This window comes from Jaculus jaculus, chromosome 5 (genome assembly GCF_020740685.1).
Source record: "Jaculus jaculus isolate mJacJac1 chromosome 5, mJacJac1.mat.Y.cur, whole genome shotgun sequence".
NCBI classification, from domain to species: Eukaryota; Metazoa; Chordata; class Mammalia; order Rodentia; family Dipodidae; genus Jaculus; species Jaculus jaculus.
The window spans coordinates 151,288,884-151,360,972 of NC_059106.1; the positions used below are offsets into that span (position 1 = coordinate 151,288,884).

The following is a 72,089-nucleotide window of genomic DNA, read 5'->3' on the forward strand; positions in this document are numbered from 1 at the left end:
ATGGGTACTGGGGAAATGAACCCTGGCTAACTTAGGCTCTGTAGGAAAGCATCTTCAGCACTGGGGAGCTGAGCCATCTCTGTAACCCATATTGTTAAAAAGCTGTTAATGAGTGCTTATTACCTATAATGCAAGTTCCTGGGAGATGGTGAAACAGGAGTAAAATATGAAGACCATATAGTCACATATATCCAAAGTGTGCATCTTTGTAGATCTGTGTATGTGTTAGGAATAATAAATATATGAATGAGTATAGAATTATGTTTCAAGTGGATATGTAGTAAAATGATTGGCAAATGTACTTATTGGACTTAAGATGGTAAGGGTCATCCTATCTGAGATATAACATGTAAGCAGAAATGTGATGAAAGGGAATGAGAACGGTATATCTTTGATGAAGAGTGTTCTGGGACAAAAGGTTCTAGACACAGTTCATACTTGATGCAGAAAGAGCAAGGAGGCAACGTTGGTGCAAATCGAAAAGGAAGTCAGGAAGGAATGTGGAGCCTGCCCTTGTGGGCCTTGAAGGCCATCAGAAGACATTGTTTTTTACTTTAGTACAACAGAGAGATGTTGGACAATTTTTAACAGATAAGTGAAATGATGTGACTTTTGGTTTTCCGTGAGAAGTCTTGCTGATCATAGAAACAGGAGGGTCCATGAGAAGGTACTTGCAGTTGTTCTGGGTGGAGCAGTGTGGTGGTTAGACTATGGTTACAGCATTTTATGAGCTAAGACTGGGTCTGACATGAACTTGAATTGAGGGATATCTCTCTGGAATAGTCACGGCTGCTCATCCTTATAGAGACTTCCTCAGTGTTCTCTTTGTAAAAGCTCTTACGCATTTTGTGTCTTCTCTTGTATCCTTTTCTATGTAAACTTTGAGCTCCCAGGTCAAAAGTGCCTAAACACCAGACAACACAAACACAAGGAACACAAGAGATCACCTTTGAATAGGCAGAGTATCATAAAAGCACAGGAAAGTGAAGAAACAATCTAGGAAAACTGCTTACATGCAAAAGAAATGACTGAATTGGTGTCAACAACTTATAAATGAAACACTTTTTTTGTTTTTTTATTTTTATTTATTTTTACTTTTGAAACATATTTTTTTGAACTTGAAACCAGTTCAGTCATTAATTTTTAGTGAGTGTACTTATGGGCAATTATTGAGAAAATTTTTTTTGGGGAAGTGCTGGAAAGATTGCTAATTTGTTAAGGCATTTATCTGCAAAGTCAAAAGACCCAGGTTTGATTACCCAGGACCCATGTAAGCCAGATGCACAAGGTAGCACATGCATCTGGAGTTCATTTGCAGTGGCTGGAGGCCCTGGCACACTCATTCTCTATCTACCTGCCTCTCTCTTTCAAATAAATAAATAAAATAAAATATAAAAGAAATATGCTTTTACTTCTAAAGAATATTTTTAATAGGCTTTTTTAAAATTTCTTTTAAAGCAACCACAAGATTGATTGCATTTGAATTCAAGGAAAATTTTGAGGAAGAATAAACTAGGGAGTAAATGAGTTGTTGGTATGTAGAAGGTGGAGATATCTATATGACAGCTAGTATATGCATGCATACTACAATGATATCTTTAGTCTGTTTTCTAGGAAACTTTCTATTTCTAGGAAATTTCTAGGAACTGCCCCAGATAGTTAATTATTCTGGGATAGGACTATATCTGTGTGATAGATATGCAAAGCAACAACAACATGAAAGCAAGTGTTTTCTGCTGCCCTCCCTCATCTGTCTACACAGAAAACATGTAGAACCATATTGATTTCACAACTACTCACAGATACAAAACCCATGTATGCAGAATCTGTGATGGACTGCGATCACTTGCACATGTGGAGAACATTCACTTAACATTAATATAACATAATTTTGGCATTAAATATTATTAGAATGTCACTGAACTTTATAGTTCCAGTTCTAACCATTGTCTTTGTCCTAATTTAAAAGGCAACCTTTAGACTATTTTTATATCCTTGGCCTTACTTGACCCGGTTCATGGTGAGACTCCTAAGAGTGTGTAAGGTTCAATACTGAAGCACATTGACATGGGTACTAGCTCTTTATTAGTTTTATATTTTAAATTTATGTCCCGTTTTCTTGGACATCACCCCTTTGTGCTACTCACAGCTTATGAGTCCATCTTTTTTGCTTACTGGATTCTGCAGTTTCCTTCCTTGTTCATTGGAATTTTAGGACTGTTCCTACTTTTGTCAGGCTTCTCACACATCAGGCTCTCTACATGCTTCTCCAGACTCAATGAGTCCACCATTCATGCAACAATCCTGTCCTGAACTCACACTTCCTAAAGATTCAGGACATGCAGTGTTTAAAGGTATCACCAAGTAATAATAACTCCCTGAAGTATGCTAAACTGCATTGGTGCTTAGTTTATAATTATATTTTGACTACCACCCTTAATACTAGAATTTTAATAGCATTTTCAGGTTAAGGAGTAAAACAAAACATAATAGAAAGTGTACAAAGTGTTTTCAATAGGCCAGATCCAAGAAGATGCTCTACAAATCTCTGTTATGTTAATGATGGTTAAGTCTGTGCTATGGTTTAACAATTATGGAAGTTTTGTGCTTTGTTTTTAAAAGTAAAAACATTTTTAGTTTCTTTTAAAGATATATAGTCTCAAAAAACAAATATAAAATGTCACATTTTAATATATTGTTTGATATTAGAGAGAAATTCAGTATTTCCAATGTATAACCACAGTAAAGATTTCACATTAAAAGTATATTTCCCTTGTGACACAGTGTTATAAAGTTATTGTCAAGTATGAAGACTTGCTAGTGAATTGAAGTTTTTAAAGTCTGTCTGCATTGTCATCTTAACTCATGTTATATATGGAACATATTCCATATAAAAACACAAATGAAGCAAATGTTTCTTATTTTACCTTAATGCCCAAAGTTCAATACTAGGCAGACCTGAGGGAAATATGAAAGATATATATTCTCTTGTAAATAAGAGAAAATACTGTCTATGCAAAGTATATGGTAGAGATAGAGAGTATAGACAGCCTAGAGTTTCTTTTGAGACCTGGCTTTCTGCTACAAGTGATTTGAGAATTTTAAAGGACAATAGTTTCCAATTGTAAAGTATACTATATTCATGCAGTACATACTTTAACCTAGTTTACAATGTATATTTATTATATCCCCTGACTCCACAAAACCAATATTTAACTTTACAGCTTAAAGTCACACATAGGGAAATGCTTTACAAAATGGGATATTATTTCTCAATGAAAAATATTACAGTATAAGTATCAAACGGTTCAGTTCAGTGGTTTCTGAGTAATAACAGACCTGCTGTGGGATGCAGGCTTTGAGATACAGCAATGCTTTAAGTAGTTGATTCAGATTTCAAGGTAACCAAAGCTTAAGAGACATTTTAATGTAAACTCATCTTGGTTTCACAATATATTTTTCCCCCTTTTCAACTGTACTTCATGCCATCATTTCTGGAAAGTTGAGGAAAATAAGCCACTTACATTTGTATTTTATATACTATATAAATCTCTGTTGTTTTTCTTTATCAGGTAAACATGTTGCAAAGCCTAACTATACTGAGGTCTATCATTTTGTCTTTACTCACAGGCTAATGTAGCTCAGCATTTGCTCCATTGCTTACATCAGATGACATATGTTTCTGTTATTGATACAGATATCTGTAATGTCTACTAAACATGTGCATGATTTCTACAGACCAATATGTCATTACAAAATGTACACAGTGCTTGTCATCTCTTAAGTACAGGAAGATGAACCAGTGATGCCCATGTCATGCATGAATATATACGATGCAGTACCGTTCTCTGAGTCCAGGTAGTCCTATCCCAATTCTAACCTTCCAAAGTTCTGCACTATGTTGCCTATTCTAAATATTGTGCCAGTATTTGATAGCAATGCTTATAACATGGAGATTAGAAAGAAGGGCTGGACATAGTGTCAGTGAAATTTTAATAAGGCATAAAAGATTTTAAAGTTAAAAATTCAGCAAAACGGGCTGGAGAGATGGCTTAGCGGTTAAGCGCTTGCCTGTGAACCCTAAGGACCCCGGTTCGAGGCTCAGTTCCCCAGGTCCCACATTAGCCAGATGCACAAGGGGGCGCATGCGTCTGGAGTTTGTTTGCAGAGGCTGGAAGCCCTGGCGCGCCCATTCTCTCTCTCTCCCTCTATCTGTCTTTCTCTCTGTGTCTGTTGCTCTCAAATAAATAAATAAAAATTAAAAAAAAAAGTTCAGCAAAACCACACAAAAGTTTGAATGGAGTACTAACAGCCAAGAGAGTCTTAAACATAGTTGTATTTAAACAATACTCTGGCTTGATTCTCTTCAAGTTGTGATGACACTTTATGACCCTGACCACTATTACTCAGGATGACCATTTGATGTGCTTATTCCTGAATACTGAGCATTAAATTGTGCAGAGGAGACTTGACAAAAATAAGAGGTCTTTCTAGCAAATTGTGAAATAATGGTGAAAGTAAAGGCTAATTTAGAAATATCTCATGGGAGCTAACCACTAGAAATATTAACACCTGAATAGCAATTACAATTCTTCATTGAGAGTGGCAAAGAAGAAAGGGGATAAAAGAGACTGCTCAAGGTTAGAGCTTGTGTCATGGGTGGCAGCATCCTTAGAGACAGAGCAGTATTACCTTTTACCTTGACCTATGCAGACTATATGGTCTGTTTATATGGCCACAAAGTAAGGATAAGAGGCAGCAAAATTGTTGGTAAAGTGGTAGTGTATTGATATGTCACAACTAACTGTTATGCATGTGCTAAAAGTCATGTTCTTGAAAACTCACAGCTTCTAAGAACAAATGCCATTATGTTTTGCTTGAAATCTATACTAGAATTACTTTCTATCACATGTTAGATCTAATTTTGCTGACCTGAATATTTGTATTCCTTGTTTTTGGCTGACTAATGAATGATTCCATATTGAAGTTTTGTTGAACACAGTTATGTATTACAGGCTGATGTGTTTCTAGGAGCTACCATTCAGCAAGTCATTTCTGTAGTTTATGTTAATGAGGTGGGGTTACTAGCAAGATATTTTTGTGGGCTCTTCAGTTAAGCTTATATACATGTTTTATTGACCATCTAAACTAAAGGTTGTTGGCCAACTGGAAATGTAATATGGAAACACAATTTTCATTCTCTGTGTCTAAGTGATAAAATACCTTGAATATGGTTCTAATACCAGCCTTGCATGATCTTTTCTGAACTTGTACTTATTTCTTTTATTTTGTAGTTCTGAAACACTGAAAAATTGCCTTGAGAAATTAGTGATATCCATTAATCATGTCAATAAGTTTCCACTATTCAACTATTAACAAAATTCTTATTCTCATGGTTTTAACAAAAAGTGAGCTGTATGTAATAGTGCAAGTATGAGACTTCTCAATGTGCCTGATGTCATTACTTATACAGCTGATGTGACCTTGTTGCTTGCTGATGAGGACATTGTCAATGATAGAACATTATAACCAGAGACTGACCCAGTGAGTTGTATGGTAAGTTCAAGAGTGTTTGGTCTTATTGCTAAAAACCAGACCACACCTTGTAATCATAGGTGACCTGGTGTTACCAGTTATCAGTCCACACATTTTAATAGTGGTAGTAAAAGTCATGTTTGTTCAATGCATATCCCACATTTTAAAGAATAGTTATGACTATCAGCATTGAAATCAATTGGTTTGAGACCATCCACAGTACCTGACACTTGAGATCAATGATGGCCCTAGAAACAATTATTGTGCAATCTATCTATGTCAATCAAAAGTTGTATGCAGACACTTTTCATATGATGTGTTAACAGCTCCTTGTATATGTTTATCTTTGAATGTGAATGACCTCAGGTTCCCAAATGTTGAGGTTACCTGTTTGTACAACCATTATTGTTTTGAACCTGATTCTTGATTTGTATCTTAGCTTCTATGGGATGCTTCTAAGATGTACATGCATTCAAGTTTAAAACTTAATAACTTACTTGAATGAATTTTCTTATGTGTGACTTGAAAAAAAAATTACGTATTAAAGGGTTGAAAAATATCAATTGACAGAGGTATAAGTAATGAACACTACTAGTCATGAAAGATTAAACTTAAAATTTTCCTTACAAAGTGAGAGTGTCAAAATAAAAATCCATGCAGAGCATATACACATACACCTGTTTTACACAGAAAGCTTTCTATAAAAAAAAAATCACAAGAGCAACCAGTGCTATACATTATGTAAACTCACAAAGTGCATTTTATACACAAACATAAAGCATAAATTAAAAAAGGACAATAGCAAAACAATTTAAATATAGAAGAATTTGCACATAATTTTGTTAAATAAGAATAAATAATTTCATCACACAAATTCACATAGCTATTGCAAGAACAATAAATTAATTACTTTTCAGTGTTGTAACTTTTGTTGTTTGTGATTCATCCCTCACTTAGTTTAATGGGATAAAACTGTTTCCACAGGAAGGCAATGGAAGTTGATTTTGCTACATAAGTCATAACAATGCTGTTATATTTCTACATAACCTTTTCTGGCCTATAAGAAATAAGTGCTATTTTTTCTGGAGTCTTTTTGTATGCAATGAAATTTATTTATGCAAATGAGATTATATTATTGTAAATTTGAGCATTATCCTTTTTAAAAATATTTTTCCCATCTTCCTCCTTTATCCTTCATTCTAAATCCTAGACTTTAAAAAACTTCAGGTTACAACTCTGGAAAAGTAGATGTCAAAGCAGAAAATTAAATTGGCCTGGATTGGAGATTCTAAGAGTTTCTTGTTGGTATTGTTATTTTATTTTATTTTATTTTTTGCATATCCCTAATACACTGCTCTTAATTTCAGTCTGTCATTTTCCCCAGTCAACCTAGTAACACTCAGAAGGAAAAAAACAAACAGAGAAAACACCTTAGTACCTGGAATAGTGGTTGATTTGTTCTATGTCTTTTAGAATTATTTTAATGAGATATAAAACTTTGTTATTTGGGTGAAAAGAGAGTCACTGCTAGATGACTATTAAAAAAAAATCTATGAGCACAGAATGGTGAAGCACAGTAGGAGACAAACATGTTTGCTCTTCATTTATTTTGCAACATAACCACAAAAGACAGAAAAAAAAAAGAATGTTGTCATATTTGAGTTACTTGGTTAATATTTTTTTTTTAATTGAAAAATAAGTAACATTGAACTCTCTATAAATCGTTTTTCAAAGTCAGATGATTTTTGATCTTTTTCTAGACCAATCTGACTGGATTTAGTCCCTATTCTTGGTAGTCAATGGTCTCCAGCACAGATTACCTGTTTTGTACAGGCTGTTTTTCTTGATAATTTGTTAAGGTAACATTACTATGCCCATAGCAAAACCAGTCTGTGAAAACCCAAAGAAGGCTATTGGTTTAGAAAAGCAATTGAATGTTTCACACAATCATTTCTCAAGAAAATATGGAAGACAGTAAGATATTCATTGAAATGAATGTGATACCAAGAGATCAATTCCATAAGCCTTTTATATTATATATATTATATGATAAAAATAAACTCCTATATGTTTAATGGAACTTAAAAATGATTCCCAAAAATCTCTGTATGTAAATCTTTAAGATAGGCACATTTGGTATGATCATTATCACATTTATATAAAACAATTGGCTTTGCAGTATTTCACAGAGAAATCCCAATGGAATATAATGCCTTATGTTTTCTGAGTTACAGAATGGAGTTGTGCTGTTTACAATCTAAAGGATATTATGTGTATCATGATGAAATATTTTTAACTATGCAACTATTCAAGCATCACCTACCTGTACCGGAAAAACCTTCCTGAAAATCCTTACATTTTGTCACTCGAACACTTACTGATACAACCAAACACTTACCAATTGGAAAAACAAATCTTTAATATATTAGTAGGTATATACTTATATTTAAGCTCTGTGAAATTATTGCCTATGCTGTGGAAACAGTCTTATTAATAATGCTAATCATGTTTGCTTCTTGCATTAACCACATTAATAACAATTGTTCCTTCTAACTGTGGCAAAATAGCAAATAATCTTTAATATTCCTATTAAACCAGGCCAATATGTAGTATACAACATCAGTTGTTTGGAACCCTTTAAACAAAACAGACAAGCAAATACATAACATTTTAGAGGCTTGCTGGTAAGAGGTATACCAGTATTGAAAGTATTGGGTGTGACTGAAATTGATGCTGTGTGTTCTATGTGCACATTACACATTATTACATATCAGACTGGAGCCATAGAAAGTCAGCAGCTGTGAAAATATAATTGGGAAACAGTAACAACTTTTTGTTCTTAAGTTAAGTTCCAACACAATGATACCAAGTTTTATACTCTTGGATACTGATGACATATGCATAGGCAAATACTACTACATCCTAATTATGCCTTAATTTGTCTGGCTGCCTGAAAAAACATAGAGGCAGTCAAATATGGAATAGATAGACCTGCATAAGTATTTGAATTACCAGACACACTAGGATTCTTTTTCTTTCCAGAATTACTCAGAAGATACTTTCTTTCAAAATGGGTTTTTGACAAGAATGTTATTTCCTGCAGTCAGAAAATATACTAAGTCTTATTACACAGCAGCAAGTTCTTAATTTCCAGTATATCATCCACAGCTCTTTCTGGCAACTTGGGGTGGAAGTAGCTGCAGACCTACTTTGGTCAAACACATTTTTATAGAAATATATATTAATAGAACCAAGAGATATAAAGTGACATAGCAAGCGGGCATGTATTTACAAACAGTAAAAATAAGCTACTGTGCATTGTGGGTGAAAGTGATTACGATGCCTTTGTAGACATTGTATAAGAGGTAGGTGACAAAGGGGGAAGATTGCTTTGCCAACTTCATATGTTCTCTGATTCTACATTCGTCCATGTTTGTCTCATTCTTGTAGGTCCAGGGGATCCTTGTAACTCCCAGACTTTTCTATGTTCCAAAGTCACCATTATGACACAAAGCAGTGTTCATTTTCTTTTGGTCACAGAGAGCAGATTCTGCTCATAATTTGACTCCTGGTGAGAATAACATTGAAGCATGGCTATCTGTGCATTGGGTAGACTTCACTTCACCACAACTATGTCTGTGATGGGTCCTCCAAGTGTCTTTGTGCATAGAAAGCAAAACCACAGGCTAGCATTTCTTCAGCAAACATTGCTTAAATGCAGAAGGTCTCTGAGAGAGAAGGCATCCCTTGGCTAACTTCCGGTTTCCATCCTGGCACTGCACCGTCCTGGTGTGCCAGCCTGTGTCACAGGTCCTAGAACATGCCAGCCATGGGCCTGTCACCCACTGAAGCAGAGGAGTAGGCGATCCCACTTTATTGCCGCCATGGCTCATAACAGAGTTTATTTTTGCAGTCGATTTCTTGGGAACAAAAAAGCTGTAACGGACATCTAATGCTTTGCTTGGGTCTGTTGCAAGAATCTGCACGATTAGAATTTCTTTTGTGGCTGAGTAGCCCATACCATGCAAAAAGTCGTCCCTGTGGCTCCACCCGCTGTAGTTCATGACAGTCCCATTGATATCGATGATGGTCTCAGAGGTGGAGATCATGTACTTGCCATTGATGAGGTACTCACCATTCTTCTTCTTTAGGGCCAAGTAGGCAGTGAATCGCGTCTGATCTTTGGCTTTGAACTGCCGGACTTTTATGTGGGTTGCTCCTTCAGGAATCCTCACAACATCGGTATAACCCTTACTGCAGGCAGGCACATTCACAAGGGAAATGAGGGAAGTGAGGGTAAGAAGAGAAAATTAGCTCACAATTAACTGCTGGATAAATAAATAGAAATTCTCTAAAAGTATTCCCTCATTTTATCAAAATTTTAGTGCATTTAGGAGTTTATTTTAACTTAACTTTCAAAATTAATTTTCTTATGACAAAATAAAACTGTGGTTAGAATATCTACACTCACACATTTTCATTCAGATGTTCAAACTTTTTTTTCTAAAATTTTATACTAACTTCATGTAAAGATTGAGACAACCATTAGCATCTTTATCAAAGTGTAACATGTTTACAAAGCTACATCCTGGAACAGACACACACACACATATATATGTATGTATGTATGTGTGTGTGTGTATATATATATATATATATATATATATACACACACATATGTATATATATACATATATATACATATGTGCACATATATATATATATATATATATATATATACACACACACACATATGTATACACAATACATACTTCTGACCAAAAAATATGCTGTCAGCTAATCATATAGAAATGTTTAATGTTTATCAAACTTGTTTGCATATTGGAATTACCACTGTCTCTTTCAGTAATCCACAAACTTATTATAAGGTCCATTGAGTCTCAATCTTTCAACATGGAGTACAGGAAACATACTCAAAACTACTCACACTGCTCCAATGTGCAAACTAGCTTAAGAGAACACATGTAGTTATATGTGCTTTTGTGCTTTTGAAGACAGGAAATGGAGGCTCTGCCTCTGGCTTTACTGAAACTTGATTTCATGGAGCAGGAAGATAAGTGAATGGTAAATTTTGTCACTAGGTAAAGATGACTTGTAAAAATTTAATTCTAATGCCTTACAGAATTTTTATGAATGTTCAGTATCCATGTGCCACTGTGACACACTGAAAGAAGAATTACTATGGGTGATAAATGTGATCAGTATCTAGAAATCCCCAGTCTGCTCAGAGAAGCAAAGGCCCCACTTATGGTGAATACTAAGGCAGATGTTAATTGAGCCCTTGGGGACTCTACTGGTGTGAGATGAAGTCATCTTTTGCCAAAACCTTTGCCTTTCTAAGTGATTTCATAATGTGGCTTAAAAAGCATATTATCACTTTAGTTTCTTAATTATTTAGATAGTGCACTTTGACTGATAGATGTGAAATAGGATTGTGTGATTTCTAATTCTTACTCAAAGTTCAAGGTTATACATTTCCCTTGCTCCAGTATTTTCTCTGAATAGGAGAAGAAGTTGGACTACTTGGAAATCACTGGTTTGCTGGGCACCTGATCTACGGTGACTGCCGCATAAATGTCAGAGCCTCCAACAGCGTTGAAGAGAACTGTGGCAGTGCTCATGGTGCTTATTCTGTTTAGCTTGATCCATCGTTTTTTACTTTTTGTAACCCACTATGTCACAATGTATGAAATCTTTATCCCTGTTGCCTGTATCCCACAGTAGTTATGTGAATACAAGCTCTGAGTATGTTCATAGCATAAATAACACCAATCATTATGTGTAAAACAACAAAGAAATAATTGGCAAAGGATAAGGGCAAGAAAGCCCTTTGTATTCTGTTCTTTAAAACACATGATTTGAAATGTGTATATATTTGGTGGCAATACAAAAGACATGTTGTATTTAGCATTTAGAGGAATATTTGATAACCTCATGTAAAATAATATATATAGAATATAGTATGCAAGATATTACTTTAAAAATAACTTGTTTTCTCATATAGTTCCTAAATTCATCTGTCCCTCTTGTTTTTTTCTAATTTTACCCCATTCTTCAGCTATTTGTCTTTCTTGTTCTCTCCACTTCTCTCATTCCCTCTCTTTCCCTCTGTTGTTTATTTTGTCCCCCATGCTGCTTTGTTCCTCTTTCCTTCCTTCCCTCATATATGTGTCCATAGCCTCTGCCTTCCTCTGGCATTTACGTCTTGTTGAATCAAATGTCTTAAAGTTTCAAATCCAGGTTTTCTTGTATCCAGCAAAACAAAGGTTTGAACTGATCATAAGTAAACATGCAGGGGCTTTTGACACAGATGGTCCAACATAGTCAAAGGCATTCAAAGGACCCTTGTTAGCAAATACAATGAGTAACCCACATTATTTAGAATGCTTTCTTCACCTGTGTATTTTATTCACATGAAACATACTCTCCAATTTTTCACATTAACACGATGCTTAATATGTTTAATAAGCCCTTTGTTGTATTTGGTTGTCAGGTCCCTTTCAAGATAAAGCTTGCCCCAGTACCAGCATTGTGAAGGCAGGTACATGTAAAGAAAATCACTCAGCATATAAAAGGTTTGCATAAATGAAAAATAATCCTGTCCTCCTTCAGACTTCTTAATCAAATGAGCCATCCTTCTGCTGAGAGCATAAGATTTAAAGGCCAAAGCTGGCAATATATCCATTTGCCATGTTTCAAGCAAAAGTGTGGAAGCAAGAGAGATTCCTTTTACTATCTTTATGTCCTTATGGAGTAGACATAAGCCAGAATAGGTAACTATACAATAAGATTTTTATCCATACCTCTTCTTACACTTTACAAGGAGAAAAGTCTTCTTAAGAACAACAAAGTCTAATGAGAATGTGCTAGAAAACAGTTAAGGTGGAAAACAGCCATCCTGTCATAAATTGATTATAATTGATAATAATTGATTTATCACTATGGTGGAAAGCTTTCTACCTTTTCTTTCAGTTTTCTGACTTATAAGATCTTGATTTATAAGAACTTGACTCTATGGCTGTCATAATTAATCAGTTTCCAGAGTTAAGATGATTTTTCACCCGTCTTCCAGAGCTCTACTCATCTCCTCTCCCTCCTTTCTCATCTACAGAGTTCTTCAGTAGAGCCAAGTAGACCTCCTCCTACAAAGAGCTGGTGAGGTAATGTGAGTGCCCAATATCCATAGTACAGGAGTCCAATACTTTGTTCAATCCACATAAGGGTGATGGTGCTGTCATATTACCTTTTCTTATTGAAGGTTCCAATGACCTTTGTACAACTGGAATTGTCTCCTCCACAGACTCCACATTTGTCATACTGTAGCTTGGATCCAATGATACCATCACAGCCAGTTCTCACACACCTTCCTCGGACACAGACTGAATTGCTGTATGGTCGACATTCCGTCCCATCGGTTACCTGCAAAGACATCAGCAGCTGTGGCTGTTACTTGGTTTTTAGTAAAATAAAGGAGCAAGTTTAAATTTAAAAAAGTATATTGATTAGAATAAATTATAATTAGGTAAGCAAAACACAACAAACCACCTAGGGTAGAGGAGTTTCTGAATGAAAAAGAAAAAATCCGTGCTGTTTCTTGGTGAACCTGGTACCGGCACAAGGGTGAAGGAGATAGACACAGAGAACACTCAACTCCTACCAAATCCGATATTCTGAAATACAGAAACTTCCAATACCTCTCCACTGAAGCAGACCTAAAATGAAGCCAACCTGGTTCAGTGAAATTTGCAGAAGAGAGCTCGAAAGAATGTTAGAGTCACATGTTGGTCATGATACACAGAGACATTGCCTCTTACCCATAACTGATGGCTAACCTACAATGTATGACCCATATTCCCTAATGAGGAGGGTCCCTGCAGAGAGGGGAGGACAGGGAAGAGGCTAACAATGGCAACAAATTGACTGTATACACTGAGTACAAAACTAATTTTAAAAAATGGAGAAACCTTGAGCTTCATTTCTGGTGAGTTAGGTGAGCAAAGATACTAATCTCCACTTTACTATACATAATACATTCCAACAGCACAATCTTGGCGTTTTACATTGATCAAAAGTCTTTTCCCTTCATGGGGAAGACTACCACTCCTGTAGAAATCTGAGTATAAGCAGGCACAACACAAATATTCTTCATTGCATGATGCTACTATAGAAATAAGTTCGAAACCCAGATGTGTTCAAAATCTTGTCATGGTTGGAAAGCAGTCTTTATTCTATATTGACCTGGCAGACATCAAAACAGTGACAAACACAGTCCCCAGACAATTAGAGTGTCTAGTGCCAGAAGGTGCTACATGGGCGACTGGGGAAAAATGACCAATATCTGTCCAAGCAACTCATGGTCTAACCTACTTAGCAACAAATAACCTGTTGTGATGCTCACACAAGTGCAACAGTGGTTCACAGCCATGGTATGAAACAAACTGCTCTTGATTTGGCTAACTGACCTGCTCAGTGGAACAGAACCCATAGCTGGAGCTGGGAAACAAGTCAGAACCAGATCCAAAAATGAGCCTGCTCTCCATTATCAAGCTACCACCAATCATGGGCTACAAGAGGGCCTACACCTATTAACTTTTCTCTAAAAGAATAATGGCTATCCCATTTATCTGGCGCTAACTTTACTCTCCATCAGAGAATCTGATTTTCTTTTTCAGATGCAGATCCTAAGGAGAGAACCACCCCATCATATCTCAAAAAAGGCCCCAGCTGAAACTAAGAATAATTGGTGAAACAAGCAAGTGTTCTGTTTTATTAGTGAACCTGTTACATGCACAAGGGTGAAGGAGATTGACACAGAGAACAATCAACTCTTACCAAATCAGATAGCCAAAGACACAGAAGCTCCCAAGACCTTATCACTGAAGCAGGCCTAAAATGAGCCCAATATGTCTCAGGGAAGTTTGTGGATGTGGGGGTGGAAGGAATGTCAGAGCCACACGTTGGGTCATGATATACAGAGACATTTCCTCCTACCCATAACTGATGGCTAACCCCACAATGCATGACCCATATATCCCAACAAGGAGCGGCCAGGTGGAAAGGGGCGGACAGGGAGGAGGCTAACAATGGTACCAACTTGACTGTATTCACTAAGTACAAAACTAACAAAAATAATAAATAAATAAATAAATAGTGACAAACAGATTAGTATAGAAAGTAGAATCTGGGGAATTCAGAAAAGAAAGTACTGAAAGAAAGAGAGTAGGTTTTTAATAAAAGAAGTGGTATACATTGGCATTACAAAGCTAGTTAAAATAGAGAATATACATAAACTGTAGCTTATACATGTGTGTATATACAGTGATATATACGCTCACATATATAAACCTGTACATGAATTTATGTATGTAAAAACATTCTTTTGATATATGTGATTATGTGAATTTTTATGTATTTTTACACTGAAGTGGAATATACTTTAAGAAGCCTGTACTACTTATATAGCTATGTTTCCAGGTTTTTTGCTTTTATTTTTCTGTAGTATTTTGAAAGAAAATGCACTGATTCATAATTGAAAAGCTATGATATATTGCCATTTTTATAGGTGGAGATTGATTTATTTTTCAATAATATGTTATATATAAAGATAGACATACAGATCTACCCAAGGGCCAGTTTCAGAGGCCTTTTAGGTACAGCATATGTTTGAAAATTACATAAAAACTAATTGAAAATTGATGAATAATACTGAAATGAAGGGGAAATCTTCTCAGTATATTTTAAAAATTCACATTAATGAACAAATAGGAATAGCAGCACTAATTTTAATGTATGTAAGTAAGTGGAATTTGATTCATGTTAAGTAAGGGTATATTACTCAAAAGAGACAAAGATCTTAGAGCCCATCTTCATGACTCACCAAAGGAATTCTTAAATATATGATGGAAAAATTTAGTTTATTTGCTTTAAAGTCACCTCAGTAAATGTGCCTGGAAATACTAGCTCTTTTCATGGCTATTCTTAAACAAGAGTCGTATTTCATATTTGACGATGAGTTACACTTTTCAAAAATAGCTTCTAAGACATTTTTACTTGTTCTGTTTAAAAATAATTCTTATCGACTGTATAAAGTTTGAAAATATAGGAATTTTAAAGGTGAAAATAATATAATACCTAACTGCCCTGAAATTAATGACTGTTAACATTTGGTATCTGTAGGCTTCATGCTACCAAATTATTTCAATCATGGATGCCTACTGTTCTGGACAGTCAGTGTGTAGTTACCTTTGGAGAAAAGACCACATAGTAGCCAGTGCCCTTGGCTCTGCAGGTCAGTTTGCACACATCTCCCGGCAGGACACCTGCATATTTGGGGACCCATTCTACAAATGTTTTGACTCCTTTTGCATCAGATTGATAGCCATTTTTGGCCTCACATTGCTCATGACGGAAGGATTTACCTGGGAAACAAGACACATGACATTAATGCTTTTGTCTGTTTTGAATGAGTTTATATATATATATATATATATATTAACTCATTTTAAGGGCAGGTGCTGTTTTTGTATTGCAGAGCTTTGTATGAACCTGTGTTAGTGAAAATGTGCAATATAAGCTTAATGCTATTTCTCCGGCCTCCCCTTTTAAATCTAGAATACAAACTACACATGACTCATCATAGTTACTAATGCCTTGAAACATACCACTAGGTGGGCAGGGCATCACATTGCAGGAACGGTAAATGGCTCTCTTCCCAGTGCAGTAGCGGCCACTGTTTCGTGGTGCAGGGTTATTACAGTGGCGATAGGCAAACTGCACTCCTCCCCCACATGAGCGAGAACACTGGCCCCAGGGGCCCCAGGAACCCCAGTTTCCATGGCTTGAAGTCTGAAATAGAACACAGAAGGTATTAAAATCAGATGGCAGAAAGCATTTGATACATATTTGTAAATTTGTATATAAAGACACAGTGGAAACTTCAAGACAAGTAGATGTGCTTCAGTGAACTAAACTGTCTCATACTCCAATATTGCAACCCATTTCCAGTTCTAAGCAATAAATTTCCACTCCCAGCAGCAGAGAATGTAAAGTATTACCCTAAGCAATGGGCACGTGGCAAAGATTACATCCTGTTTACTCTGGACTATCTTAAATTCTGCCTTCAAATATTGTATAACTGAGCTGTGTTCATAAGCATTGAAACACTGCTATCATTCTGTGCTCTTTAACCTTGGATCATTAATGCAATGTATCATGTTGGTTGTGCTTGTACCTCTTTCCACCTCTTTAGCTCTAAACTTCGATTATCTTGTTGTCAATACCACATAGCCTATCTGTGACAGATTGCTTCTCTGCCTACAGCTAGACTTGGTTAAATTTCTAATTGTGACAGGAAATGAGGAGTACCTACATTCTATCTTCCAAACAGCCTACAGGGAAAGAAGAGCCTGGTTACAGAAGCCCGAGTCTCTTCCTGGAAACATTGCAATAGGAAGCTGAGGGATTTCAAAAGGAATATAGTACAAGGTATTTAGACCAGAGAATGTGTATAGAACTTCTCCTGGCAGTCTTTGTTGGAATATCTGATAGGACTCAGACAATGAGAACATGGAAATTGTCTTCTGGAGATTTCTCAAACCTTGCAAGTGAACACATATTATGATCTTGTCTTGAGGATTAAGGGGTATACTGTGCTGACCTGCAGCTGTACTGTGTGGTGGACAAGCATCCTGCCCCACAAGAGTGAGGTATGTGTTCCCAGGAGCAATCCTAGCTAACATTGCTCCTAACTACATGAATTTGCTGGTGGAGAAAAAGCAATCTCATCAAACATGTATAAGGCCATCAGTGTCCTCTCCATTACTATTTTCTTCATGAGTTTCAATACATGTTATTTTGGCTCATGCATTTAAACATCTTGTCCTCACTCCACTGTTTGGGAAGGTTGGAGAACCACGAAAAAGTGGAGACTGGCTGGAGGAAGTGGCCATTGGATGTGGGCATTGAGGATGTATAGCCTGGACCCACTTCCAATTCACTCTCTGCTTCCTGACTATGGATGCAGTGTGAGCTGTCAGCCTCCTGCCATCTTGCCTTCCTCACCATGGCAGACTGCCCTCCCTGGACCTGTAAGATGAACTAAACCCATTCTTAAGCTGCTTGTCAGGTATTGGGTCACAGCAATGAGGAAAATAACTAACAAAAATGTCTTCTGATAATTTTAGCAAGCTTCCACAAAGCCATTGCTGAGGCTTGCTTTGATTCTCTGACTGACGGAGTTGTATACTTATTTGTGAAATGCTGTAAGAAGAAATCCCTGTTATCTGCATGTTCTTCAGTTTTTGGTGACTGAGAGGGGAAACTGTGAACAAAAAATGAAGTTTAAATAGGTTGCTAAAGGAAAAAATCTTTTCATTAGAAAATAAAGTCTTTGATGACAATGCATATATATGTCCCAGAAATGCACTGCCCACTTTGATTTCTAGGCTTTAGGTGACCAGAAAACAACTTACTGAATAATATTTTTTCTTGGTTTTGTCCACACACTTGCCCTGAAGGCAGATTCTGCCCTTCCCACAGGGTGTCCCTTCCACAGCAGGCAGCTTCTTGGTCAGACACACCATCTGACCCTGGCGCACCACGGCACACCATAGGCGGGCGCAGACATCCATGCCCGGACACACAGAGTACTCAGGCCCAAATGTCAGGTTGCACTGCTGGGTGGCATCATAGATCTGTCCTGGGAGTTCTTCAGGACCCAGAATCTGCTTTCGTGGTAGGTCTAGCAAACAGTTACCTAAGAATAAAATCAATCAATCAATCAATCAAATAATAACTAAGATTAATTCCACTTGGGGTTCAGGTTTCAGATCACTTGGATCATGGATCTAAAAGTGAAAGGTACCAGGGTTGTTGAAGTATGATGATCCAGAGGGTCTTTAGTGTGATCCCCTAGAAAAGGGGCTTTAGGGAACAAGGCTGGTCTCCTTGGACTCCAGTTTTTTAGAACCTAGGTGTTCAGCAAACACTTGTTCAGTGAGTGCCAAAAGGAATGGGGCATCACTTCAGACATGGAATGAATGGAGACAGGCAACAGGCACATAGGGAAGAGGTGACTTGGAAATGGAGAATGAGAGGTAATCACATTACAGATAAGCTATTTCTCAAAGTTGCAACCAAGTATTATTATTCTGAAGTTCGTCATCAGATCCCCTCTAGATATATCTTAATTTCTTTGGCACTATGCCATAATGACCATTTTCATAACTTATAGAAAGTTGCCATATGGAAGCATAGCATCACCAGCCTGTCCTCCTCATGACATACCATGATATGTGAGACATGGGTGGCTGTTTTATTTTCTTGCTGACATGAGTAAGGATCCTTTAGATGGTGGATATTATGTCTAATGACAGAAACATCTGGTCTAAAGTCGAATCCTGCTGAAATACTTTATGCCTGCATGCTCTTGGCCAAAGGTAGGTAACCTCTTCCTAATTTATTTTCAGGATTTGTGTGGTATTTTTTTCTTCTATATGATACTGTAAAAGTAGAAATAACTAAACAGTTATAATGCAAGACTAGAACCACATGAAACAATGACAGTTGGTTCTATGTCCAACATTACTGAACATCATCATTTTAAATATATCAGATTTGTTCTGTATACAAAACAACCCTAAATTCACAGTAAGAAGTAGACTATTCAGTGCTTTTTTGAGTGTGCTGCAAATGTTTTTACAACTACAGCAAAGTTTCTTCAAAGGAAATACTTTATACCTATTTGTCCATGTGTGATACAGGCATTATATGAAAATGAATAAACAGAAAAGTTCCTATTTCCCTGAGCCAAAGTGTTTGAAGAGGTAGATCTTCTTATGGCCAGCCAGGAAAAGCATTAAAAAATAAGCGTGCGGCCAAAGAGAATTCAGGGAGAAAAACATCAAGTTAAAGGAAAACATTAAGATCATGTCAATAGGAAAGAATGATAGTAAAACCTTACTAAGCTTTCCTTAAAGAACAGAGGACAATCATGCCCCCCCCCCCACAGAACTCATGAATAAACTGTTATCTCCATTGCTATGTAAGAGGAATGCTGTGTAAATCTGGGAAGGCTTAGCAGATTGCTGATGTTTGAAGACTGTCAACAAACCTCTGAATCAGCAAGGAGGTGTTTCAGTTCTCCAAAAGTGCTGTTCTAAGAATTTTACTAAAAGCATTTTACTCAAAAGCCTAGACTATAGGACTTGGAAGTCTTTGCTGCATGTGAATAAACAATGCAGGGGTCTACCTTATTTACTGTGAATCAAAAATAAATAAATAAATAAATAAAATGGATTCATTGATACCTGTCACAAGATATTGAGTAAAATGAAATGTGGAATGCAAGCAATCTGAAATTAGCCTACTATGAGGAGAGGTAGCAATTAATCTACTATAATTTTTAAAAATGAGGAGGGTATGGTGGCACATGCATTTAATCCCAGCATTTGATAAGCAGAGGTAGGAGGATCATCATAAGTATGAGTCAGCATGGGCCACAGAGTGAGCTCCAGGTCAGCTTTGGCTAGAGTGAGACCCTGCTTCAAAAAGTAATGCTTATATTTTTCTTTATTATTAAGAAGTAGGGGCTGGAGAGATGGGTCAATGGCTAAAGGTACAGCTTTACAAAGCCTGCTGACTCACTTCTTAATAATAATAAAAGTATTATCCATTGGAATAAGATTAAATATTGATCCATATATTCAGACCCTAAGAAAAATTAATTATGTCACGAATGAATCTTCCAAATAGGCCCAATGGATATACAACTGTTTAACACTGTGATATGATATCATCTACAGATGTGTTGCACTGTACTCCTTACTATCCTCAGCTGTATGTGGCCCACAGGTCACAGGTTGGACACATCTGCATGCTGCCTTTTTCCTCTAGCTTCATCCTCCTGGCTTTATACTTCTTCTATGTGGCATTTGCATGAATGTCTAGCACTTAAAGAGAAGCCCATTAAGTTCTGCTGCTCTTTGATGAGTCACTGTGAACCTAGTGATAAAGGACCAGGAACACAGACAGGGCAGCAAAGGGTATTAACCAAAACTAATTCTAGGGGTCTGTTTCTGAAGCTGGTGGAAGCACTGAAAAGCACCATTACAATAAATAAATAAATAAATAAATAAATAAATAAATAAATAAATAAATAAGACTAGGCATTCAGCACAACGCAGGGTGAAACAAAGCTTTAAAAAAGACACATTAGTGTGGTCTTAAAGTGTGTCTTGTTTGCACACACTTTCAAAGGATATACTTACTGGGACCAATCAAGATACTATGGCAATAGGCTTTGAGTTTTATTAAAATCTCTCTAAAAATTTGACATTAAATCTCAACAGCTAGCTGTCCAGTTTGCAATTAACAAGGGATTCAGAGACAGAGCTTTTCATTTCCATTTTCTGTCCAAAGCTTTGTGTCCGTAGATCTTCAAAGAAGCATTATGCTAATTTTCCTAAGCTGTCTAGATCTCCCTTAACAGCCTGGGTTTCATTCCTGAGCTGGACACATACATGCGATGGATAGACCCATCCTCTGACAGTGGGGACTTAGGGATGTTACAGGCACAGCTATCTTCTTTGGCCTCAAGGTTAGGAAGCACTTGAGGAAGGAAATTCAATAACCTGCTCTCCTTGCACAATTTTTCTGCAGTGCTTACTTTTATTTTATGGGCGTGTACTCCCAGCCATCTTGCCTATAGTGAACTTGTGTAAACACTGCACAATTTCTGTAAGGATCTTGTCCAGGGATGGGGGAATTTCAGGAGATACACTGCTACTCCTTTGTATCACAAACCTCCAGCTCTAGTTACTTTCTGAGTGTGCTTTTTGGCTTCTCAACCATAACCTAATCGCTGTATATTTCTTGTTGGACTAAGATCAGGAAACACTCAGTATTAATGAATTTAAATTTGGCATTGGGAGAAGCTTACAAATGTTCAGATACTTGTGCCTAATAATTAAAAAAAATAAATCTACTGCTTTGAGTTTAATTTGGCTGTCACATCTCCTGTCTGCAGCATTTCTGGCAGTGGGAGGGATAAGATATCACCTGTAAATAGATTTTGCAGAACATGATGCTTTTAGGTGTCACTGAAACATTGGACACATTTTGTGAAAATGCATCATTAAACATAGAAATTTCTTTGTTGCCTTTGCCTACATGTCCCCACTTCAATTTCCTAAGTTTCTGAAAATCACCATTGGTGTGTAGATCACTTTATCAGGATAACAACTACAGGCATCTTTAGAGGTGACTCCAGTGCAATCGATTTTGATGTTTTGACTTTGAAAAGAAATGGTACCAGATCACTTTTTTTTTCCCTCTCAGGACTGTGCTTGTTCTCCCATACGTTCAAGTTCTGTCGTTTCACTTTATTCCCTCAGTATACCTAGCTGAAGTCATTTACCTCTCTCCTATTTTATTGCTATTTAGTGGCCTAGAATTTTAGACCAGAAATGGAGCCATATTTTAAAATATGAATTTGTCAGCCCTAAGTGGTGGCTCAAGGAGCTCACTGTGAGAAATGTAAAAAAGGGTTAGGACATGGTGTCATGAAATCTCTTAGTTTTTGAATGAAGATTTTCTTGTTAGCTTTTCTATTATCCTGGGCTTTGGCTTTCTCCTTGGTCCTTTCCTAAACTAGCAGTTTAAGTGGTGAAGCTTCAATCATCAAATTGGGCTTGCCAGTTCTTATGCCCAAACTCTCTCTTAAACTGACTTGTTAGGTTTTTTTCTCTGGCAGAATTACAAAGCTATTAGTTGAATTTTCATTTAAATAATCACATTACAGAAAGCACGTGTTTACATTCTCTATGCATGTTCCTTTGAAAAAAAGTGAGAAATGCTTGGGCTTTGATCTGTTCCATAGGATGTTCCACCATTTTCCTTATTTCAAAATTAATTCAATCATTGTAAGTGACTAAAAAAACACACTATTTCTTTTTGGTTAAATCAAAAGGATTCATATAAATATCAACATATTTAAAGGGGGGAATCTAAATTTGATTGAATTAAAAAAGTAAGCATTTTCTACCCAAAGGATTCTGGTAATTGAATTGACTTAACATGCATTTTGGAAATTTTGATAATTTTATCAGTGTAAATGAATAAGGCTTTTTTTTTTTTTTTTTTTTACTGAGGCCATGTTGGTAGCTGATCTCTTTCAAATATCCCATTGTCTCATGTAATTATATGTAAGTTTGTTGAAAAAATTAAAAGAAACTCAGTGTAGGCTTTGAAAAGTAGTGAAATAATGTTCAATTTGAAGGCAGTACTGCAAGTGTACTGCTTAGAAACTAAAGTCATAAATTCCGCAAACATGAATGAATCATGTCAAAATTAGGGCAAAAAATAAAACAAAATTCAGTATCTCATTATAATTGACCTAATACTTGTGTAAAAAATAAATTGTCCATTTTAGCAGTGGGTATTTGCTGCCTTGGCAACATAATCCATTCATTTGGTGATTCAAGATTTGGCTTAACATCTTGGAATGTGTAATATGGGATATTAAAATAAAATATTCATCTAAAGTAACAAAAAAATTAACATCAGGAGTAAAGAGTAAAGATTCTATTGAAGAAAAGCTTTACTAAATATTGACTTGATTAAAGTGAATAGAAAGATGTTTAGATGCTCATTTATTTTAGGACTACACCAGCACTGTAATCAGAACTGAGAATTACCATCTAATTGTGTTCTAAAGAAGAAGCATGCTAAGTGATTTTAATATTGTTTCTAAGCCTCTAAGAAAATGGTGTGTACATTCAGCTAACAAAGCACACTAATTTTTTTTAAATTTATTTTTGTTTATTTATATTTATTTATTTGAGAGCAACAGACACAGAGAGAAAGAGGCAGATATATATATATATAGAGAGAGAGAGAGAATGGGCGCACCAGGGTCTCCAGCCACTGCAATTGAACTCCAGACACCTGTGCCCCCTTGTGCATCTGGCTAACGTGGGTCCTGGGGAATTGAGCCTTGAACTGGGGTCCTCAGGCTTCATAGGCAAGTGCTTAACTGCTAAGCCATCTCTCTAGCCCAAGAACACTAAACTTATTGAGAGAAACCTATCAATTATCTATCTAATTCATCTCTCTAAATCTCTGTCATCTATCTCTATATTATCATGTCTTTATCACTTATCTATCATCCATCTCTGTACCATATATTTGTCATCTATCTCTATTATCCATCTCTCTAACATCTCTCTCTGTATACTCTATCAGCTCTATCATCTACCTACCACCTACCTATCTATGTTTATTTATATCATCTACCTGTATTTTTTGTTTGTTTGCTTGTTTTGAGGCATGGTCTTGCTCTGTAGCCCAGACTGTCCTTGAATTTACAATCCTCCTGTCTCAGCCTGTAGAGTGCTGATATTATAGGTGTATACCACCATGTGCTGATGATATTGGAAGAAATTGCAAACCAACTAGGACCTATATTATTCACAGGAATAAGATATATATGTAGTAGTAAGTAATATGAGCTTTACCAATTGAACAATGATGTATGAAAATTGAAATAGTGAACACATTTTTGCTACATGATATCAATAAACCCTGTACTAAATTTCTCTTTCTCTGAAATGAATTTGACTTATTGATTCTTCTAGCACTTTATTTAGTCAACATTCATGATATCTGACATACTTAGAAATTGTGTTTATAAATCATGAACTTTCTGAAATGAGAAAAGATAATTATTACAGATTCTTTATCCTACTTTGAACAATATATTCTAAGATAATATTGTAGAAATTCATTACTATTAGTTTCTTATCTAGAAAACTTGTCTGCCAATTTTAGAATGAGACCAATCTTTAAGGGACAAAAAGAAGGAAAACTATACCCTCTTCCAGAGCTGAAAAGCTTGAATTATGTGAGGGCTGAAAATTTATTCCAACTCTACCATGCCTATACTCCCGTCTTTCTACTTTCTACTGCTGTAAAATAATAAAGGATGATGGGAAATTTGCAGCAGCTTGATTCAAAAGTACTTAGGGAGGAAGATTTATTACTTCTAGCAATTGTGACTTCCTCTGTATTTTTGTACAGCTTATATCACTAATCCTAGTCTTACCAAGTTGAATAAAGCACTCTGCTCTTGAACTGCCTCTCCAAGAGAAAGCCAGCAATTTTCTTTTGAAGTTCTTAATGCATTTCTCCATCATTGCTTTTTTTTTTATTTTTGTTCTGCAGTTTCATCCTGCTTGTAGGAGAACCTGCTGCTGGGATGAAATCAACTTCCTCCAGTCAATGAAAATCTAGTGTGCATCCTTTCCTGGCTTTTTGTTGCCACAGAGAATCCAGTAGAATTGTCACTTACACCTTAACCACACCTCTATAACATACCTGTAACAAATAATTCTGAGAGTCATGTTAATAGCAGGAAAACCAAGTTGTCTGATGTCTGCCAAAGTTCTCACAGGAAGCTAGTGGTGAAAGAAGGAATCAAAGCCAAGCTTTTCAGGGCACCCGCTGCTAGACATTCTGTGTGGTCTCCCACACTGTTTCTCTTTTGAACTTTTCAATTCAAAAGCAAAAATACCATGGCTCTAATGCCACCAATGATGTTGGTATTATATGCCAATGGACAATTAACTTCTTTGCTCTTTTTTTTTTTTTAACATGATCCAAACAACCATTGTTTTAAAGGGAAAGATGAACACAATGAGAGTCAAATTCCTAAGAATCTTTACTTCGTTTTCTGAGCTTATGTTGTCCAAATAGATACATACCATGGCCGTCATCCAAGAACTCCGTGATGGTCGATGAAGTACATTTGGACCAGGGCTTGGATGCGTCGATGCTGGTTAGGACAGAAGACATTAAACGCTTATCTTCAGTGGAGCCAAAGTTCTCTTCGCAGAATTTGGAATCGTCATGGGAGAGACCAAGTAGATGTCCTAGAGGAGAGAACAGAGGAAGCACGAATAAGAGAAGGGTAAAAGAGATTGTCGGTGATGAGCCATGGTTCAAAAAAGTGCAAGTTTACATAAAGTGCAAGCAGGGGCACCCAGGTCCTGTCACCAGGGTACATGTAAAAGCCAAGCACAGTAGTCTGCACTTGTAATTCTAGTGCTGAGGAGGTGGAAACAGGAGGATCCTGAAGACTGGATGACTACTTGGTGTAAATGAGATAGTGAGTTGCAAGTTCAATGACAGACCTATCTCAAAAAATAAAAAGTAGAAAGATGACTGAGGAAGACATCTGATGTCTACCCCTGCGCTCCACATGTAAGCACATATGCAAGCACAATGCACAAATATCACACACACACACATTGCCAATTGAGTAGGCTTTGCATTTCTATTCTTCCTTGAGAGTTCTGTTAACACTTGATTTTTCCATCCACAATGGAAATGAGTTCATTTTGACTGCCTCTCACACAGACTGGACTCCTAGGGATATGAAAGCTGCATTTACTTATAGATTGGTTTCTTTGGGTGAACATTTGGATGAAAATTTAAATAAAGGAGTAGATAATCCTGTAATTCATCTGGATCACATATGGTCATTGACATGAAGGAATGAAGCCTTATTTAGAATCTAAAATTTATGTGGCAACTGTGGGATTATGACACAGCCCTCACCACATATTATTTTGATTGTCTAATATTCTTCTTTCTCTGATCTACCATAAGCCCTAGGAGATCAAAGTGCATCTCTCCCATCCACTGTTGTAACCTTTGCGTTTCACTTAATGCTATACAAGTTGCAAACACTTAATGGATGGTGTTTAATGTCAGTTAACTTCTATTTTCTTGGTCAAGTAAATAGGTAGTTGTACAAGTTGACCAAGCATGGAAAAGAAAACAAAAAGTGATACTAGGAATGTTCTGGTTGCATGAAAATGGGATCCTTCCTTGTGCTTCTACTTATTTTAGTTATTCAGTGAGTTAGAAATGTTTGTTATCTCACATCAGAGCTTATTTTGAAAATGCGTTCATCTATATTTAAGAATGTCTAAAATGTTACCATGCAGCGTGGGAGATGGAAGAGTGATCAGATATATACAAGAGAGTGAGTGATGGTTCAAAAGCACTAAGCCATGTAGTGTATGTATTTAACCCTCCCATTCTCTTGGCAACTCCAGCCTACAACCCAGATTCTGTCTAGACAGTTATTATTTCAAAGTGTGTCAGCACATTCTTATAATCCAAGTAAATTGCTTCTTATTCCCTAATATCAATTTTCCCATAGCCTAAGAATACATGACTTTTTGTCCAATAAATCTAAAGGGCTGTACAAATAAAAATTCAGGTCATGTATTTCAGCATGCTGTAGAAACCAAAACATAGACAACAAACCACCAAGCTGTGCTTTGAGCACAGCCTTCCAAAAGTTTATCGAAACCACTGAAAAGACATGTAGATGTCAGTACAGAAAAACGATCACCTCATTTCTCCACAGACTCTTGAGTAGCAACTGTAGGAGCTCTGGCCTCTAGATCAAGAGCACAGCACTGTAACTCCACAGAGATGAAATCTTTCACACTGTAATCCAACTACTTTGGGCCAACTCATTAAATCACCAACACCTCATAACAAAATTGTTCACTAAGCAGCTGACTGCTGTTGTGCCTGAAATCAAGCAACTAGGCCTCGGTGGTCTTTAACAGCATTTATTGGCATGCAAAGTTTCTCTGGAAAATTCTTACATGACAACTCATGGTTGGTTTGGTCAGTGGTAAGTGTAAGGTCACATCTTATAAAGTCCCAGATGGCACAAGAAGGAAGACTGCTAGGAGCCAAGACAACTTTTGAGTGGTATATGCCAAGATTTATAGGGATATCACAATTGACAGAAGAGCAAAACCTTTGTCAAAACCACTGGAAATAAGAGACTGGGATTCCCCAACACTCATGTAAAGGCCAACACAACGTGGTAGAGGCATCTTTAACCTCAACGTGCTTGTGCCTAGAGTAATAGAAGGTGGAGTCAGGAGAATTTTAAAGCTAGTTTGGTAGCTAGCCTGCCTTTCCCCTTGGCCAAAATGACAGAAGAGTCCCTATCTCAAACATGATAGGAGAGGAGCAACAACCTGGGTGCCCTTTGACCTCCACATGTGTGCCATGACACTAGTATGTCAATACACACACACACACACACACACACACACAAAGAAAGCTACTGAAACTAAGTTACTCCATCCAATATTTTTTGGGAGTGCACTCTATAATTCCACAACTTTTTCACAGTGAGAGCTTTATCAGCTTACACAGTGATATTTGTGTGAAAATTACATCAGAGAGTTTTTTTTTTTTTTTTAACTCTGGCATCAGAAAAAAATGGGGAGAACTGGCCCAAAGAATTCTCCATAACATGATCTTTATTTAAATCTACATTTTAAAATGTTGCATTCTATGTCATAAGATATTCATAGAGACTTAATGAAGTAACAGCCTTTCCCTCCACATTGATATAAATAGCACTTTTCCAAAGGCATTTTTATTACTGCATCAAGGGATTTTCACTTCATTTGGAAGGTGTATTTTGGATTTATGATTTAAAATATAGTATGTATGGCAAGCATTAAATTTGAGGGTCTGGAGAAAGTATCTTGATTTTTTTTTTTCCTTTCATATGGAGAGGAAATCCAAAAAAGTTTAAAATTTTTAAATAGTGACAAACACAAAGTTTACCATAAAGTATTTTGGCATCATTTCAGGGATCATTTCCCATGGGATTATAGTTCATATTATGATTTCTATGGTCTCTAAAATTTACAAATTTATCCATCTAATTTTATTGCCACAAAAGACACATAAAAAATTCCACCACAACAGCGTCATTCTGAGCGTGTACAAATTTTAGTTCCACCTTTACCACAGCTTAAAGATGATAGATATTTTTTAACTTTCACCCAATCAGGCAGAAATACACTCTTTGAAGTCAACTGAAAAAGACTGGCATTCTGAGGGCAAATGAAGAGAGTTTTAACAGCCTATGTGAAGGCTAATCTCTAAAGGGAAGTGAGAGACAGGGAATTTAGAATATTTAAATATTGCCCAAACAGGCAAGCCCTGCTGTTCCAGAGTGGCTGAGAAAGGACACTGGGAAGAATATGGGGACTTCCCTCAGGAGCTGTATGACAATTAAAAAGCAAGATCCATGTGAGGGATGCCCTTTAGGAAAAGAAGTGAAACACATGCTAAAGGTTGTGAACAGCAAAGGCAGTGGTGTTTTCAAAATGCGTATCAGTTATTTGAAGACATCTAATGTCAGTCTGAAATCTGCCACTTCTGTTGAGTTTTGACAGGGTAATATGTGTACAGAAGCATGAGGTATTTTAAAGCTTATATGAAAGATAATGTGGTATGAGACTGGAAATACAGGATCTAAGAAATTTTAAACTATAACGTCACAATGGACAACCAGGTATTTCAAAAAGTTGGAAAGGTGAGTCAAAATGCAAACTGATCTTCTGTTTGATCAGGATGAACGTTATCTTTTCAGATATCTTCCCCTTCAGAGGAAGTTTGTTCATAAAACACCCACAGAGTGAATCATGGTGATCAGAGGTGAGGACTTTCTGTGCAGAGCAGCTCCCGGGGGGAGTCCTAGCAGCAGAGAGGATTTAGATATTCATGGCCCAGAGTGGAGAAGACACCCCAGGCAGGTTGGAGTCAGTGTTGACTACGCCGCACTCTCTGATGAGCAGTACAGTCCAGCAACGTTAGTGCACGGATGCAGTCTTGAAGGAGACAGGTGATGGAACCATAAGCTCCCTTAGAAAGATAATTCTCTCCGTGAAACAGTGGAGAAATGTTTCTTTCTCAGTAGAAAGTAGTAAAGGAAGAATGGGGAACATTTAAAGCAATCTAGAAGGGTCAAATAATACAAGTTTATACTCTTTTTTGCTCTAGGCATAGTGGTACACACTTTTTTTAAAATTTATTTTTTATTTTTATTTTTTGGTTTTTTGAGGGAGGGTCTCACTGTAGCCCAGGCTGACTTGGAATTCACTCAGTAGTCTCAGTGTGGCCTTGAACACATGGCGATCTTTCTACCTCTGCCTCCCAAGTGCTGGGATTAAAGGCATGTGCCATCATGCTTGGCTTGTGTTATTTAAAAAAAAATATTTTATTTATTTATTTGAGGGAAAGAATTGGTGCACCAGGGCCTTTAGCCATTGCAAACTCGATGCATTTTGACACCTTTTGCATCTGGCTTATGTGGGCACTGGGAAATTGAACCTAGGTCTTTAGACTTTGCAAACAAGCACCTTAATCACTAAGCAATCTTTCCATCCCTTATTTTTTGTTTTTATTTTGAGGTAGGGTCTCACTCTAGCCCAGGCTGACCTGGAATTCAATTCACTCTGTAGTCTCAGTGTGGCCTTGAACTCTTGACAATCTTCCTACCTCTACTTCCTGAGTGCTGGGATTAAAGACATGTGCCACCATGCCTAGCTTGAAATAATATTTTTGAGGGGCCTACCTTAGTAACACTGGGTACAAAAACTAGTGAGCAAAATGGCAGAGGCAAATTTAGAGCTGGTCTCTCACTATTTGGGGTTAATCTGAGATATCCAAATATTATTTAATGGAAAAGATTAAGCATTTCTATTTAAAACCATTTGTAATTAGTAGGTATGCAAAATGCTGAAAGGAACTTGCTAAGGCAATTTGTTTCCAATACTCTTTCTTGGAGAATTTTATTTTTTATAACCTAATTAGAGACTTCTCACCTAAGATCCTGAAGCAATTAAGGATGATATGAGTGGTCATACAAAACAGCATCAGGAAGGAGTTTATTTGAATTATTGTAAAGAAATGAATACTGTAAGTAAATGAATATTGTAAGGAAATGAATGGTACATTTTGTCAGAGCACAGTTTATAAGGTCAAGAGACTGAGTAGTAATGTTATCCATAAATAGCAAGAAACTGGCTGTTTAATCATTTTTCTGATAAGATAATCCTCTTTTTAAACTGGTAAGTGGGTGACATCTTAGTAAATAATTTTCAACTCAGATTCCAAATGCAGATTTACAGACACCCATGTCTCCTAAAATTATCAAGTAAATCTTTTATTAGAAAGTTTTTTGACAGCATACAGCTGAGTGGAGAAGATACACGAAAGGTAACTGTAGGGTCAGTGTCTTATTCACCACATGTATTACCGGGCAGCTAGAGCCGGCTTACAGTGTTAACCTCAGGAAGGAAACAGGTTGTTTTGCTAAACTTTGGTCTGCAAATTAAACAGAATTTCAAGATCTTGTCTCCTCATCCCAAATTAACCAATGGTCAGGAGGACATAGCACCACATCCTACAAAAATGTCACAAGAAAGCTGTGTAATGTGTTTATTTAGGAAAGCACTGCTCAGATGAAGCATCTGCTTCTTAATGAGGTCATGTTTTCATTCTACCCAATTTTACAGCTGGGATTATGGAGGTGCAAGAAGGTCTGAGCAGGGGTTGAAAGTGAGTCAACAGCTCACATGGGATCAGAATCTAAAACCACCAAAGAAGGACCCATGAGCTCCAGTCATCGGATGGCATATTATTCACTTAAAAACAAACCCTTATATAGAAGGGATAAGACTATGAAACACTAATTTGAGAACATTAAGCAAAAATGGTTGATGTGGTATTGACTATATAATTTTGACAGAAAAAAAAGTAATTTCCTTCACCTTATAACTATCTATATTGCTAGCCTTTTATCAAATTCAGAACTATAGTCTTCAAAGCATCACATGGTTCCTTTTAAATCTTGGGCTCTGGAACCCACTAGGTCCAGTTTGGATGTGACCCTTGTGGTATTCTAGTAAGGGTCTTTAGAAAAGTTTAGTAGTTTCCAGTTTAGAAACTGCTCTGTCACTTTCTTCCTCTTTTGGGTGATCCATGATATTATAAACCCTGGGGTGCTCTGGGAAGATTAGCAGTTATAAAAGCTGAAAAATGTTTGGGACCTGTTTTTGGCAACAACTAACTTAATTGTCCTTACACTAATCTCCCACATTTTATATATAGTTTTTAGTGTTTTAAATAAATTTTAGTTAATCCTAAACACCTTAATTTGACAGGGAAGGGACTTCATCCTAATTAAAACAAAAATAGGAGACAGTAACTACAATTTTATTTTTAAACCACTTTCAGCTTGTTGGTGTCACACACGTGGCAGAAAATCCCTCCTATAAAGAAACACACACTGTGATTTAATTTTTAAGTCAGAATAAATACTAAATCTTTCAATGATATTAGACATATAGCAAAGACCTATTCACATCTTTTATGTGGGCATAAGAAAAGTACTGTTTCAGGATAAAGATGAATACATGCCTAGTTCATGTTGGCTAATGTGATAAGTTTAGGGAAAAATACCTATTTATGTTACTTTTTTTGTTTGTTTTGTTTTGTTTTGTTTTTCGAGGTAGGGTCTCACTCTGGTCCAGGCTGACCTGGAATTAACTCTGTCATCTCAGGGTGGCCTTGAACTCATGGCAATCCTCCTACCTCTGCCTCCTGAGTGCTGGGATTAAAGGCGTGCGCCACCATGCCCGGCTTGCTTGCATGCTTTCTTTCTTTCTTTCTTTTTTGAGGTAGGGTTTGCTCTAGCCCAGGCTGACCTGGAATTCACAATGCAGTCTCATGATGGCCTTCAACCAAGGCAATCCTTTTACCTCTGCCTCCCAAATGCTGGGATTAAAGGCGTGCACCACCAAGCCCAGCTTAAAAATATGAAATTTAATCCTAGCTTCCTTCTCATTTCCCAGTCTCACCATCATGGTCAGCCCAGAAATATGATTCAAGGCACATGGGAACTTGGATCTGTGGTGTTTTGGGAGCTAAAGCTTTTCAAAACATGGACTTGTTTAATCTAATCTTATGAGGCCACAGTTATACACAGATCAGCACAACCTGAGACCAGCCTTGAACCACAGGAGGCCTCCTCTTGTGTCTCAACAACTTCCTAAGTGTTGCCGGAGGATTTGGTTGTGGCTTTTTAAAGTTGCCTTGTTTTAACTTGTGGAACACACTGGAGCCTTTCATGGTGGAGACATTCACTTAGCACATTTTATAATTACTACAAAGTGAACCTTTTACATGTTTGCAGATTATGGCTTTCATTAATCTAAATAACATCATATTGTTCCCCCTAGTGTATTAGAAGCTGGCTCCACATCAATAAAATTATTGTTTTTAACTACCATGTGTGCAGCAGGTGAAATCTTTATTATTACAAGTCTATCATAAAAGTTTGACAAGTTAAAAATATAAACTCAAAATGTAAACTTGCATCAACTAGAAAACTTTCTGCAGTACACATTTGGAAATTTTAAAATGGCTGTAAACACATTCCTGACTCCACCCAAGGCACATGGGTGGGGATTGTTTCTGATGGTATGAAGTAACTTTGTGAAAGGTTCTGGCAATGTAATCAATGTTTAATGTGCATAGCATAGAAAGGAGGAAGGAAATTTGCAGTCCACACTGACCAACATCTATCTTCTAGATATTATAATCAGATAACAATGTATCTATAAACTTAGATTTTATATGCTGGTTTGCTCTTGAATGACTTATCAGAGCAAGAGCAATGGAAGAGTTCTAGTTAATATGTCGGGCACACACAGAGTAACTTTTCAGAATTATTTATCTAGCCATGTTCTTGTATTTGTAGCAATGGAACATCAAAGGTAGAAAACCTTCCTGGATAGAAATTCTGTATCTCTGCCTCCAACTTTCTCTTCCTTCTCTATTCTTTTTATTTCTCCTCCTTCCCACCTTTCCTTTTCTCTCCCTCCATCATTTCCATCCTTCTTTTCTTTCTTTCAACAAGGTATTACTATGTAGCCAAGGATGCCCTGACCTCTAAAGAAGTAAAGAGAGTTGATACACCCCCCCCAAAAAATGAAAGGGGATACCAAGAAGTGATCATATGCAGACTTATATTTTGTTTTGTCTGTGGGACCCTGTGTTCCTCCCACATTGTATCCAAGTGCCGTGTTGTTAGGAGAGTTTCTCATTGATCTAAATGTGCAGTAGAGTATCTGATCGATCTATGTGTTCACTGCAGAGGTTCTCATTGGTGTATGTGTTTACTATAGAGTATGTTATTTGTCCATGTGTGTACTGGAGAGGTTCTCACTGGTGTATATGTGCACAGGAGCAGTTCTTGCTGATCTATGTGTGCCTTGGAGAGTTTCTCATTTGTGTATGTGTGTGCTGGAGAGGTTCTTATTGTCTGTATGTACTGGAGACTGTCCCTTGTTTATGTGTGCACTGGAGAGTTTTTCATGTGTCCATGTATGCACTGGAGAGGTTCCCACTGGTCCACATGTTCACAGGAGAGGTTCTCATTGGTCTTTGTGTGCACTGGAGAGTATTTCATTGGTTTATATGTGCACTGGAGCTGTTCTCACTTGTCCATGTGTACATTGAAGAGGTTCTCACTCATCTGTGTGTGTACTGGAGAGGTTTTCACTGGTCTCTGTTTTCATTGGAGAGGTTCTCAGTGTGTGTAGATTTTGCACTTCTCACACTTTTGTGAGTGCCTGGCTTCCTGTCTTTTGTACTATGACACCTCCCTGTGTGACTAAGGGCCTTGGTTGAGGAATTCACAATGCTGAGGAAGGTGATCTTACCATACTTGCCACACCAGACCAGAAGGCCTAAGAGTCTCAGCAGCTGGGAAGAAGCTGCATCTATAGGCCAGCATTACTTTACCAAGGAGATCTATGGATGCTATCAACATGAGAAAACATCACTTCAGGAGAGCAGGAGAGGAACAAATGGCTCTTTCTTAGTAATGTGTAATTCTTCTGTATAAGATCAAGGTTCAAATCTACCAACCTTGTGGAAACATGATAATAACTTTCAACTCTTTTCTCTACTCAGCTGCAAATGAACTCTTCTGTTTTCCCAGGCATTTATAAACTTTCATATGGGATTTGTGATTAATAAGTGAAGTACTTTTAAATTTTCCTCTGTTTAATTACAGTCCTCTTAAATATTTGACCTAGCTTCTCTCAGTTTCTGTTGCAGAGTGGGGGTGTCACCATGAGCACCTCTAGTGTTCTTTAATCCTGCCTTACCCACTCAGGCACATACATAGATGAACACATAAAAAATACTGGCTGAAGCTCTATATTCAGATGCATGTTTACCAGTGAGTTTAACAGTCATGAGTGGGGCTGGGAAGATGGCTTAGTGGTTAAGCGCTTGCCTATGAAGCCTAAGGACCCTGGTTCAAGGCTCAATTCCCCGGGACCCATATTAGCCAGATGCACAAGGGGGTGCATGCTTCTGGAGTTCGTTTCCAGTGGCTGGAGGACCTGGCATGCTCATTCTTTCTCTCTGTCTCTTTGTCTCTATGTCACTGTCAAATAAATAAATAAAAATAAACAAAAAATAGAAAAAAAAAAAAAACAGGCATGAGTGACAGACACCTGAAGACACAATCCTTACCTCGAAGCTCCCGTTGTTTGTGTTTTAAAAATACATTGGCTCTGCCAGCATAGCTCAGAGGCAAGCCATACCTCGTTACTGGTTAACCATGTATAGAAAGAATGTTCAAGTGTCTAAGCCACCTATGTAAGATACCATGAAAGCACAGAGGCAGGGATGGACTTTACCTAAGATCTTTAGTTCCTGAGGATAAAGCTGCTCAGTCAAGTGTTGGATGGAGTTAGCATTGGTGATGCCATTTGATGGTTTTCTACAAGAAGGTTTTAGGCTTGTGGGTTCTTTTTTTAGATGCTAAGATGGACATCACAAGAATTAATGCTGGGATTAATATTTGGGAGTTGAAATTTCAAAACTTATTTCTGATTAATTGCTCTCATATTTGCACTTGTGAAACTGTGCCCTTATTTAGAGGTTACTCTGACTCCTCAGAGAAGTGTCATTAGAAACTGACCCCTTGCCAAAGCATTCTACCTACAAAGAATGTGAGGTAGAAATTTTAATTACCATTTGAAAATTAACATGGTAGCTTTTACAACTAATTTATTTAACTAAAATATAGAAAAATGTTCAAATACAACAATGTTCGAAGCATATCTTGCAGCCCCAAATGTCAATGCTAAGAGGTGACACATAAATTAAGAAAACAAATGAACAACTTAACTAAAAATCAAAACTGAAACACATAGAATATGAATATAACTACATACTCTCTCTCTACCCAGTTTGGTTTCCAAAGTAATTGCATAAAAGATGGGTATTATTTCACGTTTCACATACGAAGACTGATAGAGAGTTTAATCATTAGAACTCTGTGATGAAGATCGAGAGTACTTTTGCAAGGAGTGATTCCAATGTGTTTAATTCTAACACCTTGCGCAAAGCAGTAAACCAATTTCTCATGTTTGGGTCCCCTAGGTGAATGACTGGATGAACACCTTCCTTATCCCAAGGTTGTATTTCAACAGCTTAACTCTGTCCCAAATTTATAGTTGTAGGATTTAGAAGTGTTGTGTATGAAAAGCAAATTTTACACGTGACAGTTAAAGCAAATTCCGCGGAGTGTCAGCTTGGGTCCATCTGCTTGCTACTGGGACAGAGACAGGAATATTTACCATAAGTTACTGATTCCCTTTGACAGGAGCCCATGATTAACACTCACAATGGCACAAACATGGTAAAAGTCTGTGTAAACTGATTAGCCCGGGTGAGTCAACACTGCCTTGAATAACTTCTGAAAGGGATGTGTCTGCATTCCATCGATGAGTGTGACCAATTCTCTTTAGGAGTCACTTAGGGATGAATGCAAAGATAGAAAAAAGACAGTAGCAGTGGCAAGTTTCTCTTTAACATTTATCTGACACTGTCAGAAGAAACTTCTACTGTCTTGCTGACTTCGCCCTCCTTCTCCCGCATTAGTGAACCCTAAAAGTGCAAATATAAACAAATGTAATCCCCACAGTACATCTGAACCAGAAGAAATCTGGAATTAATTGCCAAGTATTTTGGTTCCTGTTGCAGCTGTTACAAGTGTTTGATTTGGCGAGGGAAGAGAAACGGCGCTGCATACCAATTTCATGAGCCACAGTGAAAGCAGCATGGAGGCCATCATCTTCAATCACAGCACAGCTGCGCTCCGGTGAACATATGGTCCCAACGTCTGCCATTCCCAGGGTGTCACATGAATGATGTCCACATAAATCCTACCCGGGAGAAAGAAAGAAATCATTAAAATCAATTTACATCCAGAAGGAGCCACTATGTACAGCCACTTCCTCAGCCCAAATGGCAATACTGAGATCTGTGGACGCTCTCACCTGCTCAGCTCTGTGAACATTCCAAAGACAAACACGAGGCTTTCCGTCTTCTGAGCTACTTCAGAAATCAGAAGCACAGGAGGATAAAGAATTTCAGTGACATTTAAAAGATGTGAAGATCACAGCTTGTCTATTACATTGCAAACTCTGCAGCCTTAACCAAGCTGTACACATGTACAAATGTAAAGAATCACATATGGTCATGCATAGGACAGCCCTAATATTGTGCCACAGATTCTTGTTAAATTTACCAGGTGACTGCCTTAAATTTTTCAATCAGAGTCACACTACAATTACATATTTGTGATAAAATATGTGTTTATTCTGTCTGTGTTTATATATAATATGCATATGTATTTGTATGCAATATGTGTGCATGTATATGTGTATCTGAGTGACACACACACACACACACATATATATGTATATGTATATGTATGTGTGGTATGCAAATGTTAGTAGTGGGACATAAACTAATTTATTATCTATATGTATAATTGGCTAGGAAACTTATTTTTACTTTATCTGTAAAATTCTTTAAAGATCATCTCTTAATTCCCAAACAGAATTTGAATTTCACAAATTGTATCTTCAGAATTTATGCACTGTCATTTGTGACATGAGCTGCAGTCATTCTCAACTACATCAAGCATCAGAAAAATTTATATGATTCAAGTATATTGTATGCATAGATGTGAGTGTGTTCATTTTATTTATGAGAAATTGCACAGATTTTTAAAAAAAAGATTCTGAAGAGGAAAAATGATCGATCACATCTCACTCATAGTCAAAAGTGGCTTGCTTAAATTAAAGGAACATCAACAAGACATTTAAAAAGACAATATAAGCCATGTTTTTGATATGACAGATTTATAATGATAAGCATTCTCTTTAAATGCTTATTTAAGTATTAAATGGACACTCAAATTTCTTTAGGTAGCATGTTAAAATAATAATAATAATAAAGCTAGATGTTTCTAGTGAGCCACATGTTAGTAACTGAAGAAAGGACTTTAAGAATATTAGTTTCTGTAATAATGACCTGTTTCTATTATAGCTGTCATCTGTCGAAGATGTGTGTCTTGTAGTAGAAAGTCAGCAGGCTTTGCTTAATTGAGTTGAATGGTGATGTACAGTCAGATTGAATGTAATAGCCTTTCCACACCTTAAATATGCTCCATGCTGGTAGGATCTCACCAACCTTCAGCACACAAAGGCATGGTGGTATCATTTACAACCAACATCACAGACTCACTGTCAACATGCTCTTTTAACTGTTCTTTATTTTGCTCCATAAAACTCCAGCCAAGGTAAGAAAAAAAAAAAAACATAAAAGATATACTCCCCTTTCTTCTCTTTAATATGTTTTCAGGTCCTTATTGTGTTAACATTATTGTGGGGTGTTTTTAAATTTTTTTTCAGTTGTGACAGATTACACTGTGGCTACCCTGTTATCTGAGCTTCAGATACCATCAGCCAAATAGCCTTGGTGAATCAAGACACTCAACAAGAGCCTTCCTCAGTTTCCTGGTTGTTTTCCTGTGTCATCCTCTGACTGGAAATTGAAACACACATTTTAATAATAATCAGTCTTTGAGATAAGAGCATAGTATAATGCATTTGTTAATCCTAATACTCCCCAATAATTTTAGTAGACTTAGGAAAAAAAAATCCTAGGTCAAAATTGGAGTTGCTCCAGACAATAAGTTATTTCTGCATGTACATAATGTAAAACTAAGATTTATGCTTATCATCATGATTTGTAGTTGGGAATCTTCAAATAGTAGAATCAAGGAGCTAGCTTCTCACTTGCTATTCCTCACTTCACTAATAAGCTTGGATGAAGAGTTATAGAAAGTGAGCTTCCTGCTCCCAGTGGAAATTAAATGGGAATCTTATTATCTCTGTTCACTGCTAATCAAATGCTTATTAGAGGCCATCAGGCCTCCTTGTTTTAGAAATGCATTAAATGTATTTGGTTTTGCCTTGGTAATGTGTATATGTGACTAAACTAAGAACAGAAGCACTTGTTATATATTTTTTTTAACCACACTGATTAAATCCCTTGACTACACACTATTTCCGTAGTTATAATTATAAACTGGCAATCTTTTCACTTCTCTCGAGTACTTTCAAACATTAACAATACAGTTACAGTTTCACTTCAAGATATATAAACATCTAACTTTCTCTGTAAGCCAGTATATGGTTTCAGGATATGAAGACTGATTGTGTATCAAATTGTAGAATACTAAATATATTACATCTATGTCTTTTCATTTATAGATGTAAACCTTCAAGTTTATAGTACTTTCTAGATTTAGACTAGGGATAAGAATACTATTGGAGTGATAGCATATATATTTAAATATATTCTATGTCATACACACACACACACACACACACACACAATATTGGAAGAATGAGATACTGAAGAAAGATGACACATTTACAGCCTATAAAAGAAATAAGTTAATTAAAAGACCTAACAAGTGATTTTTCTGTTTATTAAGTATGGATCTGAAGATAAATTATCATTGCCATATTAACAGTGGCATTTTATGCCAAATCAATATCTTATCACTATTGTTTGCATAGTAATGCATTGGAAACTTTAGCAAAATATTAAGAGTCCAGAAGTAAGTTGGGATTCAACTGGTTTTATAATGTGGTATTGGCTACACAGTGCATCTAACTCAAAAATACATCTGAAATGGTCTACAGGACCAAAAAGATTTGATAGGAAATTAGCTGGCATTGTGACTGTAGGCATGGCCTTTCAGGAGTCTGTAAATATGGCTAAGTTGTGATATATCATGAAATTCAGAATATTAACAGAATACCAGTCCTATTCACATGGGGGAGGCACAGGAAGCCTGCAGAGCATGCTGCTCAGAGAAGAAATGCTCAGAGTAAAGCACAGAAATGGGAAAAACATAGGTTAGGCTTGAGAGGCCTAATCTATGTCTTCATGATTCTACTGAAAAAAGAGATTAGTGATAGAATTGACAGTGGGGCTCATATTTTAATCATAAGGATTGTCTATATACATACGTACTCTTGTTAACCCATACCTGTTGGCTTTTTGATATTATTTTTGTGATCAGTTTATCTTTGATTGACACCTACTAACTGTATATAATGGGTTTAGTGTGCTATTTCCTCATATCCACACAGAGGCACTGGTCAAGTCCTCTTCTCTTTAAGCACTCCCTGCTCATATATAGATGTGGTTATTGAGGTAGAATTTACTTTTCTGACAACTAATAACAGCTGTTGTGAAAGTTAGTATTATCACCTAGATAATGCCCAGCTGGTCCCTGCTATTTGTTGGTGAGTGTATGTATCCTGTTTATGCTGTCCTTTGTGGATATTGGAACTTGGCTTCATTAATCTTCCAACATGCACTTAAGACCAGCAGGAATCCAGGCATCCTCTAGGCTTTCTCTGGCAGATTCATGGACTGAGCAGCTACTACATTATGAGACAATTGCTGGACTACGCAGACCATATACTGAGGCAATCTATAATCAACCACCTTTGTATACATTAATTGGTTCTTTTAGAGAACTGTGACTAATACAGCAGCTCTATTTTATACTCCAGCCGAGACTGTATTAATGTTAGGCTAATCATTACAATGACCCATGTTATACAATCTCTACCAATGCCTCTAGATGATTCCAAATATGTAGACCCTAGCCAGTTTAGTGGCTAAGGAATCCAGCCATATGGATCCACAAAGCCACAACTACATGCCTGTAATCATCCAGCTACTGTACTGTGTGTCACCTCTATGTCATCTAGTGTCATCTCTATGGTATTTTAGATAAAACTAAATGAACAAAATACACTATGAAAGATATTCAAGAAAAGAAAAAATGATGGATAAAAAACCTGCTCAGATTAACTTCTAATATTCTCCCCCCTCCTTCTCCACCCCTCTCACTCTTTCTCTTTCGCTTGCTCACTCACTCGCTCGCTCTCGCTCTCACTCTCTCTCACATGCACATGCTCATGCACCAGTAATGCTAATCACAGCACCCCTCTAAGCCTCAGGCTTGGGACTATTCCTTTCTATAAGGAATATCACCTGATGCTTTTTTTGGTCTCTTTGCCTCCTACAATGTCCACAAGTGTTGTGGTCAGTCAGCATCTTAGTAGAAATCTTCCACTAGCCTTCATCCCTCTATGGTTATTAAAACCTCTGCACAAGACAATCTTTCATATACCTACTGAACCCTCCTGCCTTAACCTATCCAATAGTTCTTGCATAGTTCATCTATATTCTGTTCTCTGCAGCTTAGCTCAAAATATTTTATCTGCTAGAAAAGATTAATTCTTCGGTTCACTTCATTTTTTTCCCCATTTCTTCAACTTTTTTTTTCTTAATCCAATGGCTTTCGATTCCTAAGGTCACTGCTTTAATTTGGGCCTCCTCAAACCATGAAATGCCCTGGTTCCAATAGGAGTCAGTCTATGTATTTAAGCCAAAAAGTTCATTCTAGAACACCCTTCTGATCCCTGCTGGTTTTTTTTTTTTTAAAAAATTTTATTATTTATTTATTTATTTGACAGCGACAGACACAGAAAGACAGATAGAGGGAGAGAGAGAGAAAATGGGCGGGCGCGCCAGGGCTTCCAGCCTCTGCAAACGAACTCCAGATGCGTGCGCCCCCTTGTGCATCTGGCTAACGTGGGACCTGGGGAACCGAGCCTCGAACCGGGGTCCTTAGGCTTCACAGGCAAGCGCTTAACTGCTAAGCCATCTCTCCAGCCCCCCTGCTGGTTTCTAACTACTGTTTTTTCCATTGACTTCCACTTCATTTAGTTTAAAATGTAAACACCTTAGCACAGTACTGTGGGTTGAATTGTATCTGCCCTAAATTTCTGAATTGAATCTCCTGTGACCCAGTGGACAGAATTCAAAGATAAGAGCCCAATAAGGAATTAAATAAAGTTCAGTGAATTCATAAGGCTGTAATTCAGATTAGATACTGTATGGGGCCTTAAAGGACAATTTAATTTTCCTTCCCTCCTCTCTTGAAATCACACACAGAATAGACAACTGAAAGCAAGGAAGAGATGTCTTAATTGAAAATGTACCAGGTGGAACCGGGCATGATGGTGCACGCCTTTAATCCCAGCACTTGGGAGGCAAAGGTTAGGAGTATCACTATGAGTTCAAGGTCACCCTGAAACTACATAATGAATTCCAGGTCAGCCTGAGCTAGAGTAAAACCTTACTTCGAAAACAAAACAAAAATAAAATAAAAGTACTAGGTAGAAAAATATGATCTTCCTTCCACTCTACAGAACTGGGAGATAAACTGATCTCTGTTTTCAGATCCCTCATTTTACATTGCTTAATTATATCCCTAACAAATGAATAATTTGCTACCCAATTTATTTAATTAATCTGTTTATTACTGTCTTCTCCAAGTAATCGATTATCCATTCTGTCTTCCACAAGCTCCTCCCTCCAAATTAAGTCAATATATCCTTTGAGGACCAATTCAGCTATACATCAGCGATATCATACAAAACCATCTAGGCAGAATTAGTGTCCTTCTCCTTCTTTTTTCATAGACTTTGTTTACAGCTCAGTGAGAACATTTATCAATTTTCCTGACATTCAAGTGATTTATGGACATATTGGCTTCCTCTCTACTGGCCATAGGCCTGGTGGAAAAGAAGCAGATATTTTTTCATTTCACTGTCTTTTCTGCCCAAATGAATATTCCATGCCTAGCAGCTATACACAGACATTCTGCCTAATATGAGAAATACAATGCAGTTGAGCCTGTGTGATGGTGTAAACTGGTGTTAATATGCTTTAATATTTTTCAGTGTGTTTCAAACATCATTTAAAAAGGTCAGCTTGAGTTCCTTAATTTTATCAGTCTTCCATTTCTGAAATAGTCTTCTTAAAATTAAGGCTGCCTGTAGGTTATTATTCCTTAAGATGGCTTAACTTTTTGCTAGAAATGGATTTGAATTAAATTACATGATTAACTTAGTTGGTCCAATCAGTAAATTAGTGAGAAAAACAAATCAAAACACCCCTTCACCTCCCTAGTGTCTAATCTCCCTCTAGTGCCCACTATTGACAGAACCTAAAAGGAACCAAGTGGTAAAGGCAAATTGTCAAAGTTAAGAGGCAAAAATGGGAACACAAAGGTTTTAGCTGGGATATAATAACCTATTGAAGAATACATTTATAATGAGAATGAATGGCCTTTCATATTGTAAGCCTCTTTGCTGGTTCAATTTCAATTCAGTGCTTACAATAAAGATTTTGCTGATGTTGACCTGGGGTGGGGAGATGGGCTTTAAAGCATTTCTAATTTTGTTAAGACAAACTTTGGGTACACAAGGTGAATGGCTAGACTGTAATTGGGCCTAAGACTCTCTTAAAGAAATTATTTTAAAATAACAGGAAGTCAGGAACATGGCAAGTAGTTTGGATATTGGATTTCTACTGTTTGATGGCAGAAGTGGTGTAAATTCCAGCATGAATGCTATTTCATGGATTTGTGCCAGGAGTGTGATGGGCACTGTTTCTCTAATTAGAACAGTACTGAAGTGCAGGGGTCCTGTCCTGAAAATGAAGTGTGCTAGTTTGATAGATGAGGCATTAACACTCTTCTGCTAGCTCTTAGCCACAACGTTCAAGGTGACATTGGCTAGTAAACAGGGGTGGAAAACATCTCACACATTTGCTTCATGCCTGAAAAACAAGCAATTTAGGAGAAGACATCTGGACTCAAAATTTGAACAGAACTCAGAGCCCATCAAAACATGGATTTGATGGCTCGGCGTCTGGCTGCTAAGCAACGTACTTCTTACATTCAAAACAGAGTTGTAAAAGTGCAACCCCAGTGCCAACTTTGAGTAGTGCTCATTGAAAAGAAATAGCTATGATTTTCTTTTTCTTTTGGTCTTTAAATATCTGACTTGTATGAGATAAAAGAGCCCTGATCCACCACCTCCAGCCTTCATGACTGTCATATTTGGAAGCATTTGATGGAGGTGAATTTTGCATGTTGAGTACTCTCAAATGAATCCTGAACAAGAGTCTACAAATCCGTTTCCAAGCCACCTGAGTAATAGCTCTCTTAAATTAGATTAATATATCATAATACACATGCTTCCCAAAAGTTCAGTTCACGTGAAGTTAGAAGAATGCACTAGAGGGCCTAACGGAAAGTAAATGAGATTTAATTTACTGACAGCATGTTGCTTCTATTTTGTAAGGAGGCCAAAGAAGGACAATGTGAAATAGTTCCCATGTGTAGACCACTTTGGAAAATTTTCTATTAGAATTTGTTTTAAATGATTGCTTTCCCAGTTTGGCAAAACAGGAGTAGTTAACTTCACAAGTTTAAGAAAAAGTACTACACACATTTAAAAGCACTGATAGTTTCCTTTATGATGGGAAGCATTAGGAAAATCATGCGGAAGAGGGCAATGAGTGATAGGTGTTCAAGTTAACTTTAGGATTATGAACTTTACTTTAGCATTCAAATATGAAATAAAATTACTGAAATGGCCTGCTCTTTGGCATGCTCTGCCTATAAAAGTATTTTTTCCCTTTTTCTGTAGGGACTGTCCTTCTATACACTCTCCAAAGCCTCTGTCTTGGCAGGCTCTCATGATACAGCAAAGCAAGGAAACCCAGACATGGAAAGTTGCTTATGAAGAAAGAAAAAAAAAAATTGGAAACCAAATAAGAAAAGGATAGTTTTACAGCAGAACTTCACAGGGCAGGCTACAAAATGAATGTTCTACCATTTCAAAGACTAGTGCTGGGCAGAGGAATTAAAGGATGGCGTCCAGAACATCAGTTAATGAGGAGAAAGATTTTCCACTGTGACTGCAGAGTGTATTTCCTGGGTCACCCTAAAGTGCTGCCTCCGGTGTCTTTGTTTATATGTGGCTTATAGTCATGTCCACTCCATGAACCACATGTGTTTTTCTACTCCAAATGTATCGACATTTTTTCCCTTTCTCACCGTGGGTGCCTTAGTAAAAATAGAAAAATTAGGTAGTGAGGCTGTATGATCTTCAGTAAGGCACCATTAAATTTCCCATCCTTGCTCTGTTTGTTCCAATTCGTGATTTAAACACACTGAAAGGCATGTCATCCTTCATCTATTCTGGATGGATCTCAAACACTTAAAGAGTGAGTTTTAAAAGTCAGTTCCTACCAGGCATTTGGAGGCACACAGCTTGAAACCGCCAATCGGAAGAGCGATAGGAAAGCTGAGGCTTAGAACTGCCAGCAAGGCAGGCCCTGGACCAAACCAGACTTTTTATCTGAATGTCACACTAACATGGTGGTCTAATAATGTTTAAATAGATACTGTATCCCTCCCAGAACTTCTAGGCTTATAAAGCTCCATTTTTTTCCCTGCTCTGTAACCATCTTCCTCAGCATGGGGAAGTCCTGGGAAAATATCCCTTGATTCTTTGCCCAGACCGTTTGCTCCAGGACTTCAGAATTACATTCATCCAAAAAACCCAAACCTGAGAATTGGATTTGACCCCCTTTCCTTGGCAGTGAACTTAAAGGGCGGCGTTTGTGACTCACTGGTAACCCAGGCAAGGGACCTGTTAGAGAACCTCAGAAACTATGCCCTCAGCTGATTGGGCATCTGTCTTCTCCTGGACCTCCCACATTCCTTTCTTCCCAGAAGCTAAGATTCCAAGATGGGCATGTCAGAACTCCCTTAGGAAGCCACATTAGAAAGAGGAGTCCTTTGGAAAGTACCAGCATTGCTCAAGGGTTCAAGTAGGGACATTCGCAAGGAAGATCATCAGTCAGATAAAAATGCCTGGTGACTTTCAAGCCCCCCCCCCCATTAGGTTGGACAGAGTAATAATTTTTGGTTTCACTGGAAGGTATTAGACCCATGATTCCAAAGGCAAGCTTTCCTTTTCCCCTTTGCCATTCGACTGTGCACCTTTCCTAGGTATGCCCTGCCTTCTTGTCATGCCTGTGACCTGCTCTGTCCCGTCTGGCAGAATCATTCCCAGCATTGTAGAACCTTGGTTACCTGAGCAGGCCTAGTAACTTAAGGCAGGAGGTGGACACAGGAGTGGAGCTAGGATGTCAGTTCTTTGCAAGTGAAGGAAATCCGCCACGGCAGGTGTCGTGCGCAAGCAAAGCCAGCTTAGCCAGGCCCTCCTTTCACCCCTGCCCGGTGCCTACCTCTCGAGTGAACAGTATGGCCGCATCGTAGTGTTCCTCGTGGTCGTCGCCCAGCTGGTTGTGCTGATGCTGCCACTTGCAGAAGTTCTTGAGAGTCGTGGCCGCATTCTTGCTCACCTCCAGGCTCTTGTCCTTGTCGCCCAGCACGACCACTTTCACCACGGCCAGTCGGACGTGGTTCTCGATGCTGGCGTGGCTGTACAACCGGTTGGCGATGGAGGCCAGGGTCAGGAGGTAATGCTGCAGGCCCCGACCGTACATCCGTGCCATGGACGAGTCAGCCACCAGGAGCAGCTCCACCTGGCGGGCCCGGGAGATGGAGCGACGCCGCCTCCTCCACCACGTCTGTGGTCCCGGGTCCCCAGCCGACCGGTGGTCCTGGTCCGGGAGCCTCGGGAGGGCCAAAGCCATGCGTCTGCGGTGACTACCTGGCGCCTGGGGTCTCTGGTGGGAGCCAGTGGGGGCCGCAGGGGTCTCGCAGCTGGTGCGTGGTGGCAGGGCCTCGAAGCTGAAACCCTCCCGGGTGTAGATGTGTAGGATCCTCGAAGATCCATTCCCATCATACACTCGTCCGGTCTCTGCCTCTGCCCAGGGCCCGCGCCGTAGAGGCTTGAGGGTGTAGCGCGCGCGCCTGACCGCGAAGAAGCCGTCAAGACCCCCGCAGAGGTCAAAGACAGCCAGGGATCGAGGGCTACCGTCCACGGTGCCCCGGTAGAAGCAGCGGCCCCGGTGGCGCTCGGAGGAGCTCAGCCCTCCTCCTGCGGGAGTGAAGTCGGCAGCGCCCACCGAGTCGTCCCTCTCCAGGTCCAGCAGGAACCTCCGGCCGCCCGCGTAGACCAGGTAGCCCACCTTGCCGCCTCCCGAGTAGAGTCGGTCGATGTTCTGCACCAGCCCGCTGCTCCGGCGCTGCGGCGGCGCGGCCGGGGCGGGAAGATAGGAGCCCCGAGGCTCCGCGGGCTCCCGCGTCTCCTCCCCCTGCCGCTGGCCGGGCTGGGCGGCCGCTGCAGCAGCCCGGGGCTGCCCGGCTTTATCCTGGGCAGGTGCCGCGGCGGGGCTGGCGGCGGCCAGGGACGGGCAGCACGCGCACAGCAGCAGCAGCAGCAGCGGCGGCAGCAGCAGGGACGCCCACCCGAGCCGCATAGTGCGCTGCCCGCGGGGAGGGGCTGCGCCACGGGGGCTCCAGGGGTATTTGCTATTTGCCAGGGAAGTTGCAGGGGTGGGGGGGGGGGATGCGCGCACACACACACACACACACACACACACACACGCACACACACGCACACACACGCACACACGCGCGCGCGCACACACACTTGCTTGCAAGGTTGAGAGTCAAGTGTTGCAGAGTGGGGTGGAGGGGGGGGGAACCCACAGTAGCGCGCGGCCAACCTGTCCCGACCCTGGTGCTAAGAGTGCGAACTTTTCTTTGTTGGTGTGGAAAATGTTTGGATTTGTGGGAGAGAGAGGAGAAAAAGAGAGAGAGGAGAGAGAGAGAGAGAGAGAGAGAGAGAGAGAGAGAGAGAGAGAGAGGGAAGAAAGGAAAAGCCAGGTGGTGAGGATTCAGCAAATAAGAGAAAAAGAAGCAAGAAACCCCAAACAGCCACAATCAATGCACGCAAAAACAAAAGCAACAACAACAAAAAAGTTCAAGTGGGTATAGCGCACCCGGGCCGCAACTGGTGCGCGCCGCCTCCCGCCCCCTCGCTGCTGAGGACTCTCCCGCTGCAGAGGTTCCAAGCTCCCCGGCCCACTTCCTTTCTTATTTTGTGGGTTTCTCTGCTGGAACCAGGAGCAAGGGCAAAAAAGAGACGGAAAAATGCCATAAAATTGAAATCAAATCCCTGGAGGCGGCCTGGTGGAGCGGCGCGTCCCCGCTCTGTCCGCTGCCCGGCCGCGTCCTGCCGCCCGCCGTCATCCCCAGTCGACTGCTGCGAGCCCCGGGAGCAGCGCGAGCGCTGTGAGGATGCGAGGAGGTGGAACAATGAATTTATAGCGGCATGCCATCCTGCAATGGCAATTTCAACAATTCGTCACTGCACGCTGCCTCTTAAAGGGAGAGCTTCCCCTCCACTCCCACCCTTCCCGGTCCGCGCCTAATCAGATGGGGGAGGGCGCACGGGGAGAGGAGGGTGTTCGAGGAAAGGAAGAGGAAGGAGGAAGGGCTCCGGACCTGGCAAGGTGGAAGGAGGGACAAAGGAGGGAGCGAGGACTAACGGGGGAAAAAAAAAAAGTATTTGGGCAAGAATAACAGAAAATTTCCTTGGCCTCATTTAAAGTCACAGCGACTCCGGCTCTAATATTTCACAACCAATGGGGGTTGGCTAACCTCGGCTTACCTCATCTCCTGAAGGGCTGTTTTGGAGTGGTTTTGAAGTTATGGGGGCATTGCAAATCTTTCCCTGTCTCCTTCTCGCTTGCTGCTCTTGCCTTCGGTGGGAAGTTCTTGCCCCACGTTTTTCCCTTTTGCCTGCGGTCCATGCACTCTGGCCTTGCAACTCCATCCACCCGCCAAAGCTCGGAGATGCCAATGCGTCCCCTCGCTGCCCAAAGGTCCAGGCACCCGGTTCCCTGCCTTCTCATTTCCCAGCCCAGGCGCGCTCCGAGGCTCCCTGAGTTCAGGATGGGGTGACTAACTTCTCCCTACCCCACTGGCCACCAGGACAGCGGCTCGGCAGCAGCAGGCGCTTCCTGGCGCGTCGCTTGGCCAGCAGCGCTGCGGTGACCCAGGGCGGGCCTCCTGAGTCCTGGGAAGTGGGTGGCTTTGTGTGTAAACAGCGGGCTCCAGGTTTTCCCCGCCTGTGGTCAGCGCCTACAATCTGTCAGTTAATCCCAGGTGCTGGAACTTTCTTTGCTTTAGCTAGAGTGTCAAGGCTGGGAAAGAGTTAACTCCTAAAGGGAATTCTGCTCAAGTGCTCCCCCCTCCCAGAGACTTGAATCTTGCGCTCACACTTTCTCTTTTTCTTCCTGCTCAAAAGCTGAAGGACAGACACGCATTTGAGCACTTGCAGCATCTTTCCTGAGTCTACGGCTCATCATGGCAGGCTCTCGGGCAGCTTTCGCTCTCGGATTCCTGTGACGATAAAAGGGTTCTTTTGGGCAGGAAGGTTCATACTTACCAGGTGGTACTGTCCTTTGCTCTGTCCTTTTGGTTTCCTGTGGTTATCAATTCTAAGAAGGTGGTAGGACAATCCAGTAACTTCCTGAAAACCTGATAGTGTCCCTACTGTAGGGACAGGATCTCCCTCCTGGTCATTCTCCAGTTTAAGCCATCAGTGGGAAATGCAGCTGGCACAGTTTGCAGGTTTCCATCTTTAAATATTAGTGACTTGACTCAGATAATAGCAGGGACACTCCAGTGGACCCCAAGCTGACCCGTTATAGGGGATGGTAACATGAGGATGTAGGACCTGAGAAGTAATTTCAAAATTGCTCAGCGCTGATGCCCCTCACACAGTGCCTGAAACATTCTTGGAAGTCATTTGGGATGTCAGTGAAACCTGTCCAGATATCTGGTTCTCACTCAGAAACTAAATGATCAGAGGGCCCCAGGAACATCAAGTGCTTTGTGAGAAAACCTGCAATACACTGGGGCCCAGAAAGGATGTTACTGCTGAGTGTGATGCGTTCTCATTCACAGGTCTCCCAAGCCTTCCAGGGGTCTATGCCAATAGGCAATGGGTCAGGATATAAGGAAGAGAGCGGAGATGACAGCAACTACTGTTCTCCAGTAGCCTTCAACCTTAGGATGAACACCGTCAGTCCAGAGGCCATTACCTCATGTTTTTCAATGCCAAATGGCTTTTAAAATATTTATTTACTTAAATATTTAAGACAGAGTGGGCAGAGGGAGAGAGAGAATAAATGAGAATGGGCAAGCCAGGCCTCTTGCCACTGCCAACTAATTCCAGACACTTTGTATGTCTGGCTTTACATGGGTAGTGGACAATCAAATCTGCACCATCAGGCTTTGTAAGCATACACCATTAACTGCTGAGCCATCTCTCAACCCCACTTTCTTATTTTAAAACCAAGTCTAGTGGGAAAAAATGTCCAATACCTGTTATCTAGTTTGATAGACATTTCAGGTGATTATGGTTTTAAGTTATTTAAAACTAATTATTTTTATTTACAGCGAGATTTCTTCTTCTTCTTCTTCTTCTTTTTTTTTTTTGCTCTTTTTTTTTTTTTAGAGAAATGGTCTTACTCTATAGTCTAGTCTTTTCTGAACTCACTACATAGACCAAGGTGGCCTTGAACTCATGGCAATCTGCCTGTCTCAGCCTCCTGAGTGTGTTAGGGTTATAGGCGATCATGCCTGGCTTTGCAGATGGATAGTTTACGTAGTGCATAAAGAAATTACAAATAAATTTTCTTCTCATTGAGACTTGTCATCTGCAAAAGTGTTCTTCTAACACAGTTTATGTATCTGAACACTACCTTTAAATTTGATGAATGGATGACATTTACACTCAGGTCATTTATGTTTGGAAATACATTAAAGAACAATTGGGTGAACTTCAAAATGTGAATATCAAATACTAAATATTTACTGGGTATACAAAGAAAAGGGTGAATGGAGTTTTAAATACAATGAAGGAATTATTACTAGGACATTCTCTTTACATATGTTTTTATTTTTCTGTGGAGTTTACTTGGCATTTTACAAAGTTCATTTACTAATATTTGAAAATATTACATTAGTGTATTAGGATAAGCTGCAATATTCTAGAAAACAAAATTGTCCAGAAAAGTAATTTTCACCAGATAAAAGTAACTGAAGACATTATTCTCATGAAACAAAAAAGACAAAATACATTTGTGACTATGTTAAATGGTGAAATTATTTATTATTTTCTCATTGTAATTTCATTGCATTTATAGAATATATGACACCCAAACAAATTTGGCATGTTGTTTTCACATTTCCACAAAGTCAAATGTTCCAGAACATGACAAATTGGAAATTATCTTGGAGAATGTTTAAGACAACATTTTTTTTTTTTTTTTTTTTTACTGTATATGTGTATCTGCATGTATATGTGTGGAGTTCATGTCTTGCTGCATGTGTGGAGGTCTGAGGACATTTAGGTTGGTTGTACTTTCCCTCCATCCTCATTAAGACAGGGTCTCCCTTGTTACTTTTCCTTTTTGTAGGTTTGCTTCCTTTGTACCTTTGCTTCCTGTGCCAGTCTAGCTGGCCCCCATGCTTCCAGGTTCTTCTGCTGTCACCAGAAGATATATTGTGATCACAGAAAAATGCACTTCCTTTTGTCCAGCTTTACCTAAGGTATGGGCAAGGTACTTCTTATTCCATCTCAGTCAGAGAGAAGCTGTGACCTTCAGGCCAAAATGACTTATCTATGGACTAAAACCTTATTAGTGGTCAATCCTTCTGGAATAGAAATCCCCTAGCACATAATTTAACTCAATCCACAGCTCCTCGCAAAATCTTCAAATCTTAACAAATGTATGGCAAGAGTTTTGTGAGACTCTGGAGGTTTATGAAGGGGAGAAAGCCACGATTCATGTTAAGGAACTCACAGTTCAAAGATGGAGCCAAATGGATCAATAGGTACTTGGAATCTAAGAACAAAAACACTGAAGGGAAGCAACTCCAGGTGCTCTGAGCTATGTGTTTCCAAGTGTGGCTTTACGCTGTCGGATGTCTGAGTTCTTATAAGCAGGGTTTTTTTTTTTTTTTCCCCTCAAATTTCCATTTGCTAAAGTGTCAAATCCTCCTGCCAACCCCAAACTATGGTTTTAACGGTTAGAGTGAGGAAATATCTGACAGTAAAATACACCCCTCCAGCCAAACACCTGCTCCTCACCTCCCACTTAGAAGAATCACAGCCTCTCAAGCCTGCTTAGCTTTCCTGTATTGAGATAGTACCTCACCTCGGGCCTTGCTGCATTCCTAGCCCACTTTGAGCTCTGCATGCTCTCCCTTGCAAGCAGGCTCTGTGGATGCTATGAATGAAAAAGGCTTCTACCATGTGGCCCCTTCACAAAAGCTTTCCCTGATCTTTTCAGTCTCTCTTTCCTGGGTCACTTTGCATTGCAAACTCTAGTACTTAGCAGATTGCTTAAAAACCAAAGGTTAGTCTTTGGCAGCAGGAAAAGAAGTATATTTACTAGTTTAGCTTTGATATAAATCCTAAGCTGCACCTGACCAATCCTTCTTTGCCATTTCCTCTTGTATTCCACAGTGACAGAAAATGCATCTTGATATGCCAAATGCAATTTTACAATTTCACATGAAATGCAATTTTACAATTTCACATGAACATACATAACATACACTGCCATGCATATGCACGCAGATACACTCTTCCCAACTCATGTTCCCCCAAAGACTGCACTGATAGGTGACGCAAAGTCCTGTTTAGAGCTTAGTTACAAGAAGAAAAAGTTAAACCTGCTTCTTCCTCTTCTTACTGTACTGTATCTTTATAGCTTCTTTGACACCCACACCATAGAGATTTATTTTGCTCAGAAAAATATACAACATGCCTAGTAGGACTTAAAACCTCTCCATTTTCTTATCTGAGTAGGACATACTACACAACATTCTGTCTGTTGTGATTGATTGCAGATTCTTTAGAATTGATTTTTGTTAGTATCACAAAAATACCCTTGCTGAAAAGCCAGACTTCCAGTTTTCTTATACAGGGGACATTTATCCTGTATAAAAAAGGTCAAATGAATAATGTACACACTTATTTTATTGCTCAACATATACAGGTGTTATCTGTAAAGTAAAACTAGCAAGTCATTTTATGTTGACCAGCTGTGAAGTGTTGTTTTAGCTTTTCTAGCACAATTATATATATTACTCGCTTTTATGAGTTACCCAAATTCTTTTTTATTTTCTTTTATTTTCCAGAAATTATCTCACAATCAAACCATACTGGAAACACATGGAAAATCAGGAATTTCCAGCCCAAAGTAATTTGAAACATTTGAGCTCTTTTTTTTCTTTGAAATTCCTTTACAATCACAATTCTAAGCAAATATTTCCAAGTACTAGTGAGTCGTGGTTATAGATGTAAATGTAATTGTAGCAGAAATTATTGTTCCTCAGCCTCCAAACATAACTTTTCTCCCCTTATCCCTCCTCCTCTTTATTTTACTTCACTCCTTGATTTGCTTCTCCCTACCTTACTTCCCTTCTCCTTTCTTCCTCATTTTGTGAAGATTTCATATTTCTATGATTTATGAAAACTCCAGAATTTTACAGTCTTCCTTGAACCTATTACATTTATCTGTTTGAAATGTATTTGCCTAATTACGGTAAGGAAAACAAACAACCAAAGATAATCCAAGGAAAGCTAATGACATCAAATGGTTACTACCTTACTCACCAGTAGAGATGTAGATATAGAAACAACATCTGCTTAACCAGCATGCTGGCACTGCACATTGTTTAGGTAGTCAGTGAAAGACCCCTACAATGGCCAGTGGACAACTAAACACCTCCCTAGTGCACGCCTTTCCTAGTCAGGTCCTAACAGGATATAATCCTGTATGGTGGTCAGAGAAAGACATCACAATTTGAACTCACTTTCTCTTACTTAAGGGCTGTGGGAACAATTACCTTCTTGTTGCTGTAACAAAGTGCCTGACTAGAAGCAGCTGGGACAAGACATCAAGGATGAGTTGGCAAGTGGGATGGACTGGAAATTCCTAAGACTTGCCCCTAGAGACATACTACTTCCAGCAAGGTGCCACATCCTGAAGGCTCCACCAACTTGAGACGAAGTAGGAGGTTTAATAACAAACACTTCATGCTGTAGGCGATACTTTACATTGAAGCCACCATACTTCACCACTGGCCCCCATAGATTCATGGCTATCCCACGATGCAAAATCCAGTCAGTTTAATTTTAAACATCCCCATAGTCTTTATCAGTCCCAACATTGGTCAAAAGTCCAAAGCCTTATCTGACCCTCAAGATAGTCTCTTAATGGTGAACCCTGTAAAATCAAAACATGGTTACATACCACCAACATATAATGGCACAGATTAACATTCTCAGTTCAAAACAAGAGGAATAGGAGATATCAAAGAAAGGTTGGAACAACACCAGATGGAAAATCAGCAGGGGGAAATATCACATCCTGCAGCTCCATGTCTGGTACCTGGAACTCTTGATGAAATCCTCTGGGATAGAAAAGGCTTGGAGATCTCTGCCCTTCCAACTGCTCTTCTTGCCATCCTGGCAGAATCCATCTCTGTTGCTTTATTTGGGAGTTGTCCAGTAGTCATGGTATCCCCAAAATCCTGGGGTCTCCACAGCAATCCACAGTTCATCTTCACAACTTCATATAGTGAGCTCACAGGGCCTCTATGAGGGGACTATGTTTCACATTGATATACCTCAGTGGCTCATGGAAATGTGGCTATACTTCATAACCCTATTTCTGGCATCCTAATACTTCCCAAACCAGTGCTACCTGGCTCCAGCTCCCAATGGCTCCACTATGTGAAGACTAAGTAGGAGGCTTAATCACAAACACTTGAGACTATGAGGGACATTTGACATTCAAACCACCACAGTGCTATTCTTTCCAAACGTTGGTTACCAAATTCCAATCCACACTCTAAGCAAAAAGTGACAGTACATGCTGACTCACGGAATAAAAGAAAGTTTGGCCAAGACCCAGAATGGAGCTCTCTTACGGCACTTACCATCAATTCTTTTTACACTTCTTGCTGGTCATCCATATTGGGAACTCCAGTTTACCCCTATCTGAAGTACCTCAGGATCTGAGCAAGACTGTCACCTGTTGCCCTTGCTAATGAGAAGATCAGAGGAAACCAACTCTGAGTGACTGACACTTTACAGAAGTAGTCTTTGCTTAAGGTATCATATTTGGTTTTTCCCTGGAGCCAGACTCTAGTATTCACACTCTACTTTTTCTCATTTTCAGTCTCTATCTTTAACACTTCTCTTTTTCTCATTTTAGAACACTCTTCTGAATTATCTATCTCTCCAATGATGCAGAAAGCCCACCAGACCCTTGATGTCCCTTGTAAGTTTGGGTCCAAATGGTGCAAGTGACTGTTGAGTAATACCTGGAATAGTTCAAATGCATGAGTTTGAGTAATTAACAGTGCTGGGCTGTGAATTACTATGTATCAATTTATAATTTGTTGCCTAACTGCTACTTTGAGTTTGTTTTTTCCTGAATCTGAGACCACATATGTCCCCGATAAGCATAATCAAATAATTAATTCTCTTATCCATCTGTTTCTTATCTGATATCTGTCATCTTTTACAATGAGGTCAAGTGTGCAAATGGAACCAGGATAAGGTAGAAGTGTTAGCAGAAGGAAACTAGCTAGTATGATATAGAGAAAGAGAGAGAGAGAGAGAAGGCCTCAGGTAAATGCCACAAAACTTTTCAGAAAATCCATTAATAACTTTAAAAGAATCAATACTCAAAGGATTGAAGGAAAAATAGCATACATCCCTAAAGTGTAAGACAATGCTCCAAAGCTGAACCTTTTTCACCCTGAACTTTATGTATCCAATGTATCCATTACTTTCTCTTTGCATGAACAAATATCCAACCAAAAGCAGCATATGGAAGAAAAGGGTTTAATTCAATTTATAATCTGAAGGGAAATTTCATCATAGTGGGAATGGCATAGCAGGAGTGGGAAGCCAGTTTCACATAGTCACTCAGTCAGGAAGCAGGCTGACCAAACAGGATCTGAAACCAGGCTGTAACACCTCAAGTCCAGCCCCCAGTGATACTCTTCCTAAAGCAAGGTTCCACCTCCTCAAGGGTCTGCAACCTTCCCAAATAGCTCCAGCAGCTGCAGATCAAGTATTCAAACTCATGAAACTACTGGGGACATATCTGCTTTAAACCACCATACTTCCCTTTTACTTTTAACTCTTGATAGATACCTAATGGTTGAATCTGTCCTACATCAGTAAAATATTTATGTGCCACACACTTAACTAGTTTTTCCCCTCTCTTTCCCCTCTCTCTCTCACTCTCCTCTCTCATCTTTTTTTCTTCACTAGAATGTGGACTCTACGAAAACAGAAGCCATACTATTATTCCTCACCAGCATATCTCTAGTTCATAGCTAAATAGCTAATAAAAAGAAGGCAGGAATAGATATAAGGTTAACTATGAAAACATGTGAATTGTTTGTACAAGTATGTATGCTTGAATTTATTGATATTTGATTGTTGTCCTTCTTGACAACCTTTAGTTAACAACAGTAAGAACAGCAAAGAGATCTGTGTAGGCAAGCACGCGTGCACGCACATACACACACACACACACACACTCATACACACACATATATGTAATTTCCATTCATGTCTTTTTATGTCTATAGATCCTGACAATATTAAACTTTTTCTGAAATATTTGTAAGTGGTATAAATTCCTATACATGCTAGAATGCCTTTATGTAGAGAATGAAGATTGTTACCTGCATCTGCATGAGACTCTGGCATGTACTACAACACTTTAAAGACTCTCAGTAAGCATTTAATTCCTTTATCTTAATTAAATCATCTGTATATAACTTCATAACACTTTCTAAACAGTGAAAGACAATTAGTGATAATTTATATTTTTATTTTGATTGAAATTGAAGAAAAAGAGGAGTTGTAGCCTAAAAAACACATCTTTATCATGGGTATCAGGAGATACATAGAGCAAATATTACACAGTAAAGTCTAACTGCTTAACAGATACCCTATATTCCTTTTCAAAAAATATTATTTATTTATTTATTTACTTAAGACACACAGAGAGAAAGAGGGAGATAGAGGAAGGAGAGAGAGAATGGGTATGGGGCCCCCTGCTACTGCAAACTATCTCCAGACAGCATGCACTACTTTGTGCTCCTGGCTTTATGTGGTACCAGGGAATCAAACACAGGGCATCAGGCTTTGCAAACAAACACCTTTAACTGCTGAGCCGTCTCTCAAGCCCCAACCCTATAGTTCTTAATCATTTCAGAGACTGTGCTGCTGGTGCATATAGCAGTCCAGCAGGCTGCTCCCTAGAGTCACTCAGGAACCAGTCTTGTTCCACCTCATGATTTGGAAAGACATTATAATAATAATATAATAAAATAATAATAATAATGTTAATAATAATAATTTATATCTTATTTTGATCTAAATGGAAGAAAACAGGAATTTTAGCTTAAGAAAGAATTCATAACCAATATAAAACTTGATTTAATAGACATTCTTCGACCCCATAGTCTCAAGAATAAAAGGGAAACAGCTATACTATGGCACTGATTGTTTTTGCTTGAATAGAGCATCATTGACTTATTTTTCCCACTACATGACTTCTTAAGATTAGTGCCCATGGTATTCTGTACTTTAATCACTAAGAGAATCCCTGAAAACTATGAATACCTACTACATTGATATTCATCATTGAAATATGACCAGCTTGTTCATTTGCCAGGCATTTCTGGCTTTGGGTTTTGTTTGCTTTTAGTACTTACTATGGTACAAAAAACAGTTTAAAAAGTTGAATCAAAAGCTTAAAGCACAGTTATTTGTTCCTTTAAGAATGGCTGCATTCCTAACTATTATTGTGAGTGGTGGAAGTAAAGAGAACATATGTAACTGGAAGATAAAGTTGTATTAAAGCAGATAATAAAATGGACCCATTCACACAAGAAATTAGGTAATGGCTCAACCTGCTGTGGGAGAAATTTCACATAAGCTTCTCCATAGGCATAAAGAAGGAGATAAATGAGATATTACCTTCAGGTCGCTTATTCAATGCAATATTTATTCATTGCAAACTGTGGGCAAAATTGACAAAATGATAAAATGCATTGTTGTGCCCAAAATATAGGTGTATTAGTTTCCACATGCTAGAATGCCTTTAAGTAGAGAATGAAGATTGTTACCTGCTTCTGTATGATTTCCACAGAAATAACCTCAAAGAGAGTCAAGAGTGTACACATTTCTGCAAAGCTCTGGTGGTAAGGGCAAAATTGAGCAAATGGGCTTCTCATACCTGAAGGAAGTGCAGCTGGTTGGAAGCTTGCAGAATCATTTCCATTTTCTACATGTAAAACTACTAAAGGAATTGGTATTAGTGGCTCTCGCATGGCTGTGACTCCAGTAACTGATGGAAACAACTTAAGGCAGGGAAGATTTACATAGCTCACACTGTTTTAATGGGCTTCAGTCAATCATGGTTGTTAAAACCTGATGGGCAACTCTTATTCCTGGTGGTGGGAACAGGTGTCAAGAGGCTGTTCATATCATGTCAGAACAGTAAACAGAAACAGAGGCAAGAACAACAGTGTGGGTACAACCTTCAAAGACCCACGATAGTAATCTGTTTCCTCTGGTTGGATTCTACTTCCTAAGTGTTCCTAAGCTTCCCAAAATAGCACCACCAGTTTGAGGACAGGCATACAAAACATGAGCCAGTGGTGGCCATTTCAGAATCTTAACAAGAAATAAGTCTTTGACATATTCCCCTACACGAATGCTCTGGAAGAAAGAAACTCATAAAAAGAGAAATAACATGTTTAGTAATACAAATACTAGCCTTGGTTGGATGAAACTACCTTCCCAAATACTCTCCATGAGATGAGCAAGAAAATATGAGGCTTCAAGAAAGCCAAGGGTAGACTGACTCATTTGCTTTTGTGGCACACTGTAGCGTATTTTGGGATTACAACTCACTTGTTTTCCTGTTCTGTCATTTCCCAACATTAAGAGACTTGAATAAGATCTCCCTAGATGTTTATTGACATTTTATTCAAAAGAATATAACCATGGCCAAATTCTTCCTCTGTCTTTCAAAAATGTCACAAGTACTTTCTGCTAAGGTAGTTTTATAAAATATGTGACTTTTATTTTTGTTTATTTAAAAATATCTACAAAGTGGAAAATCAAAATCATATATATATATATATATATACATATATATATATGTATATATATATATATATATATATATATATATATATATATTTTTTTTTTTTTTTTTCCCTTTGGTTTTTCAAGCTAGGGTCTTGCTCTGTCCCAGACTGTTCTGAAATTCACTATGCAGTCTCAGGGTGGCCTTAAACTTACAATGATTCTCCTACCTCTGCTACTCAAATGTTGTGAGTAAAGGTGTGCACCACCACATCAGGATTAATTTTTTAAAATTTTATTTAGTTATTAGAGAGAGGGTGGAGAGAGAGAGAGAGAGAGAGAGAGAGAGAGAGAGAGAATAAGCATACCAGGGTTTGTAGCCACTGCAAACAAATTCCAGATTAATGTGCCACCTTGTGAATTTGGCTTATGTGTGGGTCCCACAGAGTCAAACTTGAGTCCTTTGAATTTGCAGTCAAGTGCCTTAGCTAAGTTATGTCTCCAGCCCTGTATCATTTCTTTAAAAAGTTGTTGGCAAGCTCATAAAATTGGTTTTGTGTATTATATCTACTAATATTTACCATATTTCAGATCAAAAGTGGAATACTACCCAGGTGTGGTGGTGCATGCATTTGATCCCAGCACTCAGGAGGCAGAGGTAGGAGCACCACTGTGAATTTGAGGCCACCCTGAGACTCCATAGTGAATTCCAGGTCAGCCTGGGCTAGACTGAGACCCTAACTCAAAAATCAAAAAACAAAAACAAAACCCAAAAACCAAAAAAAAATCCCCACCAAAAATGAAAAACTAGAAAACTATTCATTAATTTAGTTTGTAACAAAAATAAACTTATTGCATACTAATATAGGTAACAATTTTATGAAAATAATAATCTTGTACAAAATTAAAAAATAGCGAATGAGTTGAAGTATCTTAACATTTTTGCAAATCCCTTTATGAAGGATAGCTAGATTCTCATATCTTCTTTGAAATTTAGTCATATTAAAAACATGTCATGTACCCTTTGGAACATTTCATTGAACATGTTTGCATTATTGTAACATATACTTTTTCCATTGAACCTCTGACAGGGCATGAAAACCTTTTCTATAAAACCTTAGTACTCAAAATGAGTGTCAGCATACCTTTTTACACTTGTTAGAAATGCAGAGCCTCTGGTATTTTCACAAGCTCTCATAGTAATTTACAAACACATTAGTAAAGAAAAAGATACAGTTTGTTTTGATAGTCTTAAATATTTTATTTATTCACTTATTTGAGAGAGGGAGGGAGAGAGAAACAGAGAAAGAAACAGGGAGAGAGAGAGATTGAGAAGAGAGAGAGAGAGATAGAGAGAGAGAGAGAGAGAGAGAGAGAGGGAGAGAGAAAGGGTGCACCAGGGCTTACAGCCAATGCAAATGAATTCCAGATGTGTGTGCAACCGTGTGCATGTAGCTTACATGGGTACTGGGGAATTGAACCTGGGCGCTTAGGCTTTGTAGTCAAGCACATCAACCAATAAGCCACCTCTCTAGGCCTTTGTTTTCATTTTTTTACAGAGAAGTACACAGATGATAGGAAAAGACAAACATCTGTCTGCATTTCCTAGCTGGGCATAATTGATGTGATAGCCCTCATTTTTATGATTTGGTAATTGATGCTCAAAAGACCCTGTGTTGAAGGCTTGAGCTCCAGGTTAGCATCTGAGAAGAGTGAAGGAGGCACTTTAAAGGATGAAACTGACTAGAAAGTCATCAGGTCATTAAGTTCATGGCTAGAAAGGGACAGTTAGGCCTTAGCCTTTTCTTTTCTTTTTCTCCTCCCAGCCAAGATTTAAACAGATTTGCTCTAGCACAGGTTCTCTCCATGACGTGTTGCTTCACTACAGACCTACAAGGAACGTGGCCAACCAACCATGAAATGCAATCTTCAAAGTATGAACCATGAGAAAACATACACCTTTCCTATCTATAAGCTAATTATCTGAGGTACTTGTTACAATAACAAAAGGCCAGCTAACATTATATATGGCCTTTTGGGGGTGGAGGAGTTGGTTCTCTGTGCTTAGACATTGATATAGCAAACTCGCCACACCTCTTACTCTTCCTATGTGCATGTTTCAAGTGCTCCATAAGAAGTCAGAAGGATGGTAAAACATGCAAAAGGCATGTCCCGATTGGGCTTTCTCAGGTGATTCAATCCTTACCTGTCTCAGGTCGATTTCACAGTTAACTGAGAAATTTATAGCCCCGATATTTCTCTTAGCCTAGAAAATATAGAAAGTCTTCTGTGCAACGCTCCCTCTAGTGCATGAGCCTGTGTATGTGCTTAGTCTACAGTGTGCGATTGTTGAATGCCATGGATCGTATATGAGATTCTAGATGTAAAGCAATAGTCAAGTTGGAGTTTTGTCCCATTTGGTTTTCTTTGAAGCAATAAGCTGCACACAGATTGCAAAGCAAACAAGTGTTAAATCTCATAATCAAGAAGACAGAGAAGTAAGAATTCTCTAAAGAATGTTCATTTGGATTGGAAAGATGGGTTAGCAGTTAAGGTGTCTGCAAAATCCTTAGGTCCCAGGTTTGATTCCCCAGGACCCATGTAAGACAGATGCACAAGGTGACACATGCATATGGAGTGGAGTTCGTTTGCAGTGGCTGGAGTCTCTGGCACACTTATTCTCTCTCACTATCTGTCTCTTTCTCCCATAAATAAATTAATTAACAAAAAGAATGCTATTTCATAAAAAAGAATGCTCATTTAGCTTCCTGGAGTCTGTGAAGAATAGACAAGTGACAACCAAGAATTTTGCCCTTGTAGAGTAATGAGGTAAAGATAATTTTCCTTATCCAGTTGCCTATTGATAGATATGTAGTTTAATTTCACAACTTGGCTAAAGTGAATATTTTCCTGATAAACAGTGAAGTTCAGGTGTCTTTAGGGAATGCTTGCTGATAATTTTGTGTATATGCCCAGGAGTACAGTATAGTTTGCCCATATGTGAGCTTTATTTTTAGTCATTGGAGAATACCCCATATTGATTTTCATAGTCACCCCACAAATTTACATTAACACCACCAGTGTATCATACTCTTTTTACTGTTGGTGAAGGTTTAAAAAGAAGATGAAGGAGAAACTAAAAAACGAAACAGAAGCCCAGAGGCTTTCATTGAAAATGAAATAAAAAGTACAGAAATATACAATGGGAAAAAAAAATTGAAGGCTGATTTAGATCTAATTGAAATAGTAGCTCATTAGGTAAAATGCTTGCTTTGCAAACATGAAGACCCTAGGTTCAATCCCTGAAACTCATGTGATAAAATCTGGGTGTCATGGAAAGCTCTTGTAGTTCCAGACTTGGGGAAACAGAAATAGGAAGATCCCAGGTACCTGCTGGCCACTTAGCCCAGCCAACTTTTGGATTACTAGGCCAGCGAGAGATGCTGCAATAAAGAAAAACTGCACAGTGTCTGAGAAATGTCACCCAACACCTACACCCATTGGCACACACACTTCATCACATAAGCACCAGAAAACCAGTCTAGACAAAATGAAGGGAAATAAATGGATTTTGTGAATGTAGTGGTGTTTGGTTGGGAAAACAATTTAAATCGGTGTGCTTGTATGAGGCAACATTCAGGAGGTAAGGGCTGGATTTTTTTAATCTATCGTTAACATAAGGAACTACAGAAGTTTCCTCTCTCAATTTCTCGTCCCCTACCCCCTCTCTCTTTCTCTTTCTCTTGTTACACACACACACACACACACACACACACACACACACACACACACACACACACACCAATGCTGTAAAGAAGACAGTACCCAAATATAGTGGGTATTGGGAGTTCCCTCTAAAAGAGAAGCTTTGGTGAGATACAGGTGGGGAAGGGAGAATTCCTCGAAGGCACTGCCATGTTGAGGCATGAATATTTTGCATCAAAAGATCACTCTCTCACTGAGGTCTCAATGGGGCACTTGTCTTAACTACAGGTGGTTCACACTTACAGCAAGTTGACTTCTAATGAGTCACAAACTCACAGCTCTGCCAACTTCTCAGGGTGCTGGCGGAAGGCCACACACAGCTGCATCACTGGCACTGTCTGCTTTCTGACATGTGCTGACACTTAAGACCCTCTGGCCTGGGTCCTTGACTTCAGATGACCTCTGAACAGACTACACAGCCTCTTCTGCTTGCATTCCCTTGGCTGCTTAGTCTCAATCATTCCCCGTCAGGGATGAATAAAAACACTACAGAACACACTGTACCAAACACTCTGCTAAGTGCCCATGTGCACACAGGTGTTCCTGTTTCACTAGCACTAATAACCAAATATTTATTGGATGCTTACTATACAATCATTGGAACACTTGTTTTGGATAGATTAATATATTTAACCCCTTAATACACCTCCAAAGGGTGTATTACTAGTTGCATTTTGATTGTAGAAACATTTAGTTTAGAAAACAATGTATGGCATGAGATAAACCTCATGTATGTCAGGATTGAGACTGCAGTTCAATTTCCTGATTTCCAATTCTGTGTCATTTTTATTAATCACAGTATCTTTCCAAAGGAAGCCTGTTATTTTTTGCTTTCCTCCACAAAGTTTCTTCCAGGTGTATCTTCCATGAAGTACATATTCTTTGTGTGTTTTAGTTATTGAATTATCCAAGCATATATGCTATTTACATTAAAAGCTTCATGTTATGTGGCATATATGATTATGATGTAATAATGAATAATTTTAACAGAGATTATGTGATCATTTTGGAAAAAAAATGAAATCCAGGTTGTTGTTATTTGGAAACTATCTCATATTATAACCTAGTCTTTGTGAGAAAGAATCAAATTATCCACTCTAGTGTGGCCAGAGAATGATAAGCTGTAAGGTCAAGGACTGTTTTTGTTTTTGTTTTTTTTTTTTGGTTTTCTGAGGTAGGGTCTCACGCTAGCCCAGTCTGACCTGATATTCATCATGGAGTCTCAGGGTGGCCTTGAACTCACGGTGATCCTCCTACCTCTGCCTCCTGAGTGCTGGGATTAAAGGCGTGCGCCACCACGCTCGGCTTCAAGGACTGTTTTAATGTGACCTAGGAAAAGAATGGAAAGGAAATTCTTTGTAAGAGAAGTATCATTTTCACTTTTGTTTCTGGGGTGTAGAGAGAGACTCAAAGGTGTAGCGATTTCTTGCTCCATGACACTGTTCCTTCCAAGGACATTTCCTGGTGGGTTTGGACGGGATGCAGTTGGGGTGGGTGGTCCTCTTGCTTGCTGTCTGCCACAAGGTCTTACAGATTATTCTCAATGTAATGAGTGTTCATAACTACGATATGGCCACAAGCCTTGCAGATAATAGCTCCCTACGCAGAATTTACACTGTCTAAGCACTAGAGGTGTTCTAGAGGTGGTTTATAGAATGCGTTCTAGTCATATGCAAACGTTACATCATTTTATATAAGGGAGCTCAGCATCACTGGATTTTGCTAGCTAAGAGGATTTTTGGAAACAATTCTCTTAGAATATTGAGGTATGACTATGTACCTAGTAGGGTTAAATGCAATTTTAGACAAGATTGGTAGTTTATGGGAACCTTATTTACTCAGTGTTTATAATACAAGATTGTTTACAGAAAGTGCTGTCTTGGAGTGGTATAGAGGACAATATGAGAATGATCTAAACAGCAGAAGCCAGTTGATTATTATTTTCAATGTGTAAGCGGTAAAAATCAGGCATTAAATAAGCCTAGCAGTTAAGCTCTTGCCTGTGAAGCCTAAGGACCCCGGTTCGAGGCTTGATTCCCGAGGACCTACGTTAGCCACATGCACAAGGGGGTGCACACGTCTGGAGTTCGTCTGCAGTGGCTGGAGGCCCTGGTGTGCCCATTTTCTCTCTCTCTCTCTCTCTTTCTCTCTCTCTGTCACTTTCAAACAAATAAATAAAAATAAACCAAAATTCAAAAAAAAATACATGCAACTGATCTTGCCTGCATCAAAAGCTTCATGTTATGTGGCATATATGATTATGATGTAATAATGAATAATTTTAACAGAGATTATGTGATGATTTTGGACAAAAAATGAAATCCAGGTTGTTGTTATTTGAACATATTCTCCTTAGCTATTTTCTTTAAACCAGTAAATGACAATGGTTATAAGTATGCCATTTACTAAAAGAAATATATGTGCTGATTGTGGCTTTTAACTGTTTATTTATGAACTAGCTTATTTGATGGGAGTATTATGGACTTGGGGTTTAAGAGGCACATGATTGGGATGAATCTCAACTCTTCCAACTTAATCCCTCTATTAAAAAATCTACAAAATAATGATTTCTTTATGTAAGGAAATTAGATAATTATAGGTTTTCCTATCATAATAACCTTTGCTCTATAGTAGTTGAGCAGGTAGGAATCATTTGTGTGTTACACAGGGATGCTATTGTTTCAAATCATTAGTAATCACCCAGATGTAGGATTGTATAACAGCAAGGGAATGGAGCACTCATTGGAAGAAAGTCTTATGGTGTGCCATTTGATTCTACAGTCCAAGCATTGTGGGGTTGATCATTAAAAAGTTATCATGTTTCAATTGTGTTCAGGGCAATGCTGAGAGTTGATTTAACCTTGTTTTAACAGGTCTTCAGTTTCTCAGGTCATGTTTATCATCCTCTCTTGTCCAAGCAACAGCCTCTTCACCTAGTATCTTTCCCTCCCACACTGCACACCTACTCAAAAGCCAAAACATGCCAAATAAAAATAAACAAAAATTGAACAGTCTCTGAGTGTCTTCTTTCTTTCCTTACCCTGTGTGGACTATTGACATCCTCAAGGGCCTAGAACATTATTGAACACTGGCAGTTGAGAACCCAGACAAAGTAGGTGGATAGTAAATATTTATTAAGTAAATGGGTTGGGTAAGCAGCCCACAAATCTCTTGTATCATACTTTTTTCTGCTAATGGCATTGTATCCGCTCATGAACTTGTCTTACTATTGCAGCATTAAGCCTTGAATTTTGTTTTCTCATTCCTTAATATTTGTTTGGTCAGCAAACCCTGGAAGTTGGACCTCAAGAATAACTTTGAATCCATCTTTTTTGTCACCTCTGCAGTATATATCACCAAGAGGGATGCCATTGTTTGAAACCCTTTCTCCAGGTTTCTGTGTGACTTTATCCTAGATTTTTTATCTTATAGCTTCTAGAGTGAATACCATAAACTATGAATAAAATATTATCTTGACCTACTGCTTTAAAAATGCAGAGAATTCTATACTTCTTACATTATTTAGTCCAAACTTTTCAGTACTATGTAAAAAAGCCAAAATTAAGGACCTTGATGAACCTCCTAGGCTTCATTATAGCCAAATTTACTCAGCCAAATAGGATACAGTTCTATTTTGTAATCACTCCTGGCCCTCTCTTTAGCTCTGTATCCTTCTACTTTCTTTTTGCTAGCTTGAACATGCTCTTTCTCTTGTTTATATGGATAAAAGGCATCTTGTTCAGATACCTTTAATTTCTATGGATAGCTGAAAATGCTGTTGGTATGAACCTGCCTCGACGTGAAACTTATCTTTTTCTTGCACATACTCTGACATAAATATTAAGTTGACATGTCATAGCTTTTGTTCCCCAAAGAGTGCAATATCTCCAAGGAGGCATCTTTGCCTATTTTCCTTTGTCACAACCTCGGTGGCATAGCACCATGCAAATTTGTTCTTTTATAGTTCAAAAAGTCAGAGGTTCTAAGTCTTCATCACAGAATCAAGATGAAGTCACCAATAGAGCTATGCTTCCCTCAGGTGGCATGAGGGGATGGCATATCTGATGTCTTCCTGTTTCTGGTAGTCATTGGCATTTGTTGGTTTTTAGACGAATCACTTGATTTTTTTTCCATACAGTGTTCACATTGCTTCTAATCTTCACACTGTGTCAAATCTATTTTCCTCTTAGAAAGATACATGATTCTTTTCTTTTGTTGTTATTTGCTTCTTTTTTTTTTGGGGGGGGGAGGGTTCAAGGTAGGGTCTTGTTAGAGACTAGGCTAACATGGAATTCACTACATAGTCTCAAGGTAGCCTTGAGTTCAAGGTGATTCTCCTACCTCTGTCTCCTGTGTATGGGATTAAAGGCATGTCTGGCTAGGTACCCCCTAAAAAAGAATCTCCCTATCTCAAGATCTTTAATTTGATCACATCTAAAACCACCATATTCCTTTTAATTCCTATGTTTACAGCAACATCTATGTCATTGCTTATTGACTGAGGACTAACAGCAGTAGCCTATTGAAAGCAGCACACAAAACAGACCATCAGGCCTGCTTGTCAACACATATTCTTCACAGAGTAGCCCTCATTTCATTTATGTTCAATAAATGAGTGAAAGCTTCCTTTTTCTGTGAGTTGTACTTTGCTATGCTGGAGTCTCTGCGGTGCTTGGAATGCACAGTTAGTTTCTTACGTAAGATATCCTAAGCCTGTCAGCCCAGTGACTATGCTAGTCCTCTGTACTGTGTCCACTCATGACTAATGGTGATTATGCCATTAGGACTTGGACAGCAAACTGTAGGTAAGACAAGAAAGCCATTATAGTGTTTAAATATATACACTCCACAAGCAGATCACTCTTTTCTTCACTTAAGATGTGTTTATTTGCATGATCCCATGGTAGTTTGTTTGAAAGTTCTGGAGTTCTTTTACACATTACTGCTTCACATCCATTCACTTCTTTCTAGTTTCCCTTCAGAATTCTGTCAGTGAGGTGTCAAGTAGTTGTCAGTTCCTAGACATAGACCCTCCTTGAGAACTTCTACAGACATCAACTGAAGTCAGCACTGGAAGGCTCCAAGATGTGAACTCCTTTCAAGCTCATAAACTCTCAAAAATATTGTTGAGTACTTCTTGTAAGCTTACCACCAGGCACTAAATCCCTGTTATATGTTATTAACTGTTTTGAATATGAAAAGGAAAATAATATGCTATTAACTCTTAGTTAGTTTTCCCATTTTGCATGCATCACCAAAAATATATCTAAGGGTATTTGCTTATCCTCTGAAAAAATATACATTATGTGTATGTGTATATATATAATGTCTGTGTGTGTATGTATGTACATATATTATTTTTGAGTCCTAGGTCTGAAATGAATATAAATAAATTACTTATCTTGTTATTTGTTTCTCAGAGCACAAAGGTGTTCAGTGAATTTTCTAGTTTGTTGCTCAATGACCACCATTCTCATATGTTTCTTTGTTGTGAATACAAATATACCAAGTGCTCCAGCCCAGATTTATTAAGTGCCTGGAACATGCAGCATTTTCTTGCCCAAAGGCATACATTTTCCTTACAAATGTATAATTGCACATTGGATGCACTAAGAGACCCTTTTAATCCCCCCTCCCATGCAGAATTCTCACTTCATGTGGTCATTTCTTATGCTGATACCCATCCCCAGAACTTCTTGAAATCCTGTTCCCTAAATCTAGAATTTAAGGTTGACAGGGGTCAATGCCAGACAACATGGAGATGCTAACTTGTCAAAGCTTTTCAAAATGGGTCAACTACCCAGAGAATTCTTGAGCTTGTTTGGTGTGAAAAGTTGAGTCAGGTACATTCTGTGGAATATTTTAATCTGTATTTCCCTTAAATTGACTGGAATTATGCCAAACCATGTGTTATTCATGATTTGTTTTTCCACCCTACCTCCTGCACTATTACCCACATTCATCTGACCGTAAAAGGCCTTCTAACTAGGACAAACTCATCCATGTTTGGGTTCTTCAAATGTTTCAAGCTATTTTTCCAACTGTTGGGGTTTGGCAAACTCTTCTCAGATTTTTGCCAAGGTGTTTTTTTTTTTTTTTCTTTTCTTTTTTTAATTTTTAAACCAGAGTGTATTTCCAGGGAAATATAGACCATATGTTTCCTATTTATTTATACATAACTCATAAAAGTTCCTAATCATCATTTTTTATATACAATGTCTGTATGCTGAGAAACTTCTCCCTTTTTGTATTTGTATTTAACTAAAAAATGCTGAGTCAATTCTGTTGAGATAGACCTACACCTTGAAAGACTGAGAAAATGTATTTTTAATTTATCATATTACTTTTAATTGGAAGAGTGCTCCTTTTGCCCAAGTCAACAAAATGTTAAGTCAGTTAAAACAACTAACAACTAACACATGCAAACAGTATGTGAGGAATCAATGGCAAATAAGTTCTTCATACTGTGTTGCTAATTAATAGCTTATTCATTTGGAATTGTCCTTTTATTCCCTTTCACATTCAGTGAGAAACACTGAACCAAAACTAATACATTGCTTGTCATCAAGAACAGCCCAAGATATCTTTTATAAATTAAAGTTTTCTTTTTGAACTTTTATCTTCATATCTAAAATCGCTTCATGTAGGCTAAATTTTGACACTTTTCTTCTTCCAGTGGACATGTCTTACGTATCACCATTTTCCCGGAAGCCTCTGGCCACTTCACTCTGCTGCCATGGTACTCATCACCCCTCAACAAGTAGTCTGTGCTCATATGCACATTTGTTTCCATCCCCCTCTGCCTCCAATCCAGACTCTATGCCGAGGCACTGCTGATCCATGCTGGGTGTGTTTGCTGTGCCCCTGGATCAATGATACTTAATTATAAATACAGAGAAATCCATTAAAATCCATGCAAAGTTAGGAAAGTAAATGATACCTCATGGGGACTATCTCCATAAAATTAATTGATTTTAGTAATAACTGAAATTCTAACTCACAGATCCTTGCTTATCTAACTGTGGCAGTATACAAATGTAACCTCAACATCTTAGATCTGGGATAAATTACAACTATCATTTAAAATTCCGTAAAAAATGGACTATGGCGTGACCGGTCATTCAAATAACCAACAGATAACAGATAACACATTGAACTGATGATCATTCCAGGAGGTTTTAATGAAGAGGTTGTTTCAAATAAGTGGTTATAGTTTGGGGGAATCCAAGGATAAGACAGGCTAACTCAGCATAATTATAGTTGGGTGAGGAAGAAAAAGAGGAGAGACCTAGCTAAGTATAGAACAGAGTTTTTTCAAAAGGGCTATCAAGAGTGAGTGGGAATATTTGAATATATATTTGAACATAGACAACTTGAAACAAACCATGAATGTTCCTATGTACAATCTACTTCCACTGACCAAATCTAAAAGAAATCAAAGGATAAGCACAACTGTCATTGTGACTTGGGTCTCAAATGTCTCATAAAAGACCATGTGCTGAAGACTTGGTTCCGCCTGTGGCTGTATTAGAGGAAGGTGGGAATATGAAGAGGTGGGGCTTAGTGGAAGGAAGTGAATCCTTAAGCATGCACTTGAGAAAGGGATATTAGAGCTCTGCCTTTCCCATCTTTGCATGTTTTCCAGGTACCATGAGGTGAATAAACCTCCTTTGTCATGTTCTCTCCATCATGTACTCTCTCAAGACATGCAAAGACAGCAGATCCAAATGGATCTGTAAATAAACCTCTGAAGCTATGAGCCCAAACAAACTTTTCTTCTTGTAAATTGTTTAACCTGGGTAGTTTGTCATATTGTTGATAGTTCATTAAGATCCCCACCAACATGGTACCAAAAAAAAAAAAAAAAAAAAAGGTCAACATCCTCAGGGATAAAATAAAACTGAAAAGGATGAGAAATAGATTTGGAAAGTTAGGAAAATAATCTGGAATATTTTGAAAGGGCCATCTGACACTGACTTGGTAAAAATAGAAAGGAGGAGATGCCTTGTTTGTGGTGTTCATTTGGATCGATGCTTCTAGGTGACTGTGGAGCCTTGTTCTTCCCTCTGGCCCTGCTGAGTGGTGTTGCCTATTGAATGTGTGCAACGAATATCGCTAATACCAGAACCCCAGGATCATCTCAAATCTCTAAATGAAGGACATAATACTCTGTGATGGAAGTCCAAGAAGAATATTTTTGCAGAAGGAAGTGGCTTTCAAGGAGTATATTGGGGTGACATTTTTATGTGGTTCTATCAACTTTCTGCAGATCATATTCTCAATTCCAATTTTAAGAGCACATCTAATGGAAGGAACATAGGATAATTGATAAGACTACCTTGTTACATATTTTTAAGTCCATTTACTCTTCTGAAGATACTTTAGTACTTTAAGTGTAACCTTCTTATACAGTCCATATTTGGATAGTAAATGTCTCTCAAAAGCCATGAAGCACTATTGGGAAGGGGTGGAAACTCTATGGCTTGAGGCAAAATAGAAGATAATTCTAGATAAATATATATTTTAAAAAGCAATGGAACTTACAAATCAAACTTAAAACTATGCATGGAATTCTTTTTTAAAAATTATTTATTTATTTGAGAGCGACAGAAACAGAGAGAAAGATAGAGAGAGAGAGAGAGAATGGGCGTGCCAGGGCTTCCAGCCTCTGAAAACGAACTCCAGACGCATGTGCCTCCTTGTGCATCTGGCTAACGTGGGACCTGGGGAACCGAGCCTCGAACCGGGGTCCTTAGGCTTCACAGGCAAGCGCTTAACCGCTAAGCCATCTCTCCAGCCCTATGCATGGAATTCTAAGCACAGGTGCCAAATACAGAAATTTTGACTTAATGGGTTTAGCATGGTTTCTATGGCCCAATACACATATGAAGTCTGACTTGGTGGGTATGGCATGTTTTAATGGTTTAACACACATCTAGAGACTTGAGGTTATTACCTTGTAGCTTCTAATTCACACCATCCTCTGCGTTTTGCCACTGTAACTTTGTTTGGACTACTTAAATCCTCACTCACCTTGAAGAGTTTTTGTAAGAACTACACACTGTGGAAGAATTGAGGAAGATGAAGAGAAGAGAACTGAAGATTTTAAGGTTAGAATATACTTTCTTTTATATGATGATATTTCAACTATGACATGAAACTATCATTATGTTAAATTCATGTTTAACAAACATGCTACAATTTCTTATAAATGATGATCTACATTTTACTTATTATTTTTGACAAATTAAGCATGTATTTATATATATTAATTTATTAGACAGCTTCAGGTTGGTTACTGGGATGGACTTCCAGACCAGGCACAGTTATGGGAGGAATGGGAAGAAGGGATTTATTAAAGCAGGGGAAGTACCATAATGGCAGAAGCTGGTCCACTTTCACAGGTCCATTCTGAGAGAGAAAAGT

General features: G+C 38.5%; 1 protein-coding gene across 2 annotated transcripts; it reads right to left on the reverse strand.

The window, feature by feature from the left end:
• Positions 1-7,601: 7,601 nt before the first annotated feature.
• On the reverse strand, positions 7,602-48,623 carry Adamts5 (ADAM metallopeptidase with thrombospondin type 1 motif 5). 2 transcript variants are annotated; one of them, XM_045149922.1, is made up of 9 exons: positions 48,360-48,623; positions 46,024-48,028; positions 36,563-36,695; positions 25,314-25,481; positions 18,027-18,310; positions 16,218-16,401; positions 15,799-15,974; positions 12,800-12,975; positions 7,602-9,789 (listed from the first exon to the last, which is right to left on the reverse strand). In XM_045149922.1, exons 2-9 carry the CDS (start codon positions 47,161-47,163, stop codon positions 9,222-9,224), a joined length of 2,829 nt encoding a protein of 942 aa, XP_045005857.1. In that variant the 5' UTR covers positions 47,164-48,028; positions 48,360-48,623; the 3' UTR covers positions 7,602-9,221. The 2 variants fall into 2 exon arrangements, with proteins under 2 accessions (XP_045005857.1, XP_004654446.1); XM_004654389.3 differs by lacking the exon at positions 48,360-48,623 and having other exon boundaries at positions 46,024-48,042.
• Positions 48,624-72,089: the final 23,466 nt, after the last annotated feature.

What these genes read in the sequence shown, in the direction of transcription:
- Adamts5 (XM_045149922.1), bottom strand. Translation starts at nt 47,163, where the DNA reads ATGCGGCTCGGGTGGGCGTCCCTGCTGCTGCCGCCGCTGCTGCTGCTG. An exon ending in GTTCTTGGATGACGGCCATG is followed by an intron (nt 18,311 to 25,313) that starts GTATGTATCTAT and finishes TTTTATTCTTAG; the next exon opens with GTAACTGTTTGCTAGACCTA. An exon ending in ATGTGGTCTTTTCTCCAAAG is followed by an intron (nt 12,976 to 15,798) that starts GTAACTACACAC and finishes ATGTCTTTGCAG; the next exon opens with GTAACCGATGGGACGGAATG.